Here is a 72,089-nt window from a genome sequence, read left to right on the forward strand (position 1 = left end):
GATCCATGGAGGGGGGAACTCGCAGGTCCTTCCATTGCCCAAAGTTTTGTTGAGCCAGCTCTGGCATGCCCCTGGCCACTACAAATGCCCTAGGCATTTGCCTATAGATAGGGCCGGCTCTGACTGCCCGCTTACGTTCTCCGCTGCCACCTGTCAAGTGTCGGGGTTGCCGGACATTAGGGGGTGCCTGCGCGCACCAGGCACCCCCCGTGCGCACACCTATGGGAAGGAGTGATCAGCTCTGCCGCTGTGGGTGTCAAGGAAAGTGCTGGACCTGGTGCTGGGGGCCGTAGCTGCAGATGAAGCTCCGGAGTGCAATGGGACAGCCCATAGCCATGTATGCAGGGTGCAGGGGAGTACCGTGTCTGCAGTGGAAGCTCCGTGGGCAGGGGGACAGCCCATGGCCGTCAGGCAGGAAGGAGGCGCAGAAGGGGGAGAGAATAGAGCACGGGCTGCACCTCCTTACTTTATGAGTTCACCTTCTCTGGAGCAGCTGTATCAGTCCGGCATGTGATCCGGATGAGCTGCCCGGGGCTGTTGTATGCTTGTGCCTGGGGCACACGGAGGGGGAAGGAAGCAGTGCTAAGCACTATTGAACTTCCCGCTCCTAGCTTACTGCGGCGATCACGTGATGTAAGAGCCAGCCCAGGCACTGCTCGAACTGGACAATTAAATATAATTAATGTGAGCGGTGCCAGGGCTAGTTATTGTCACATTGTGCCCCCAGTAGCCCCAAAACACCCCCCATCCCCACTGAATTACCGAAGTGTAGGCAGTTCCCCTGTAGTTTACTGAATGAAAATGGGAGGCAGTGAAAAAGTCGGCCATGTTTGTGCTCTCAAATGAAGCCTCTGTGAGTACACCCCCTGCTGGCGGCCACTGCGCAGCCGCAACAAATTGAAAAGCCCTATCTTTAAAATGGGGCATATTTTACTAAATTAAAAGAAAAACTATAACTTTCTGAAAAACCTTAACCCCAAAAGGCACTACACTGGGACAAGATCTATCTAATAAAACAAACCCCAAGTCTTAATTCGTCCTCTATCCTGAGTTATGCCTTCCCAAAAAACTTCCCATTCACTACATGGGAAAACCATCCTCAAAAGCCAAACAGGAAGTCACAGAATAAAACTGACAGTTGAAACTTTAGGTTACTTCCAATTCCTCACTTTTTATTATTTTGCCCTGAAATTTGGCATGCAGCACCCGGGGACGATTCTACGCGTCCATGCCAAATTTCAGCTCAGTAAGTCGAATCACTTTTGAGGTGTAGCCCCTCAAACACCATGCCCCCATCTCAGAAGTTCCCTATGGGAGAATTCCGTTTGTTCGATTCAGCCTTAATATAAGGGCACGACCGTGCCCTTATAATAATTATATATTTAAAAATGTTGCCATAATTGGCTAATAAGTGTATATATTTTATCTGTGCCATATGGGGGGGTGAGTATGTTATAACACTGTTGAATGACAAGTTTCATCTATTACTAACTTATACAGTAGGTGTAAACATTTATTTTTATGCTTACTAACTCATGCGATATGTTGTGTACAGCAAATGGGAAATAAAGATTCCTGTTAGATTATAGTCTTTTTTTCCACTGTAATTAATCACAACACCCCTGTCCAGGTCAGATAACTGAAACCAGAACATTGCAGTTACAGTAAGCCTGACAGAGGAGAGTAATTAGGAGAAAGTTTGCTTTTCCTTCTACTAACGGAGTAAAATCCTTATCTGCTGCGTGAGAAAATGAATTGACAGATCTCAACTTCTTACACTTGCTACGCCAACTATACGTTTTGTGTTTCTTGTTTTATACATAATAGTGAACTATATTTACGAAACACAAGATTCCTTTTTTATTGCAGATATACTATGGAACTTTAATAAGAAATACAATAAATACCATTAATTTTCAATCATGATTCCTGGAAATAAACATTTCAGTATCAACTGATACGTCAATATTGGTTCACTCAGAATTATTCTTGGATTTGCTGTGCCTAATCTGTTAAAATGCAAATACCTGAATGTATTGTTAAGTGATTTATCTCAACTAGTCTCAATGCTTTGACAGCTCTGATGTAGCCAAGTCCCAGTAGTTATAAAAGAAGCCACTATCAGCATAAAGTGAACAAAAAAAAAATCACTGTTCTGTCAAATCAAGTATGCCAAATAACATTGTAATACCGTGATTAATTTGTTTCTACCAGCGCTATTTATTAACCTTTACTATGCCTTACATTCTAAATAACACTATTGAATCATGGTTTCCAGTTTAGGTCATGTTATAACTAGAGATGAGCGCCTGAAATTTTTCGGGTTTTGTGTTTTGGTTTTGGGTTCGGTTCCGCGGCCGTGTTTTGGGTTCGAACGCGTTTTGGCAAAACCTCACCGAATTTTTTTTGTCGGATTCGGGTGTGTTTTGGATTCGGGTGTTTTTTTCCAAAAACACTAAAAAACAGCTTAAATCATAGAATTTGGGGGTCATTTTGATCCCAAAGTATTATTAACCTCAAAAACCATAATTTACACTCATTTTCAGTCTATTCTGAATACCTCACACCTCACAATATTATTTTTAGTCCTAAAATTTGCACCGAGGTCGCTGTGTGAGTAAGATAAGCGACCCTAGTGGCCGACACAAACACCGGGCCCATCTAGGAGTGGCACTGCAGTGTCACGCAGGATGTCCCTTCCAAAAAACCCTCCCCAAACAGCACATGACGCAAAGAAAAAAAGAGGCGCAATGAGGTAGCTGTGTGAGTAAGATTAGCGACCCTAGTGGCCGACACAAACACCGGGCCCATCTAGGAGTGGCACTGCAGTGTCACGCAGGATGGCCCTTCCAAAAAACCCTCCCCAAACAGCACATGACGCAAAGAAAAAAAGAGGCGCAATGAGGTAGCTGTGTGAGTAAGATTAGCGACCCTAGTGGCCGACACAAACACCGGGCCCATCTAGGAGTGGCACTGCAGTGTCACGCAGGATGGCCCTTCCAAAAAACCCTCCCCAAACAGCACATGACGCAAAGAAAAAAAGAGGCGCAATGAGGTAGCTGACTGTGTGAGTAAGATTAGCGACCCTAGTGGCCGACACAAACACCGGGCCCATCTAGGAGTGGCACTGCAGTGTCACGCAGGATGTCCCTTCCAAAAAACCCTCCCCAAACAGCACATGACGCAAAGAAAAAAAGAGGCGCAATGAGGTAGCTGTGTGAGTAAGATTAGCGACCCTAGTGGCCGACACAAACACCGGGCCCATCTAGGAGTGGCACTGCAGTGTCACGCAGGATGGCCCTTCCAAAAAACCCTCCCCAAACAGCACATGATGCAAAGAAAAAAAGAGGCGCAATGAGGTAGCTGTGTGAGTAAGATTAGCGACCCTAGTGGCCGACACAAACACCGGGCACATCTAGGAGTGGCACTGCAGTGTCACGCAGGATGTCCCTTCCAAAAAACCCTCCCCAAACAGCACATGACGCAAAGAAAAAAAGAGGCGCAATGAGGTAGCTGACTGTGTGAGTAAGATTAGCGACCCTAGTGGCCGACACAAACACCGGGCCCATCTAGGAGTGGCACTGCAGTGTCACGCAGGATGTCCCTTCCAAAAAACCCTCCCCAAACAGCACATGACGCAAAGAAAAAAGAGGCGCAATGAGGTAGCTGACTGTGTGAGTAAGATTAGCGACCCTAGTGGCCGACACAAACACCGGGCCCATCTAGGAGTGGCACTGCAGTGTCACGCAGGATGTCCCTTCCAAATAACCCTCCCCAAACAGCACATGACGCAATGAAAAAAAGAGGCGCAATGAGGTAGCTGACTGTGTGAGTAAGATTAGCGACCCTAGTGGCCGACACAAACACCGGGCCCATCTAGGAGTGGCACTGCAGTGTCACGCAGGATGTCCCTTCCAAAAAACCCTCCCCAATCAGCACATGATGCAAAGAAAAAGAAAAGAAAAAAGAGGTGCAAGATGGAATTGTCCTTGGGCCCTCCCACCCACCCTTATGTTGTATAAACAAAACAGGACATGCACACTTTAACCAACCCATCATTTCAGTGACAGGGTCTGCCACACGACTGTGACTGATATGACGGGTTGGTTTGGACCCCCCCCAAAAAAGAAGCAATTAATCTCTCCTTGCACAAACTGGCTCTACAGAGGCAAGATGTCCACCTCATCTTCACCCTCCGATATATCACCGTGTACATCCCCCTCCTCACAGATTATCAATTCGTCCCCACTGGAATCCACCATCTCAGCTCCCTGTGTACTTTGTGGAGGCAATTGCTGCTGGTCAATGTCTCCGCGGAGGAATTGATTATAATTCATTTTAATGAACATCATCTTCTCCACATTTTCTGGATGTAACCTCGTACGCCGATTGCTGACAAGGTGAGCGGCGGCACTAAACACTCTTTCGGAGTACACACTTGTGGGAGGGCAACTTAGGTAGAATAAAGCCAGTTTGTGCAAGGGCCTCCAAATTGCCTCTTTTTCCTGCCAGTATAAGTACGGACTGTGTGACGTGCCTACTTGGATGCGGTCACTCATATAATCCTCCACCATTCTATCAATGTTGAGAGAATCATATGCAGTGACAGTAGATGACATGTCCGTAATCGTTGTCAGGTCCTTCAGTCCGGACCAGATGTCAGCATCAGCAGTCGCTCCAGACTGCCCTGCATCACCGCCAGCGGGTGGGCTCGGAATTCTGAGCCTTTTCCTCGCACCCCCAGTTGCGGGAGAATGTGAAGGAGGAGATGTTGACAGGTCGCGTTCCGCTTGACTTGACAATTTTGTCACCAGCAGGTCTTTCAACCCCAGCAGACCTGTGTCTGCCGGAAAGAGAGATCCAAGGTAGGCTTTAAATCTAGGATCGAGCACGGTGGCCAAAATGTAGTGCTCTGATTTCAACAGATTGACCACCCGTGAATCCTTGTTAAGCGAATTAAGGGCTGCATCGACAAGTCCCACATGCCTAGCGGAATCGCTCCCTTTTAGCTCCTTCTTCAATGCCTCCAGCTTCTTCTGCAAAAGCCTGATGAGGGGAATGACCTGACTCAGGCTGGCAGTGTCTGAACTGACTTCACGTGTGGCAAGTTCAAAGGGCATCAGAACCTTGCACAACGTTGAAATCATTCTCCACTGCACTTGAGACAGGTGCATTCCACCTACTATATCGTGCTCAATTGTATAGGCTTGAATGGCCTTTTGCTGCTCCTCCAACCTCTGAAGCATATAGAGGGTTGAATTCCACCTCGTTACCACTTCTTTCTTCAGATGATGGCAGGGCAGGTTCAGTAGTTTTTGGTGGTGCTCCAGTCTTCTGTACGTGGTGCCTGTACGCCGAAAGTGTCCCGCAATTTTTCTGGCCACCGACAGCATCTCTTGCACGCCCCTGTCGTTTTTTAAAAAATTCTGCACCACCAAATTCAAGGTATGTGCAAAACATGGGACGTGCTGGAATTTGCCCATATTTAATGCACACACAATATTGCTGGCGTTGTCCGATGCCACAAATCCACAGGAGAGTCCAATTGGGGTAAGCCATTCCGCGATGATCTTCCTCAGTTGCCGTAAGAGGTTTTCAGCTGTGTGCGTATTCTGGAAAGCGGTGATACAAAGCGTAGCCTGCCTAGGAAAGAGTTGGCGTTTGCGAGATGCTGCTACTGGTGCCGCCGCTGCTGTTCTTGCGGCGGGAGTCCATACATCTACCCAGTGGGCTGTCACAGTCATATAGTCCTGACCCTGCCCTGCTCCACTTGTCCACATGTCCGTGGTTAAGTGGACATTGGGTACAACTGCATTTTTTAGGACACTGGTGAGTCTTTTTCTGATGTCCGTGTACATTCTCGGTATCGCCTGCCTAGAGAAGTGGAACCTAGATGGTATTTGGTAACGGGGGCACACTGCCTCAATAAATTGTCTAGTTCCCTGTGAACTAACGGCGGATACCGGACGCACGTCTAACACCAACATAGTTGTCAAGGACTCAGTTATCCGCTTTGCAGTAGGATGACTGCTGTGATATTTCATCTTCCTCGCAAAGGACTGTTGAACAGTCAATTGCTTACTGGAAGTAGTACAAGTGGGCTTACGACTTCCCCTCTGGGATGACCATCGACTCCCAGCGGCAACAACAGCAGCGCCAGCAGCAGTAGGCGTTACACGCAAGGATGCATCGGAGGAATCCCAGGCAGGAGAGGACTCGTCAGAATTGCCAGTGACATGGCCTGCAGGACTATTGGCATTCCTGGGGAAGGAGGAAATTGACACTGAGGGAGTTGGTGGGGTGGTTTGCGTGAGCTTGGTTACAAGAGGAAGGGATTTACTGGTCAGTGGACTGCTTCCGCTGTCACCCAAAGTTTTTGAACTTGTCACTGACTTATTATGAATGCGCTGCAGGTGACGTATAAGGGAGGATGTTCCGAGGTGGTTAACGTCCTTACCCCTACTTATTACAGCTTGACAAAGGGAACACACGGCTTGACACCTGTTGTCCGCATTTCTGGTGAAATACCTCCACACCGAAGAGCTGATTTTTTTGGTATTTTCACCTGGCATGTCAACGGCCATATTCCTCCCACGGACAACAGGTGTCTCCCCGGGTGCCTGACTTAAACAAACCACCTCACCATCAGAATCCTCCTGGTCAATTTCCTCCCCAGCGCCAGCAACACCCATATCCTCCTCATCCTGGTGTACTTCAACACTGACATCTTCAATCTGACTATCAGGAACTGGACTGCGGGTGCTCCTTCCAGCACTTGCAGGGGGCGTGCAAATGGTGGAAGGCGCATGCTCTTCACGTCCAGTGTTGGGAAGGTCAGGCATCGCAACCGACACAATTGGACTCTCCTTGTGGATTTGGGATTTCAAAGAACGCACAGTTCTTTGCGGTGCTTTTGCCAGCTTGAGTCTTTTCAGTTTTCTAGCGAGAGGCTGAGTGCTTCAATCCTCATGTGAAGCTGAACCACTAGCCATGAACATAGGCCAGGGCCTCAGCCGTTCCTTGCCACTCCGTGTGGTAAATGGCATATTGGCAAGTTTACGCTTCTCCTCCGACAATTTTATTTTAGGTTTTGGAGTCCTTTTTTTACTGATATTTGGTGTTTTGGTTTTGACATGCTCTGTACTATGCCATTGGGCATCGGCCTTGGCAGACGACGTTGCTGGCATTTCATCGTCTCGGCCATGACTAGTGGCAGCAGCTTCAGCACGAGGTGGAAGTGGATCTTGATCTTTCCCTAATTTTGGAACCTCAACATTTTTGTTCTCCATATTTTAATAGGCACAACTAAAAGGCACCTCAGGTAAACAATGGAGATGGATGGATTGGATACTAGTATACAATTATGGACGGGCTGCCGAGTGCCAACACAGAGGTAGCCACAGCCGTGAACTACCGCACTGTACTGTGTCTGCTGCTAATATATAGACTGGTTGATAAAGAGATAGTATACTCGTAACTAGTATGTATGTATAAAGAAAGAAAAAAAACCACGGTTAGGTGGTATATACAATTATGGACGGGCTGCCGAGTGCCGACACAGAGGTAGCCACAGCCGTGAACTACCGCACTGTACTGTGTCTGCTGCTAATATATAGACTGGTTGATAAAGAGATAGTATACTCGTAACTAGTATGTATGTATAAAGAAAGAAAAAAAAACCACGGTTAGGTGGTATATACAATTATGGATGGGCTGCCGAGTGCCGACACAGAGGTAGCCACAGCCGTGAACTACCACACTGTACTGTGTCTGCTGCTAATATATAGACTGGTTGATAAAGAGATAGTATACTCGTAACTAGTATGTATGTATAAAGAAAGAAAAAAAAAACACGGTTAGGTGGTATATACAATTATGGACGGGCTGCCGAGTGCCGACACAGAGGTAGCCACAGCCGTGAACTACCGCACTGTACTGTGTCTGCTGCTAATATATAGACTGGTTGATAAAGAGATAGTATACTCGTAACTAGTATGTATGTATAAAGAAAGAAAAAAAAACCACGGTTAGGTGGTATATACAATTATGGACGGGCTGCCGAGTGCCGACACAGAGGTAGCCACAGCCGTGAACTACCGCACTGTACTGTGTCTGCTGCTAATATATAGACTGGTTGATAAAGAGATAGTATACTCGTAACTAGTATGTATGTATAAAGAAAGAAAAAAAAACCACGGTTAGGTGGTATATACAATTATGGACGGGCTGCCGAGTGCCGACACAGAGGTAGCCACAGCCGTGAACTACCGCACTGTACTGTGTCTGCTGCTAATATATAGACTGGTTGATAAAGAGATAGTATACTCGTAACTAGTATGTATGTATAAAGAAAGAAAAAAAAACCACGGTTAGGTGGTATATACAATTATGGACGGGCTGCCGAGTGCCGACACAGAGGTAGCCACAGCCGTGAACTACCGCACTGTACTGTGTCTGCTGCTAATATATAGACTGGTTGATAAAGAGATAGTATACTCGTAACTAGTATGTATGTATAAATAAAGAAAAAAAAACCACGGTTAGGTGGTATATACAATTATGGACGGGCTGCCGAGTGCCGACACAGAGGTAGCCACAGCCGTGAACTACCGCACTGTACTGTGTCTGCTGCTAATATATAGACTGGTTGATAAAGAGATAGTATACTCGTAACTAGTATGTATGTATAAAGAAAGAAAAAAAAACCACGGTTAGGTCACTGGTATATACAATTATGGACGGGCTGCCGAGTGCCGACACAGAGGTAGCCACAGCCGTGAACTACCGCACTGTACTGTGTCTGCTGCTAATATAGACTGGTTGATAAAGAGATAGTATACTACTAATATTATATACTGGTGGTCAGGTCACTGGTCACTAGTCACACTGGCAGTGGCACTCCTGCAGCAAAAGTGTGCACTGTTTAATTTTAATATAATATTATGTACTCCTGGCTCCTGCTATAACCTATAAATGGCACTGCAGTAGTGCTCCCCAGTCTCCCCCACAATTATAAGCTGTGTGAGCTGAGCAGTCAGACAGATATATAATATATATAGATGATGCAGCACACTGGCCTGAGCCTGAGCAGTGCACACAGATATGGTATGTGACTGAGTCACTGTGTGCTGTGTATCGCTTTTTTCAGGCAGAGAACGGATTATAAATAAAAGTGGTGGTCACTGGTCACTATCAGCAAAACTCTGCACTGTACACTACTGAGTACTCCTAATGCTCCCCAAAATTAGTAAATCAAGTGTCTCTCTAATCTATTCTAATTCTAAACGGAGAGGACGCCAGCCACGTCCTCTCCCTATCAATCTCAATGCACGTGTGAAAATGGCGGCGACGCGCGGCTCCTTATATAGAATCCGAGTCTCGCGATAGAATCCGAGCCTCGCGAGAATCCGACAGCGTCATGATGACATTCGGGCGCGCTCGGGTTAACCGAGCAAGGCGGGAAGATCCGAGTCGCTCGGACCCGTGAAAAAAACCATGAAGTTCTGGCGGGTTCGGATTCAGAGAAACCGAACCCGCTCATCTCTAGTTATAACTTGCATTTATTTCTAAAGCAAAAATAAATTAAAAAAATAGTTCAGAGAAAACCTCCTAACCTGATGATTGCCTTGTTTGAGTATTCATTCTTTTTATAGAAGAAACTGAAGAAGTGTACCCTAAATAATATGAAATGAGAAAATCAAAGGATTGATGAGGAGTTGGAAGTAAATTAGGTATACACTACTTGATAAAAGAGTGTTAAAAAATGCATACATTCAATCTTGATATGTAACTTCATATGTGTGTGCATCTGGTTTGCTAAAGTCATTATCCTCAGAATGCACTTGTCCAGTAATAGGTAGAAAATATATGCCTCTAAAGAGGTTAGTTTCTGCTTATGTCCAGGTCTGCATGAGATGTACTTGCATAATCATTCCCCAGTTTAACTTTGCCTACGTGATGAAGTCCATTACTTCAGTCAGAATATGTGTATACAGGGGTTGGATATGCGTGACCGGCGGTCAGAATACCTCTACTGGTATCCCGGTAGCAGAATGCCAGCGGGGGGGGGGGGGGGGTAAAGTGCATGAAGCTCCTTGCAGGCTCGCGGTGCTTGCCTCGCTGCAGGCTCAGTGGTGACCTGCTGTCACCACAGGTTCTATTCTCAATCTATGGGTGTCGTGGACACCCACGAGTGGGAATAGTGCCTGTTGGTTGGCATGAAGACCGTCGAGATTTTCAGGGGTCAGGATGTAGGGGGAGGTGTTGTGACTGGCGGACTCCTGACTGCCGGTCACATAACTACATCCCATATACAGGTACTGTATGTATTGAAATTCATAACACTCATACATACGTGTGTGCATCCATTTTCAGTGTCTCTGCATGCAAGGTGCACTGCGCAAACAGGCATATGGTATAAAAAACAAAATTCTGTCTAATCTGTGTTTAATCAATGTTCTACAACTGATCGCCTTTGAAATGTGTCGGTAAATCTGAAATTAAGATACAATTAATATTATTGTTATCCTTTATTAACATAGCACAAACATATTTCAGAATGTTTTGCTTTAACAGAAAGGAAATGTACAATCTATTAAAGTATAAGAGAAGCTGAAAAGCCCCTAAATGTTATTTTACAATTTTCACTCAAACATATATTAGCTGATTTGAAACATAAAAATATAATTTGATAGCAAAAAGATACATACAAATTGACCTAGTTTTCCTTTTTTATGTGTTTGCTTTTGATTTTTTAATAAATCTCTTTTCATTTGAATGTTTCTAGTATACTATGTGTGCCTTCCTTTCCTTAATATGTACATGTCCAGATATTGAAGACTTTCTTGATAAGTTATGTAACTAATGTAACATTTTAGTAGCCCTCTTTTAATTGTTTTCAAGTATGATAATATATTTTGGAGATATAGTAGATCATTCAGAACTGTACAACTTATAAAGTGGCAATATAACATTAGTCAAAAGGGGTCTACACACTAGCCAATTTCTGTATAACAAATAAACAATAACAACATTTATTTAGTTACCGTTTATTTTTAGCTTGAAATCGGCCAGTGTGCATGGGGGTTAGATTCATGAACAATGAACAATGTGCGCTTCAGCACGTCACTCAGCGTTCATCAATATTGAGCTGACATGCAGCTCAACCCGTCAGTGGGCCTAATTCAGATCTGTTTGCAGCAGCAAATTTGTTAGCTAATGGGCAAAACCATGTGCACTGCAGTGGAGGGGGGGGCAGATATAACATGTGCAGAGAGAGAGTTAGATTTGGGTGGGGTGTGTTAAAATTGAAATCTAAATTGCAGTATAAAATTAAAGCAGCCACTATTTACCCTGCACAGAAACAAAATAACCCACCCAAATCTAACTCTCTCTGCACATGTTATATATTTTCCCGCTGCAGTGCACATGGTTTTGCCTATTAGCTAACAAATTTGCTGGTGCGATCAGATTTGAATTAGAGCCAATGTCGGGCTGAGCTGCATGTTCGGGAATGGCGGCAATGACATCACTGAATGTTTTCATTTAATGATAACATTCATTGTGTACGCACTATATCGTTCAACGATATAGTCATCCCTTGCTGCCGTTCTGCTGTCGGGTAGTGTGTACCTGCCATTACTAGTCATAGTATACAACAAAATGACCATGGATATCATTATAACAACACAAAGTGTGACTGGTACTGTAGTAGGGAAATTGCAACAGATGGGGTAATTTAATTTAAATATAAATGTATAACCCCTGGTAATGAAATGTTATGTAAGTTAGTGAAGTTGTCAATCCAAGTTCTCATGAAGCTTTCCATCCAAGTTCTCAATGATAAATGTTTATTATTCCTTAATCTTCAGTGTATTTTCCTTCAATGTATTTGGTGGGGCTAGTTTTTCACACTAGTGGTCATAGTCAACTATCTGAGTTACCAATAACCTCTGTTATACTGATGACACCACATTGCTAGCATAAAATGAAGACCTGAAACAGCTATTAATTAAGATAAAAGAATGTACTGTAGTCTGAAAATGGGTTTGCATTTTAATGTGAAGAAGACAATGTTTTTAACAACTGGCAAACTTTGTTATTTTCAACTAAATGGTGAAGAATTGAAATAGTAAATACTGAGATCAAAAATCAACACTAAAGAAGCAAGCAGTCCAGAAATCCGAAGAAGAATGATACTTGGTAAAACAGCCGTCTGGGATTTTAATAAGGTATTAAGTGCAAAGATGTGTCTTTGCATACAAAGATACAACTCCTTCAAGCTATGGTTTTTTGAGTAACATTGTATAGGTGTTTAAGCTGGACAGTTAAGAAGCAAAATAGGAAGATTATTGGTGCTTTTGAATTATGGTGCTAGAGGCGAATATTATGTTTACAATGGACTGCCTGAAGAACAAATCAATCAGTATTAGATGAGATAAAACCTAAACTCTCTCTAGATGCACAAAGGACAAGACTGCGCCTTTTCCTACTTTGGACACATCATGCTAAGAAAAGGATCCCTAGAGAAAGACATTATGCTTGGGATAGTAAAAGGCAAATGAAAAAGGGGAAGTCTAGCAGTGAGATTACTTGATATAATCACAACAACTATGAATACCACACTATCAACATTGATCTGCTTGACGGAATATTGAAATTTGTTCAGGACAGCTATCGATAGAGTCACCATAAGTTGGCAGTGACTTGGTGCCACTTAACAACAACAACAACAACAACAACAACAAAACTATATATTTCTGAAGCAGTTATTTTGCATGTTTGGCAGGATTGTAGCATTTTTTTGACCTATTTACTAAAGTTAAACCCACTGTGAAATCATGAGGTAAATCAGTGTAATTTTTTTTATAATAGGAGAGATAAACATCATTTTTAAAACTTCTGGCAAACCCAGTCAAATAAATTACTTGCATCATATAGGCACAATGGTGGTGAAACACATTCAAATCTATTCAGTTTGACTAAGCTTCATTATGTCCCTATAAAAATGGACACAAAAATGTGTAATACTGTGATTGTAGGTCATATGATGTTTGCAGGCAATTACATGTGCACCACTTACTTGTTATGCAGCAATCCACCATCTGACTGGGAAGAGCAAGAAGGCAGAAGATAAATAGCTAAATAGCTCCAGTAACAAAATGTACTGCATAATCTACACAAATCTACATTTTTTTTAGGGAGTGGCTAAAACTTAATGCACAGGTATACAGGTAGCGGACCCCCCCAACCCCTGGCCTCTCCGTCAGCCCAGGCCCAGGTACCCACCACCTCTCGGCGCCACTAGCAATTACAAACAGCAATTAGGACATTAAGGGGAGATTTATCAAAGCTTGGAGAGAGATAAAGTGTAGCAAGAACGAGATAATGTACCAAACAATAAGCTCAAAAAACTGCCTTTTTCAAACACTGCCGCTAAAATAACAGATGTTGATTGGTTAGTACTGTCAAAGTCAGAAAAATATCACGCTGCACGTTGCCATATATTCACCTCATGCTCTTGCCCGCTGCACATGCACTTTCTTTGGCGTGCGTGCACATACTCGCAGTTGCGTGACAGCGCCCCTACAGGCGTGCGCTCGAGCGCATGGTATGTGCACTTACGGTAGAGTTTGTGTGCGTCTAGCGAGTGACTCAATCGCTAGATAATAAATCCATATAGCAGGTTTTATAGGTAATGTTCCCTTTAGTGATAACTGTAAGTTTGGTTAATGTAACTTGTTCACGGACTTGGGAATCCCTCTTTACGTGGTACAAAGGGTCTGATTAAGGTAGAACAGTTGTGTCTGGTACCTAACCGAAGAGTATTTTAATAGCAATAATCCGGTGTTGGTTAGGTATAGATTAATCGCTCCTGCATGTAGTTATGGCCATTAGTAGTTTCTGGACATATTCTATATTTGCAGTTCATTATCCATGCGGCGGGAATCCGGAGATTCCCACCCACCTGAGCTGTTTGAAATAGTCACAGCCCACCTGTTCAAACTAACCTATGACCTTTAATATGTTGCGAGGAGACATTCCTGTGTCCAATGAACAATGAGATTGTAGGTCCCTTTGTAGTATACTGTACTCAGTGTATATAAGATCAGCCAGCCTGAACAGCTCCCTCACTCTCCACAAACGGTTTTCATATTGACTAACTCGGGGCTGGTACCAGGCTGCGCTGCGATCGTTCCCAGTGTATGTAAGTAATTCTCTGTAATCTTCTCGCTCTTTTGATTGTATTGGCCATATTCTCTCTCTCTGTTTTAGTATAAGATTGTAACGTTATTGTATATTTCTGTCTAGATATTCTGTTAGAATTATATGTTAGCATGTAGAGTATAACCTGTAACTGTGTACCCCTTTTGATATATCTAAAAGCTCGTTAGTAAAGGTGTTGGAACCTCAGCATGGTGTCTGTGTCTCTCTAGCTGGTACAAAGGGTTTCTGAGTTTCTAAATCGCTCTAACAGCATTTACATTAACAAGGTTAAGCAGCGTTATATCGCTGCAGTATTTCAGTAGTAAGGTTTACAATACAAACTCAATCATAGTGTGTTGCATACAAGGTTTACAGTGTAAGCATATTCTGTGTTTAAAGTTTATAAAGGTTACTGTCTGTGTGTATGCTCACTGTGGGTATTCCGTACACCCAGCACAGTGTGTGTACTTAATTTGCGTACAACGTGCGAGGTCTTCATACGCAAATAGCGTACGGAGTGCGTAGCATGTGCACTGGTTTAGCAGCCATTACGGCTACACGGTATTAGTATATAGCTAATGTTAAAAGGTAGATATTTGACTCTATCAAGTGGGGGCAAGCCCGGTCCATCTCATATCCTCAGTCAGGCGAAAATGCGCAGACTTTATCAATCAGCAAAGAGAGGAAAGGTAGTATCTTGTAGTGCTGATCAGATGAGAGTCTGCGTCTGATTCTTTTGGTCTGTAGGGATGCTGGTGGAATCCGAAGAAGGTAGGAACATTAAGCTATTGTCTTTGTAAATCTGGTTTTTATTTCTATTTGGTGCCAACTGCACACGCAGATTGAATGGCTTGTCTGTTTAAATAGGTTTAAAAGTATTTTTAATCGCTCTGCATAGCGTGATAGTTTTTAACCAGGCTTAAAAATAAATAAATAACTAAAAGGGGCTGGCATGATGATTTTCTTTGTGACAAAAAAAGAACAGCATGGTCTGTCCACCATTTTGTGTAACCCTCATGGAGGTGGAAAGGGGGAGGAGCAGCGGCCATTTTGGGAAGGTCACATTTTTTTTTCTAAGCGGCTGATTTTCAGTTGACTCAGGAAATAATCAGCCATCCATTGTCAAAAAGAAATCATCATTTAATGAGTTTTTTTAATGCATTTATTTAATCCATATCAAAGTCAATCATAAGTGGTTCAGATAGAGTTTAATAAAAGTTAATAATAAATTAAATATTTGATTTAGGAAATACACAAATAAAACGTAGTGTTTTTTTTTTTGTTTTGTCACTGTCTCTCTTCAAGAGCCTGGTTAACTCTGCTTGGTGTAGGATAACCATTGAAGTGCAAATTAACCTTTGTTTTTTGTTTTTTTTTTTCTCTCCCAGCAGTGAAAGAAAATCGCCTTTACAGAGTTAGTTAAAAAAAAAGCACATTCATATGCAAATTAGAAGCACTGAATAAGGTATCACATAAGTAATAGTGATTAGTACATATATGTAATATCTATATGCGTGTGCTTACATCAATGTATGTTATTAGATTAATTTAGAATTGCATGTTCATTTGTGTAAGTTTCACATCTCACTTTCCTGTTTGCCATTTCATAATTGATAACGTGCTAAGAAAGATTTGTTGCTATTGATAGTTAAAAAGTAAAAATAATACATTAAGGGGTAATTTGTAAAACACGCACACAGCTTTGCCTAAAGACATAATGAAAGACCTGTGTGGTGCTCGGTAGATGATTACATTTAAAGATCATCTACATTGATATAAACGTGTTAGTTGTGTTACTGTGGACATACCTGGCTTACGTACACGTGTCTCTAACAAGGGGCAGAACGAGTGTACGCGACGCAAGGGTCGACGCACGGAGCATATATTACGCAACGGAGCGTCTGGGTATGCCCACATAATACAAATCACATGATAGTATTGTTTTAAGTAGGCGAAAAGGAGGTAACGCGATAAATAGCGCAAGTCAATTGTAGTGTCCAAAATTTTAAGCTAATAGATCCTTCTCTAATTTGCGACTCATCTGGACTAGACTGTGTTACTGAATGAAAGGGATTTCTGCGCAGAAACGAAAGTAAAGAGTATATGAGGTGAAAGAGTGTGTATATATAATTTTCTAAAAATTTTTGGGGTTGAACCAAAGGAAATCGAGTTCTCGTGAAGGTACATACGTGTAAGTGACTGCATGGTGGCTTGGGAGGCATCCCTTGTTAAACATTAAAAAAAGAGCATTAGAGTATAGCAGACCAGGAGATTTACTGTAGCACAGACCAGGAGGTCCAGACATACCAGGAGGTCCAGGTACAGCAGACTAAGAAATCTGATATAGATAAAGAGTAGCACAACACCAGAAAGGGTTGGTGCGGAACCCATATAGGCCATTAAAGCTCAGGCTGAAGGAATTCTCAGCCGCAATTTTCGATTCCACTGGTCGCTCCGCACATAAGATTAGTTGCTTATGTGCAGAACGATTGTACCGCACGTAATTGTGTGCATTAGTTAGTAATTTGACCCAGTACCATTTGCGTACGCTAGAGGGGTCATAAACGCTATTTGTACATTCTAACGTGATTTGTGTAATTTTTTTTATTTTAAGGGAAGTTCGCTGGTCACTCGGGAACTATCCAACAACCAATAGTTACTGGAAAGGGTTAAGTGCTCTTCGGATCACACCCACATGTTCCAGTAAATAGAGGTTCGCAGGGGCCCTAGGTTGAGTACGCCAGCGCTAAGGCAGTGTGTGGGCGTATTGGTCGACGTGGGCGAGTGAGTGGAGTACTCGGTAAACTTTGCCGCCGGCCTGCCCAGGACATCTTGGTTTTGTAAGGGTTTGCTGAAGACCCTGATTTGAAGGTCAGAGGTAGTGAAAGCAACATCTGCAAGGATGGGGGCCAGTTGTTCAGGTAGGGGGCGATCAACCTCGGTTCGGGTTGACTTAGTAGACCGACCAATCGGGTCGGCAAGGTATGTAATGTGTGCACACACAGAGGTTTTGTGCAATGAATGGGAAAGAATGACTGTGCATGACGGGGAGAAGTTCCAACAAGTAGGAAGTTTTAGCCCAGATGTGTTACAAAGTCTAAGGAGAAGGATATGTCTCATTAAATCTGCAAAGAGACGGATCAAATATTATGATTGTTTACAGTTATGGCAACAGGAAGGTGAAATACAAGGAGAATTAGCTTATACAGCTGACTTTCACTTTGGTAAGAGAAAAATGGCAACAAGAGAGAAGATGGTTACAGAGAATGGCACACTGGTGTATGATAAAAATGCACTTAGCAACTGTATTATAGATGATAAGAATAATTGTAATAAACGTAACGATGATAATTGTAATACTGTTAAATGTACAACTATTAACTCATGCAAGTTGCACCCCATGTTAAACTTCCCTCAGGATTACCAGCAAGAAAGTGAGCCCAGCACGATGTCGGCACCTTTTCCAGCAGCCATCATACAAGACATCCAGGTTGACACGACCAAATCGATAAAGGAGGGTCAGGTGAGGTCGTGTCCACAGGTACGTACGATGTTATATATCACGCACAAACAAATGTACCCCATATTGTAAGACCAACACAAGATGATGTAATTGAATTTAGTCCTGTCAGGGTGATCACAGTCCCCAATGGGAAGACTGATGATCAGGGAATCATTCCCGTCAAGGACAGTGCAATGCGCTGTCCCTGGTCCCGGACCGAATTGAGATCAATCATGTCTGAATTCCCTGATCCTAGGAAAGATCTAGTTACATGTCAGAGATTTATTAAAGAACTAGGAAACTCCACAGAACCCACCAACAAAGATTGGCGGACAGTGCTGAGGGCATGTTTGCCCTCCAGTGTTGACCCTGCGAAATATATTGCTGATTGTAAATTAGACACGGAGGTACCTCATACGGAGAAACACAATCAGGAATGTATTAAGCAGATCAACCGATAGTTAGAAATATATTTCCCAGCCATTGTCGAGTGGAACAAAATCTTCTCCATAAGACAAAACAAAGGGGAAAGTACTTCTAATTATTTCCACCGGGCATTGCAGGACCTGACTAGGTATACAGGTATAGAAAACATCTAAACAAGTGCACCGCACAGAGAAGTAGCAGTATTTGTGTTAATGGATGGTTTAAAGGAAGTGTTGAGAGCAAGGATACAGACCACCAATCCATACTGGAGAGATAAATCAGTAACTGCATTAAGGAACTCCGCCGTTGGGCATGAGCAAAACATCATCAAGCACAGGGAAACAAAGAAGCCCCAGATCCCTGTGGGTAAGCCAAAGGTGAAAAGGTGTTATAATTGCCAGAAGGAAGGTCATTTTGCAAGAGATTGTAGATCAAGAAGTAGACCAAATTCATATAAACCCCCTAGACAAAGATATGAGCAAAGTTATGACACACCAAATTGTAATCAGGGATCACATAGGAAGGAGTTTGGGCCGCACCTGTAACATGCAATCAGGAAAGGTGATCATTAGGACTGATAGTAAGCCTGAGGTTACAGTTAACGAAATGGGAGGTCAGTTACTTGCAGGCACAAGGACGGCCGGGTAGACGTTGTAATTTATAAGTAAATGTTTTTTTTTTCCCATCTCTGACGGTCATCGGCAGGACTCAAACAACACATAGCTACTTGGTCTTTGCAGAAGTCTACCTAACCCCAGCATGACCTACCAGCATCGATGTATCCTGGCCAGATACAAGAGTATGGAAATGCTGGTGGGAGGGACTGCGCAAAGATACCAATGGATGTGATTGGTGTGACAGCCTGATGGTGAACGGAAGATCTGATAATGTTTTTTTTTTTTTTTTGTTGCTTAATGAAAAATGTGATGAATTGTTCTCTCTCGTTTTTTTTTTTTTTCTCTCTCTCTCTCTCTTCTCTCTCATGTTTTCATGTTTTAAAGATGGTATGTCACACATCAGTTAGACAAATGATAATGCAAGATTTTTGCTCATTACAGAGAGATCGCTGATTTGGAAGGAATATTGCATCACCGGAGTGTTCGTTTGGAGGACTGAGAGACAGCACCTTTGAGATGACAGCAGAGCAAGAAGAACAACAAAACAAGAGGACATAAGACATCGTAACATTTTTCTTTCCCCTCAAAGTATTTTTTGTACCCCCATTACAAATTTCTTTCTCCTCCTGTAAGATGGACTCGCCCCAAGAGACTGCAGTCCGTATTTTCCTGTTGACCATGATGTTGACCAGAGCAGTCTGTTTCGGTGAGAGTACCAGTGAGGTCGAGAAAGGATCCGGAATGGGTTTTTGATGACTGAGACGGAGGTGTAAATTTCCAATAGCAACACAATCACCGAGCAAAGGCGAGTACCGGAAACGATCAAGCAGCCATGTTATTTGTAAACATTGTGAAGGATTGTTAGCTAAAGAGATGTAGGCATTGTGTAGGCATTGTGTAGGCATTGTGATAAAGTAGTTGAGGATGGGTGCATCAAGAAATGTCAATCCAGTTTTAATGTCCACATGGACCGGCATCCATTGAGTGACTATCACTCCTTAGTGGGTAAAGTGTTAAATCAGACAGACTGTTGGGTATGCTCTCAAGTACCTCAAGGCCATAGTAAATCAGGATTAGTACCATTCCCTTTAACTGTAGGAGAGGTACTTGAGCTAAGTAGTGGGAGGCCGGTGGACAAGAGGTTTAATATCTCTAGTCCTCCTAGTTTGAAGCTCCACCAATATCATGTGGATAGGTCCTTAGTGTGCTTTAACATTTCCAATCCCCGAAAGCCGGGAAATTGGGAAGTGTCATGGAGTAATCAAACCATGACATTCTCACATAGAGCCGACAGATTGCCCATAGACACAGAACTTATACGCCAGATAGCCGACCATAGGAAATTCTTTCGGTATAGGTACACCTTAGGAAGTAGGATCATGCGAGTTGGAGAAGTATCACCAGGATACTGTGCACAGATCGTACAAACTGATACGTATACTAAACAGATGGAAGAATTAGGGTTAGGAGAGTTCACATGGAAAATCTGTAATATGGTTATGTCACACTCCGTCCCATATGTTCTCCCCGATGATGCATACTTCATATGCGGGAGGAAGGCGTATAAGTGGCTTGCCCCAAACTCAGAAGGGTTATGTTATATTGGAAAAGTACTGCCTGAGGTAATGACTGTATCCCACACAAAAATGAAAGATATTCACCGTGGTGCCCAAGCTCCTTTTACTCACACTCACTACGAACACATCGTTAAACGGCACCTGATAGAAGGAACAGAGCATTCAGCCTCTGACCTGATCCATGAATCCACCGGGATTCAATTCCTACTCGCGTTAGATATCACTCGTACCGCTAGAGGAGTGATAAAATATAAATATATATCTGCGCTTGCAAATTTATTAGACAATATCACCGAAATGTATGACGACACATTCAGGTACACTGGGAAAGAGTTACAAGCCTACAAAACAGAACTGGTTCAGCATAGGATGATTCTCAATTACCTCACAGCTGTGACAGGCGGGTATTGTGTAACCCTGGCAACTCAATATGGAATCAAGTGCTGCACGTACATTACAAACAGCACGGAGGACCCAGCCGAGGTCATAGACCAAAAGATGGATGACATTTTACAATTAAAATGGGAGTTCCGAAGGAAACACAATCTCACCCTTGCCGCTGTGGGTAATGAGCTGACCAGTTGGGTGTCATGGTTGAACCCACGAAATTGGTTCTCTGGTTTAGGAGAATGGGCCCAAGGTATTATTATGGATGTAGGGAAATTTCTTTTGTGCATTCTGGGTGTCATCATATTGGTCGGTCTGATATTTAGATGCGTTCGGGTTTTAACGAAGTGTAAACGTAGTGACCGAGTGATGAGTTTAAGAAGCGAGGACACTGTACTAACAACAACAAATTTGATGTATGACCCAACGATAGAGACAATGTTGTGATGAAAATGTGATTCCACGGTCCGTTTCTTTCACCTGTTTCTCCTTTGTTTTCCTCCAAGGTACAAAGACATCCACTTGGAAGAAGAATTTCAAACCTTTTATACAGACCACTGATGGACAATGCCATAGACCCCCCAATATCCCTAGTGACTTTTACATTTTACGATAGCCCAACACTTTAAAGATTGTAAGTCTATGGACATTGAGAAAGCTTTTTGCACACCGTTTATTGCAAAAGCATCGGGAGACTACAGTCAACATGTACATCGAGACAAGACTTCAGACAAGACCTCAATTGGCAAATGTACATTAAACTCACATAGTTTATGACTGCATTTACCATAATTGCTTCTTATCTTCATCTCTACAACCTTCAGGTAATGACACACATAGTCGATAGGGAATATAGGCGCAGATATCAGCACTCACATATCCCCCCCCATTCATGAATCATCAACTAAAATGTGCTCCCCCATTTTGTTGCAACCAAAAGCCGAAAAGAGCTCGGTAAAGTTTGACAGCCCATCCACAGGCCCGTAATACGGGATAAGAAGGAATTCAAATGTATACTTCGCAATACCTCGAAGCTTGATTTAAAACACGTACGGCACGATGATACATGACCCCTCAAACATGGACTCTACATACATGCTTCTACCTTCTCACTAGGTCATACCTTTTTCCCACCTTCTTCTCTTCTCCCTTACCCAATCATAGAAATGTATTTTTACATGACATATATTTTTCTCTTTTTGAACTGTTTTAGGAAGTGGCAGTTATTGATGACTGCCAAAGGGTGGACTGTCAAAGTCAGAAAAATATCACGCTGCACGTTGCCATATATTCACCTCATGCGCTTGCCCGCTGCACATGCACTTTCTTTGGCGTGCGTGCACATACTCGCAGTTGCGTGACGGCGCCCCTACAGGCGTGCGCTCGAGCGCATGGTATGTGCACTTACGGTAGAGTTTGTGTGCATCTAGCGAGTGACTCAATCGCTAGATAATAAATCCATATAGCAGGTTTTATAGGTAATGTTCCCTTTAGTGATAACTGTAAGTTTGGTTAATGTAACTTGTTCACGGACTTGGGAATCCCTCTTTACGTGGTACAAAGGGTCTGATTAAGGTTGAACAGTTGTGTCTGGTACCTAACCGAAGAGTATTTTAATAGCAATAATCCGGTGTTGGTTAGGTATAGATTAATCGCTCCTGCGTGTAGTTATGGCCATTAGTAGTTTCTGGACATATTCTATATTTGCAGTTCATTATCCATGCGGCGGGAATCCGGAGATTCCCACCCACCTGAGCTGTTTGAAATAGTCACAGCCCACCTGTTCAAACTAACCTATGACCTTTAATATGATGCGAGGAGACATTCCTGTGTCCAATGAACAATGAGATTGTAGGTCCCTTTGTAGTATACTGTACTCAGTGTATATAAGATCAGCCAGCCTGAACAGCTCCCTCACTCTCCACAAACGGTTTTCATATTGACTAACTCGGGGCTGGTACCAGGCTGCGCTGCGATCGTTCCCAGTGTATGTAAGTAATTCTCTGTAATCTTCTCGCTCTTTTGATTGTATTGGCCATATTCTCTCTCTCTGTTTTAGTATAAGATTGTAACGTTATTGTATATTTCTGTCTAGATATTCTGTTAGAATTATATGTTAGCATGTAGAGTATAAGCTGTAACTGTGTACCCCTTTTGATATATCTAAAAGCTCGTTAGTGAAGGTGTTGGAACCTCAGCAGGGTGTCTGTGTCTCTCTAGCTGGTACAAAGGGTTTCTGAGTTTCTAAATCGCTCTAACAGCATTTACATTAACAAGGTTAAGCAGCGTTATATCGCTGCAGTATTTCAGTAGTAAGGTTTACAATACAAACTCAATCATAGTGTGTTGCATACAAGGTTTACAGTGTAAGCATATTCTGTGTTTAAAGTTTATAAAGGTTACTGTCTGTGTGTATGCTCACTGTGGGTATTCCGTACACCCAGCACAGCGTGTGTACTTAATTTGCATACCACGTGCGAGGTCTTCATACGCAAATAGCGTACGGAGTGCGTAGCATGTGCACATGGTTTAGCAGCCATTACGGCTACACGGTATTAGTATATAGCTAATGTTAAAAGGTAGATATTTGACTCTATCAGTACTTTAGGCAGAATGTTATAAAGCAGAAATGTGGTATAAACCCTGTTTTTAGGGGTTTTATTGCATTTACAAATATACTATTACACTGATGCATTGGCTCCGATGTGGAGGGTAACACCAGCTATAGCTGGCGTTACCCTATGGCCTTCTTATTGCATCAGACTATGTGAGAGATCTGATAGGATCACTCTCAGCATGCCCGGTGGCTGCTGCATCCCTCTACGCATATGCAGATGGACTCCCAGGTCATGAACCTGGAAGTCCATGGACCAGAGTGCATTGCAAATGACAGCTTTTATCAAGAGAGCTGTTCTTTGCAATACTAATCACATGTACAGTACTAGTATAAAATTGTGTGGTGGGATGTACACTGCAAGGTTAGTACAGTGCATCCCACCCTGTATCTACAGTATCTCTACTTTACCTTTTTCCAAGCCTTAATAAATATACTCCTAAATCTATTATATTATTTGACCAGAAATGCAAAAAGAGGTTAATTTTTAACCCATACAAAACTCAGTCACAACACATTTCAGTTTATTTTCCCTCTGAACACTTGAAATAAAGCATGTATAAATCAGAATAAGCCAGTATGGGCCTTATTGTATGAGAAGCAATAGTTGGCCTGCTAGAGAGGTTTTTTACTATAGTTTATGTCATGTTTAAAACATTAAATCTTTTTTTTATGCTAAAAGAGGATAGACTCAGTTATAACTAGAGAGGAGCGGGTTCGGTTCCTCGAGATCCGAACCCCCCGAACTTCACCCATTTTACACGGTTCCGAGGTAGCCTCGGATCTTCCCGCCTTACTCAGTTAACCAGAACGCGCCCGAACATCATCATTCCGCTGTTGGATTCTCGCGAGATTCGTATTCTATATAAGGAGCCGCTCGTCGCCGCCATTTTTACTTGTGCATTGGAGATTGAACGGAGAGGACGTGGCAGCGTTCTCTCCCTCAAAAGCTCCATAATCTGTGCTCAGTGTGCTGCAAATATCTGTGCTCAGTGTGCTGCAAATATCTATGATCTCTGCCTGAAAACGCTCCATATCTGTGCTCAGTGTGCTGCAAATATCTGATCAGTGTGCTGCATTGTGGGGTCTGGGGAGCACCAGTATATAATAATTATAGTAGTACAGTACAGTAGGCCATTGCCGTATCTTGCATCTCTGTGTCACTGAGTGCACGTATCCATTCTATATCTGTGCGGCATTTTTGTGAGCAGTATATATAGTATTACAGTGCAGCATTTTGGTGACCCAACAGTATATAGTTGTGTACAGTAGGCAGTGGCGTAAGTTTGTCCCAGTTGCCCGGAGGCAAGAAAAATATTGGTGCCCCTCCATAAATAAATATATATATATATATATATATATATATATATATATATTTATTTATTTATTTATTTGCTCCTACATAGCAAGACTGCAGTTTCTAACTACATGAAGCCACTACAAAACCGTTGCAACTAGGCAGATCTATGTAGGGGTACAGCCACACACTACATAGATCTGCTCAGTCACTCACAATGCTGATCATTTCTCTGACAATTAATTTGTAAATGTCATACCCAGGATTAGAACCCACAACCTATTACACTGGAAGCATGCACCTTACTGAAGGATATATCTGCTCATGCATAGGAAGAGTGAGAATTCTAACTATATGAAGTTACGTGTAATTGTCAGAGAAATAACTTCATATAGTTAGAATTCTCATGCTTCCTTTATAGGAGCAAATAGCCCCATCAGTAAGGTGTCTGCTTCCTATGTATCTATAATAAAGAGGGCGTGATTTGTAAGGTGTAGTGACAAGTGGGGAAGTCAGCTACGGAAGAGGTACTGGCTGCTGTCAATTAACTTAATTGATTAATGTAGCTGAACACATGGAACAGGAGGAGAGGTGCCCCCCTTCAAAGCAGGAGCCCGGCGGCAGCTGACACCGTTGCCTCCCAGAGTTCTGCCTTTGACAGTAGGCCATTGCTGTATCTTGCAGCTCTGTGTCACTGAGTGCACGTATCCATTCCATATCTGTGCGGCATTTTTGTGAGCAGTATATATAGTATTACAGTGCAGCATTTTGGTGACCCAACAGTATATAGTTGTGTACAGTAGGCCATTGCTGTATCTTGCAGCTTTGTGTCACTGAGTGCACGTATCCATTCCTTATCTGTGCGCCATTTTTGTGAGCAGTATATATAGTATTACAGTGCAGCATTTTGGTGACCCAACAGTATATAGTTGTGTATATAGTTGTGTATTTGGGTGGGTTATTTTGTTTCTGTGCAGGGTAAATAGTGGCTGCTTTATTTTTACACTGCAGTTTAGATTTCAGTTGGAACACACCCCACCCAAATCTAACTTTTTCTGCACATGTTATGTCTGCGACCCTGCAATGCACATGGGGGGTAATTCCAAGTTGATCGCAGCAGGAATTTTGTTAGCAGTTGGGCAAAACCATGTGCACTGCATGGGAGGCAGATATAACATGTGCAGAAAGAGTTAGATTTGGGTGGGTTATTTTGTTTCTGTGCAGGGTAAATACTGGCTGCTTTATTTTTACACTGCAAATTAGATTGCAGATTGAACACACCACACCCAAATCTAACTCTCTCTGCACATGTTACATCTGCCTCACCTGCAGTGCACATGGTTTTGCCCAACTGCTAACAAAATTCCTGCTGCAATCAACTTGGAATTACCCCCATGGTTTAGCCCAACTGCTAACAAATTTAATGCTGCAATCAACTCTGAATTAGGCCCTTTATCTGGAAAGTAGTGCAGTAGATTTTGCGTTTTCCCCATCACCACTTTCATTCAAATGTTTTAAGGAATTTATCCTATATTATTTCTAAATATAAAATACAATTTGTTCATGGAAATGTGTACAAAATATGGTTAAAAGAAAAATACAAATGATAGGCCCAGAGCAACTGACATTTTTTAAATCAGTTACCTGTTTTTTTTCAGCAAATGCACTCTTCTATGGATCAAAATGGTGACATTTTTGTTGTTTCAAATTGTTGCATAGTGTATTTTGTTATGAAAAGCTAGACAAGATGAATGCACCTAATTATGCATATTAATGCAAAAATAAGATTGTGTTTCGCAGGATGAGTTTTCTTAACCACTTCACTGATAAGGATGAGTGGGAATTGCCATAAGTACTTCAGGATGTCAAATGAGGGGTAGGGGAACCTTATCTAAAAGCCCTCACTTAATAGCTGATGATGCTGAGAGCTCTTATACATAAATTGATGAGATAATCATACCAGGACTCGATAATATCCGTAAGCTGCACCCAAGCAATACTATACTTTAATAATCTTTCCAAATACATCTAAAAATCAGCAAACAGTGCACCTAATATTATAGTGCTGATTACATATTTTACCCTCTACTTTAGCAGTAGCTACCCCATACATTGGTGCTAGTTATTAATTTGAGGGAAGCATAAATAAAAGAAAAATCATTTAAATGTATTTTATATTTCAACTGTCATCATTATTAAGTTGATTTAATCAGTATATCTCCTCTTAGTACAAATTTGAGGTAAGCTGACATGGTGAAATTGGCCTGCCCCTTCACTTTGAGGGTTGATTTCAGTTGTGTGGATACAGTGTCGGACTGAGGCATAAAGGGCCCACCGGGGGAATGCAGTGGCAGGGGCCCATGTTTAGAGGTGTGGCCAGTCTCCTGAAGGGGTGCAGCCAGCCGCCACATTGGTTGCCTAACCATGAGAGAGTGCATAGGCTGGGCCACTTGACAAATATATATATATTAAATATTGCTAATGCATGCATGATAATGTACCAGAGTAATACAACATAGTCCTGTACAGTATAAGGTAGCATGTATAATATACAATTCAAGTGCACAGTCTAGAACCTGATCCATGGTGGAGGGGAAGGGGCCTCAAGACAGTGGGGACCACCGGTGGTTTTCTCTGTACCCCTGTGGGCCAGTCCAACCCTGTGTGGATATAACTCATTAGAACATCTTCCTTCATGAACAATGGGAGTTACAAATGTAAAATTGACTTACTGTACTACACCCTTTCATTTGTAGTTGTTTCTTTTTGCATACTCTATACTTGAGTATGAACTACAGTATCTGCATGAAGGACAAATTATTAATTAAAAAAAACTTACTGTGTATTCCATTTATTGGATGAGAATATTTGAGATTATACAATAGATTTCTTGTATATTTTGTATGTTTATGTCCATGTTCATGCACTGCCATGACAAGATTTACAACCGTTTACATATCTATACAATATAAAATTACAATTATTTATTGAGCATGTATCTGCTTTTGATTTGCTTTAGAGTTAAGTAGAATGTATTGCAGTAGATTGTGCACCATAGCTAAATTGCTGTTACTCTAGGTCTAATTCATGTTTGTATGCACTTGCTACGCAGCTGCAAATTTATAGGCTATGGAATTGCTAATCATCGTAAGTGAAACTGCCTCTGCAGAAAAGCAGCTAGACACCCTGAAGCCATCGTCAACTAATTTGCAACTGCATACATATACACAAGAGGAACATCGACTGCTAGGGTAGCCCTATGGCTATGCAAACTGGACACGGCAGTAGCGAAGCAGAAGCCATGTTTCTTTACATACATGATCATAGCTGATGGCAGATATATGCCCCTAAAAAAAAATTTCTGTCACTCCCCTTTACAACCCTCCAATAACAGTCCCTTGCTGTCAGTCATTATGCAAGTAAATCCTCACTGCGAGCAGCATAGCAGAAATACCTTGGCACATATGCTCTGTCAATAATCGCTCAGTTACATGAACATTGGCATTGCATAAAACATGAATTAGACCCTCTCTGCATTGATAGAAAACCATCAATTTTGTAGTGTTTAATAAGAAAATCAGTAATGACCATAACAGTAGCAATGGATGTTTACTGACAGAGCAAACTTTCAGAGAGAAGTTACGCAAATTTATTTCAAATCCTTATATCACCTACAATCTAATGAATTACACAAGTCTATGTTGCTTATCTCTAACAATTATATTATAGTCAAAAGATGTAAAATAATCTCATGTTGTGCATGAGATTTTCCAATGCATAACAATTCCCAATGGGTACAGTAAGCTTGCTGCTTTTCATACAAAGCATGTTTAGTAAGCTGTGTTTTGAAAACAAAACGTCCTGAACAAGAACTTGGAAATTAGATAGATGATTTACTTCCCTGTGGAATTTCTTAATAAAAAAAGAGATAAAAACATCACTCATTCTTTTAAAAGCCAAACTAAGATATGGAAGGAGGAACATTTTAATGAGTCTGAAACTAAACTAAGCAGTCATAAATATACAGTGCATGGACATTATAAACTAATGTAACAAACAACAGAGTGCTAGATATAAAGCCTGAGGGCTTAATTATTTAATAAAAAAGAAAATTACATCAGTGGTTGAAGTAAACTAGATGCTCTGTTTTGATATGAACTACTGTATAAGCAAATCTATTTTTAAGCTTTATTCAGGATACAAATATAATGATGTTTCCTTGCATTATTTGTTGTTTAAAATGGTGAATATATATTGATCTTATAGTAAACATGATGAATACAACTGCATTCTCAATTTAAGATACAGTAAACAGAAAACAGACAAAAAAGACTTTTGTTGTTTTTGAAAGGATTAGTAATAGAAATCCCTGCTACTTACAACATTCTTACCAATAATTAATGATAATAGCTTAATGCCTAAGGGAAATGGTCATGTTTTGGAATCCCAGATACGCACAGAGCATAACTATCCATGTTCTAGATTATATTGCAATTTGCAAATTGCAACCTAAATAATGGGCTTACAGTATGCATAGACTGTAGACTCTTAAATGTAATATAATTAATAGCCATCATCAAATGCTGTAGATCAGGAGTAGCCTTGCTGCACAGGGTGTAATGACTGCTCGCACGAAATCACACATTGTCCCCCACAGGTAAAAACCTCAAACACATATGCCCCCGCAGTGCCAGATACATATACAGATGGGTCCACATTTATCTTGCCCTTTAATCGGATTAACTGAGACTGGCTAGTGGGACTTAATCCCCTGCTGTAATGACTTAATCCCCTGCTGTATTATTCTCTGTATTGTATTGCAACTGAGAACAATAGATGAAGGGTTTATGCTAATAAATCATGTTGTGCTTAGGTGCAGAAAACTAGTCAAGATAACCGTGGACCCATCTGTATGCCCCCAGTGCCAGATATGCCCCCACAGTTCCACATATGCCCCCCACAGTGCCACATATGCCCCCCACAGTGCCACATATGCCCCCACAGTGCCATGTGTCCACAGTGACAGATATGCCCCCACAGTGCCATGTGCCGACAGTGCCACATATGCCCCCATAGTGCCACATATGCCCCCACAGTGCCAGATATACTTACATTAGCTGGCTGGAACCCCGCTGGCTGGCTGGAACCCTGCTGGCTATCTACCCAATGGCTGGCTGTCTCTCCGCTTCCTGGATCCTGCTCCCGTGCCTGCTCCCACATCCCGCAGCTGCTGCTGTCCTGCTGCTGCCGGCGCTGACTGGATCAAACCAGATCAGCAGGTGCACAGGCTCCTCACATTGTGCTCCTAATCGTGCATTGCACGGATGCGTGGATGACGTCATGACATCACCCGCACAATGCATCATTGGGAATGCTTCGGACTCAGGTATCAGAGGCGGCAAGTCATACTTGGATCACGATCTACTGCCTCTGCTGTAGATAATTGATTGTTATATATGTATGCACATTTGTTACCACAGCATGGATTCTTACAGTATTTATTATTTTTGAATAAGAGGGAATGTCTGTACACATAGCTTACTGAACTTAAGTATGTGCTAAAAATAAGTGTTTGTCCCTGTAAAACACCGTAACCCATCAGGTGTAAATAGGATCCTTAATATTAGTTTTTTTTTTTCTTGTGACCTGGCACATAAGGGACAATATCAAATTTCAGGATAGTGAGTTAGTTGAGATTAACCAGGTCAGCCATGGTGTGAAGCCATCTGGTTAACTTCTGAGGAATTGAAGACTCTGGCAGGGCCAGGATACACATCTTTTGGCTTGGGTTGTCAGCACCCGGGGACTTACCGGCGCGACGGGTCCACGGGGTCTGCGGTGCGGGCGGCTTCTGGGCAGCGGTGGAGGGGGGCTGCTGCAACGAGCCCGCTCGCGGTGGGTAGGCGGCTCTGAGGGGTCCACTCGTGGTGGCGGGATGCCGCTGCAGCGGCTCCCACTCAAGGGCAGTTACTAGGAGACCAGGGGCGGGGGAGTGTCTGGGTACCACCAAAGGTCTGCTGTACTGGGAGCCGCAATTTTGGAGACCAATTCTGAGGCCAAGGTGCAAGCTTCCTGTGTATCCAGCCAATCCAGGGAGATCTCTCCCTATAAAAGGGGGCTGATTCATGACAGGGGCACCAGTGCTACAAGTTACAACCCAGTTGTAGGTGCTATAGCTCTGTGCTCCCAGGATTCTTGCCGTTTCCTTGTACTCCCTGGTTTTGCCTGCCGTCTTTTAGTTGCTGCCACAGTCCTGCCATTGCTAACCCACTGCCATCCGTGGATGCGCTCCTGGAAACCCCAACCCAGTAAGGCTCTCCGGGCCGGACGGTTCCAGTATCTACAGCCTCGTCTTCCAAGCCACAGTCCACAGTTCTTTGTCTCCAGCCACATCTGTAAACCGCCATTCACAGTTCCGCAGTTCATTATCTACAGCCTCGTCTTCCAAGCCACAGTCCACAGTTATTTGCCTCCAGCCACGTCGTTAAACCACCATTCACAGTTCCGCAGTTCATTATCTACAGCCTCATCTTTCAAGCCACAGTCCACAGTTCTTTGTCTCCAGCCGCGTCTTTAAACCACCATTCACAGTTCCGCAGTTCATTATCTACAGCCTCATCTTTCAAGCCACAGTCCGCAGTTCTTTATCTTCAACTACGTCTTTAAGTCACCATTCACAAGCCACAGTTCTTTACCTCAGCCTCTATCTCAAGAACTACAAATCACTGACTCCTAGACCCGCCTACGTTCTCCATTACCCCTTGTCCCATGAGAAGAAACTATATACAACCCCCTTGTCTTCTTCATCCGCAGACAACTACTACCTTGGGCAAGTCTCAGCTGCCGGATCCTCAAACCCAATTAGGTGTGACATTGGTGTGTTCAAACTGAAATCTAAATTGCAGTGTAGAAATAAAGCATCCAGTATTTACTCTGCACAGAAACAAAATAACCCACCCAAATCTAACTCTCTCTGCACATGTTATATCTGCCACACCTGCAGTGCACATGGGGGGTAATTCAGACCTGATTGTAGCATCAAATTTGGTAGCAGTTGGGCAAAACCATGTGAACTGCAGGTGTGGCAGATATAACATTTGCAGAGAGAGTTAGATTTGAGTGGGTTATTTTTTTTCTGTGCAGGGTAAATTCATGCTGCTTTATTTGTACACTGCAATTTAGATTTCAGTTTGAAAACACCCCACCTAAATCTAACTCTCTCTGCAAATGTTATATCTGCCCCCCCTGCAGTGCACATGGGGGGTCATTCTAAGTTGATCGCTCGCTAGCTATTTTTTGCAGCGATGCGATCAGGTAGTCGCTGCCTGTGGGGTAGTGTATTTTTGCTTTGCAAGTGTCCGAACGCTTGTGCAGTTTCTTAGTAGGTCTGAACTTACTCAGCCGCTGCGATCACTTCAGCCAGTCAAGTCCTCGAATTGACATCAGACACCCACCCTGCAAATGCTTGGACATGCCTGCATTTTTCCAACCACTCCCTGAAAATGGTCAGTTGACACCCATGAACGCCTTCTTTCTGTCAATCTTCTTACGATCGGCTATGTGAATGGATTTTTCATTAAATCCATTGTCCAGCACCAATCCGCTTTGTACCCGTACGACACGCCTGCGCATTGCGGTGCATACGCATGCTCAGTTTTGCTGAGTTTTGACATGATAGCAGCGCTGCAAAAAATAGCTAGCGTGCGGTCAGGACGGAAATTTGCTGCTGCGATTAACACCAAATTAGGCCCATGGTTTTGCCCAACTGCTAACAAATTTGCTGCTATGATCAGGTCTGAATTACCCCCCATGACTGATCCAACTACTGCTGCTTCCCCATTAAATTAATAAAATCCAGAAGACAATTAAAAATATATTATATATATATATATATAACAATTATTCCAAGAATGAATGTCATTTAATGTAAGTACACAAATACCAGAGTGAAAAGGTTGGAAAGTGGCTCATTTAAAAGCCCAGAATATGCGGTATATGGCTAAAGAATATTTAGCTAATTTTAATGCTAATAATGAAGAAAAGGTTGAAATATCTGTTCAGTAGCTCTTTGGTATTTTACACTTTCAGACTATCAACATTTTTGTCTCTACAACTTACTTTTCACAAAGTAAAATAAAATGAATAAACCTTCCAATACTTATAGTTTTTAGAGATAAAACATAAAGGTACATTTTATTCCTTTTCACTCCTTGACAAGAAGTGTTACTTTGGTGTTTTTCATTTCAGTTCATGTGACAAGGCAGTTCTGAGATGACTAGGTTTATATTTTCACATATATTCTCAAATGCAGGTTTCTGTATGTGGCATAGACTAAAGAAAATGATTAAATCTATTTCTCTAATAAAATGTTATTCCTCTCAAATACCATATTATCTGTAATAATAGCCCTCTAAAATATATATTTTTTTAAAAACAATTGTACACTAATGACAAATTGCAATAGCATGCACAGCACAGATTTTTTTCTAAAAACAATTTAGTTCTAGTTGACAAAAATTCCTTCATCAGATTTTTATAAAATTTTATTCGTAGAAATATATATATTTACAACCATTTGTTCACCTTAGCTTTTAATAATTAGGCTGAACTGACGAACTTCGGATAACAAAGTATATTACCAACTTTAAAGGAATTTTTTTATTAATAAGTCTTTTTGAAAATAATGCATTTTAGAGTTCACTCTTTATCCCATCTTGTATTGTAGCAAAAGAGGCATCAAACAGAAAGTTATATACTGTATAACTGGAATGTTTTAAACATATTTTTCTTGAAGCAAAAGAGAGCAAGGGAAAAAAACATGAAAACAATGCAATAATAAAAAGTGATTGCATCACATTGACAGTTAAGACATCTTCAGTAAATGTTTGAGAGTAGAACATATCCAGGAAGCATTTAACAATGTCTCAATGCCATGATACACATACAGTACATTGTTGAGCATCAAATACTGTATAATATTGAACATGTGGAATCTGCGCTCAGGAAAAAAAAATACTAAAATCATAGTGGTGGGTCATTATCTACCAGTCAGAGTTTATACTAGGTAAATTGATTAAGCTACCTGTGAATCTGCGTGTAAAGAGAACTGAGGATACTAATAGTACTATAGGTTTCCCAGACCTCAAAAAGGGTCCTCTTTTGCTTTCCTTGTGAATTCAAATTTTGACCCTGACCATCTCAAAAATACTGCATGGGATATTTTTTTTCATGTACATTTGGAGCATATAGTGTGTTGGGTGACTCCAGAGTTAGAGTCACCACCACTTTTCACCACCAGTGCTATCAGAATCATCTTACTACTCCCTTATTAGTATGTGACTACCCAGAACTGGACCAAGTATGCTCATGCCATTAAATGTCACATAGTTAACAAATTGTGTGAGTCTGACTCCATTGAGTGAAAAAGATGATGTTTGTATGAGGTCCATAAAAAATGTATGCTTTGCTGATAGATATGTCTGGTGAAACAAGAATAGAATATTCTAAATAAATACAAGCTGTCAATGCTTTGTAAGTTATATTTAATGCTGTGATCGCACAGTATCTGATAAAAATTTTGGGGATATCCATCTAATAATTCTGCCCAAATTATTTATTTTTCATTGCAAGAACTGTTATAAAACCATTGGGTGGCACATCAGGAAAGACATTTAAAAAACTGTCCTTCTAAGGACCAGAAATATAGGCAATGAATGAAATTGGCCTGTTGGAGGACTAAAGTACAGTATGTGACACTTTTTTCCTAGTGCAAGTTGGACATTCTCTAACATAATGATGCAAAGGTAGCAAACATTGTGGCAGCCAGAATTGTATGGTGATTAAGTCTAAGTATTACCTAGATGACTTGCAGTGGAGGAATTTTGATGCTGCTAAAGAACAATTTAGCATAATGCAAAGTACAAATTATTGATATTGCATAGTTAAACATCTATCTTGGTGGATTTGAGATCCTTTGCATAATAAATCAGTTTCAATGCATTTTTTCAATCATTTTAAACTTTGATTTCTAAATATTGATCGAGTGATTGTGACCATTACGTTTCTCTCAATAAAATGAGTAATGTTACTTGAGATTGGTCTTTTACCATCTGGAATTACCTGTATAAGGCATTGCCTTGGAATCTTTTGTGCCTGGCTGATAAGTCTCTATAAAAAAGAACATTGTGAAACTAAGGCCGACAAAGTTTGCCTTTAAATTAATATAAACTTGGAATTGAAATGTTCCATTTTGTAGTGATCTGTATAAATGGTCATAGGATATGAAGTTCCTTCCAGAAGATGTCTCTATTGTATATGCCGCAAAAAAAATTGCAAGAAGCTACTAATCAGTAATAGCATAATCTTTTTCAGTGGGTAGCAATTTTTCAAGAAAAGTAACCACAATTGGGCAATATCTGCTTGAGACTTTAACATTGAGACAGGACATCTGCCACTGGAGTTTCTGATGTGGCCACTTCAAGTATAAAGCTTTGTGTTCTTGGATGGTCTGACAAAAGGGAACTACTTTCTGAGTGAGAGCAGTAAGAGGTCGAATAATTTTAGAAAAAACATTACTAAAATGCATAAAATAGTCTGCAAAACCCAAAAGACCTGAACTGCTTTAACATCACATGGTTTAGGCCAACCTTGAATGGCCTTTGTTTAAGTATGATCCATATCAATGCATCTTGAAGACACTACATGGTCCAGAAATGTAATACAATTAGTATAAGAATATATTTCTCAAGTTTAGCTTATTATCCATGAGTAAAGAGGTGCTTTTTGTATGTATAAGGTAAGACCACACAAAGTCCAGTTAATTCACACAATATAACTTTCAAAGGGTTCTTTGTTATAACATCTTATTTGTCAGCAATGCAGGTAACTTTGATCCTCCAAAAGCACGTGTTTGTGCTACAATCGATTAATCATTGATTCATTTCAATATATGGTCATAATTTTATATTTTTTTATTATAATTCTGTATATTTGCATGCAGCACCTATAGAATGGCATCATGAAGAGATAGAGGTGATAGAAATATGAGACGCAACTTAATTTTAAACAAAACTTTCAGTAAGGAATCTGAAGTTGAACCCATCAACTCTTTAATAAACTTGAAACTCTTTTAAAAGCAGAGACCAGACATTGGCTCGATTAAATGTTGCTAACTAAATACAAGTGTGAGAAGATGATACCTAAAGGGCTTAGAATTTTTTAAATCATGTTCCTTTAAGGATGATGTTGAATTTACCATAAAATGGAATGGTATCCTAGATGATTGCTCTTTTTCCTTAATTGACTTATTAATTTCACATTGTGAATCAAAAGTGTCTGCTATTTCTACTGAAGTGGGCAATATCCAAAAATTATTGAAACCCTTTGAAGTCAGGTCAGAATTCAGATATTTGGATTATATAGTTAATTGTAGGATTGAGGAATATGAGCAAACATTGATTACTACTAAAAACAAAAAAACTCAGAGAGATCAATATGATTATAATCAGGATCAAGTAAGAACCTTTAATAGGAGACAGAGAAAGAATTCTTTTAGACCCAGAGATACTTCGAACAGATCAAGGTCCAATAATAGGTACCAAAAACACAATAATCAATATTCCTTTAATAAAAAATATTTTCCTAAGAGTAACTCTGGAAATATTAAAAAATTCTACCAGCCTTCTAAGAACCCTGTAAGAGTTCTCCCACCCATTTTTCTTTACTGCAACAAAGAATGAGTCCATCTAAAAAACAACAACCTAACCATCAGGGAGCTAGACCCAAGGTACAAGAAGGTACTAAGAGAATATCTACAGGTACATTTTTAGATCAAGACTTGTATCCCATTTGGAAAAACAGGAACAAATACAGTGTGCTACAACAAGTTTCACCCAAGAGAAAAGAACTAGATTTAGAGGAGACAGAGGAGGTAGGAGGAAATGTATCCAAAAATGTAAGAAACAACTAAGAAATAAGGAAATATTTAATCTCTCTTCTTGTATTTTTAGAGAGAGTGAAAAGGTAATAATAGCTAAAGGCCTTAAATTTGCCCCAGCACAAAAACCCTGACCTTTTGGGGCTATTTGTTGAATTAAATAGATACACTAGTGACCTTTGCAGAAAAAAAAACTTGAAGAAACAATGAAATAGGTACCCCCATCATTTTAGATTTTACATATATGCCTGGTCTAAATATGTTATTAGAGTTAGAACAAGAAAGCAATATAGTTGGGGTCTTTACAACAAAGCTATTTGATGCTAATACAATTCTAGAGAAGAAAAATATCTTTAAAAACAAAACACACGGTATATGAGTGGAAATGTAGAGGCTTTTTATAATCTTACTCTCAGTGATTTTCAAACTTTATGTGACAAATCTAAATCTAAGCTCCACATGAGAGATAATTTACATCTGCTTGAGAGATTGTCCCTTAATAACCTTATTAAAGATAAAGCAATCATTGTAAAAGGAGCGGACAAAGGGGGAGGTACTGTAGTACAAGATTGTGATGATTATTTAATAGAAGCATATAGACAGTTAACAAACACATTGTTCTATACTGTTTTGAGAGTGGATCCTACCACTGAATACCAGCTGGAACTTAAGTTACTCTTGGATCTAGCTTTGATAGATGGAGCGATTTCTAAAACTTAGCATGCTTTTTTGTTTAATAAGTACCCTATTGTCTCCACATACTATCATCTTCATAAAATTCACAAGTCTCTCCAATCTCCTCCTGGTCGTCCCATAATTTCAGCTGTTGGGTCCCTCACTTCTAATTTATCAGCATTTGTTGATTATTTTTTACAACCTCACGTTATCACACTAAAGTCCTATATCAGGGACTCTATACATTTTTTGAATTCGATAAAAAATATAAAATGGAAAAATAAATATTTATTCATGACGTGATGTCAAATCCTTATATAGCAATATACCTCACAAACAAGGCCTAGGAGCAAGTGAGCTATACCTGGGGTGTGATGAGTCTCTAAATAATTCACTATGTCAATTCATCACTAATGCTATCCAATTTATTTTGTCCCATAATTATATTACGTTTGATAATCAATTGTATCTACAAGTCCTTGGTGTGGCAATGGGCACCTGGTTTTGCCAATTTATATAAGGGTCTACTTGAAGAATCTTTAATTTGGTGTGGCCCATTTGGTGCTATATGGTCGATACATCGATGACCTGTTCTTCATTTGGGCTGTAGATCTCAACTCCACATCACTATTTTTGAATTCTAATAAGTTTGGATTACATTTCACCAGCACTATACACGAATCAAATATTACATTTTAAGATATCACTCTGTCTATTACTAATGACGAGATTGTTACTTCTACCTTCCATAAAGTGGTAGACACCATTAACTTCCTCAACTATTGCAGTTGCCACTATCGAAATGGCTCAACAACATCCCTAAAAGTCAGTATTATCGAATCAGATGCAATTTTTCTCAACTTGAACAATTTGAGATACAGGCCTCTGAGTTATCTTCCTCATTTAAAGCACAGGGATATCCTAAAAATATTACAGAGGAAACTATACAAGAAGCTCAAAATAAAGAAAGGGACTCACTTTTGGTTTCCAAAGTGAAAACTAATTACCATTTTCATAATATACCCAACAACCAAGGTTTATTATTAATTCAATACTCATTCAAAAGTACTAAGAAAGATTATTTGTAAAAATTATCCAATCTTGAAAACCAATAGAATATTATCAACTATCCTTGATAATAAACCATGTGAAACATTTAAGAAAGCCGCAAACTTGAAAAATTATCTAGCACCTAGTAACTATAAATCCATAGAAACTAATATTATAGGGAATAAAGAAACTTGGTTACAGAAACACAAAAAACATAAGGGTTGTTATAAATGTAAGAAAAATGGTTGTATTACATGTAATTTTATTATTGATAAGACTAACAAGATATACTCATCCTTCTATGGAACCAATTTTGACATACAAGGGGTGATAGATTTTTGCACAACATATGTCGTTTATGTTATTAACTGCATATGTGGGGTTCAATATGTGGGTCACACCACTCGTATGTTACATACTTTGAGCATAAAAATAACATTCTTAGAGGTACCAGAAGACATAGCCTTGTACGACATGTGATTGATAAACACAAGGGAGATTTGAAGTGTTTAAAACTGCAGGGTGTTGAACACATTAAGGTCGCCAGCAGAGGAGGTAATAGATATAACCTCCTATGTAAACGGGAGGCTTTCTGGATCCACACTCTGGGGACCTTATTCCAGAATGGTTAGAATGATTGTATTGAAATTAATAATATCTAACTCCTATAAATTTATGTAAGGAAGATTGTTATAAGTAATATGATTATGTTCTATTAGATTCTGTTTTGTATTAAGCTCTAACAGAAGTGCCTGTACATTTTGTTTTTCCCTCACCCTCCCTCTTAATTAATTTTTTCCCATTATCCATATTGATAAGGATAAAACCTGGTAAAATTTAGTAGCTGTTCAATTTTAGGAGTTGATATAGCTGAAAAATAATAAGACTGGCGTCTCAATCCAGAATATACACTAGACATTGAATTTAAATTACTATCCTTAAAGTTGATACTATGTGATATTATTTTGAATAAATGTGTAATGATGTATAGTTTATCTAGTTCTAATCTCCTTTGAATTGTGTCACTATGATTGGATACAAAAAAGGTTTCAGCCCCAATATTGAAAGCAGAGTCAGAGTGGCTATCATGAGGCTAATTGTTAGATGTCTTATTACTAAATTGTTAAATATTAAGAACTAGATGACTATTACAAAATTATCTGAATAGTATAAGATGAAGACACCATATTTGGTGCTTCCTGATTATATAGTTTATTATAGGGAAATAGTTGTCAATCTTATATCTGAATTGAGCTACATATAGAAATAATTATAATTTTTATAATTATGATAATCATCCAGCGACCTCATTGCACCTCTTTTACTTATTTGCATTATTTACACTTTGGGGCCTAGTTTTTATAAGTGCCATCCTATCTGACACTGCAGTGCCACTCCTAGATGGGCCAGGTGTTTGTGTCGCACACTTGGGTTGCTTAGCTTAGTCTTCCAGCTACCTCATTGCACCTCTTTCCCTTCTTTGCATTATGTACACTTTGGGGCCTAGTTTTTAAATGGGCCATCCTGTCTGACACTGCAGTGCCACTCATAGATGGGCCATGTGTTTGTGCCGCCCACTTGGGTCACTTAACTCAGTCATCCAGCGACCTCAGTACAACCTTTTGGCCTAAAAACAATATTGTGAGGTGTGAGGTGTTAAGAATAGACTGGAAATGAGTGGAAATGAATGTTATTGAGGTTAATAATACCGTAGGATCAAAATTATCCCCAAAGTCTGTGATTTTAGGTGTTTTCGTGATTTTTAAAAAAATCATCCAGATCCAAAACCAAAACCCGAATGGGTGGTTTTGGCAAAAGCAATGCAGATCCAAACATGAGTGGGGATCCAGAACCAAAAACAAAATACACAAAACATTAGAAGTGCCCTCCGCACATCTCTATTGAACATGCACTAGCATTCAAGGCTGATTGGACCTGTAATCCACGTGTAAATAAAATACAGGAAAATCATGCACACCTATGCAAAAATCCTTTACTCAAAGAAATGCTCATTCACATATGCTATATTTTATTAATTTTTTGCTTACCAAATTCCAATTGGTGGAGATATCTTCCTTTCGTGTAGTTGGCTCAATCATGGCTTGTCAAAAAACCCTACCTGGAACAATGTGAGTTATGCCATCTGTAGACCTGAGACTTGAATCACAGCTACTAGTGTGGTTTTTCCCTTATAAACAGAGTGGCTTGGTCATGTGGATGCTGCTGCTAACCAATGATAATGACTTTTATCCAGTGGCGGAACTTGGTGGTGGTGGTGGGCCCAGCTGCAAAAATATACATTATAAGTGCCTTCCTATCTGACACTGCAGTGCCACTCCTAGATGGGCCAGGTGTTTGTGCCGCACACTTGGGTTGCTTAGCTTAGTCGCACATACCCAGCACCAGTACTCGCATATACTCGCACATACCCAGCAGGTATGTGCGCATATACTCGCACATACCCAGCAGGGGGTTCTCAAGTTCATAATATGTCGCTTGGAAGAGGGAGATGGGTATAGGCAGAGGGTATGTGAGGTATTTGTGGGAGAGAATCAAGGGGTAAATTGGGGTTAAAGGGTTCACTGGTGCTGGGTATGTGCGAGAGAGAGAGAGACAGAGAGAAAAGGTGAGAAAGGCCTGCGAGAGAATAGACATATAGAGAGAGACATATTTGTATGTGTCTGAGAGAGGTATACAGTATATATGTGTGAGAGCGATGTGTATGTCAGTGGCATGCGGTGGGGTAAGGCAAATGAGTCTTTCCTGTCATACTAACTTATACACCAGAGTTTTGACCATATAAAGTATATGAAAAATAAAAAGAATATATTTGAAATATCTTTTTTATATTATTCTAATAATTTTTATAGTAAAAAGTCTGGAGTAAAAAGTCTATGGCTCATATATTGTGTGCAAATCTGGCTCTGGTACTAGCCAGTGTTTCCTGAGCCATTTACCTCACCGCACATTACTGGCGTATGGTTGTGTGTGTGTGTGTGTGTGTGTGTGTGTGTGTGTGTGTGAGAGAGAGAGAGAAAGAGAGAGAGAGAGAGACTGGGGAAGATGTACATGTTTGAGAGAGATATACAGCATACAGCGTGTGTGTGTGTGTGTGTGTGTGTGTGTGTGTGTGTGTGTGAGAGAGAAAGAGAGAGAGACAATGGGTGAGAGAGAGAAAAAAAGGAAAAGTGGGACAGAGACAGAAAAAAAGAGACATGGAGAGACAGAGAAAAATGGAGAGAGACAGAGAGAGGGACAGACATACAGACATGGAGAGATACTCAGAAAAAGAGAGATACAGACATATAGAGATAGAGACATGAAAAGAGAGACATAAAAGATATAGAGAAACACAAACAGAGAGACATGAAAAGAGAGAGATACATAAAAAGAGAGACAGACATGGAGAGAAAGAGACAGACATGAAGAGAGAGACATAAAAATCACATTCAGTATTCTTGCAAGAGAAATATTTCTCATCAGTATTTTAAATTGAAAGTCATATACTCTGCAAATCAACTTTATACTTTTTAATTTAAATTTGGTTATAATTACTTAAATAGTTTTGTGTTACTCTGTAAAATAACAGAATTAAATTTGGACCACATTAATAAATTGGACTGAATGTGCACTTCAAATTGCCTTGGTTTTGCACCTGTGCACCTAGATAATCCGAGTTGTACACATCAAGATTTATACCTGTTCTTAACTCTCAGTAGACCTGCTTTGTGAGGAGATGGAAAAATCAGAAGAGACACACAGTAGAATACTTTCACATCAAATTCCAATCTTCTACTACTTTAGGACCATTCATTCATTTAAATAATTATTTCCATTTCTGTTCCAAAATAATACCCAAGTTAATTTATGATTTCAATTAATCTAGAGAGTGAAGGGCTATCAGAACTTTTTTACATTTGGCAAGTTCTAGAAATTATTCTCTCTGCTGACAGGCAATTTAAAATCTAGCTACACATAATGCGATTTTTTTGGTCAAACTGATAATCAGCATGATTTTTTTGGCAGTGGACGGCACCAATTTTCATGCTGCACAATAAACTGCTATTTTCAATAAAGTTACCAATTTTCTTGCACACTACACTGAATTTGCATATGTCCACCACCCAAGGATGAAGAGGTAATCAGATAAATTGTAAGCAATACAGGCAGATTATCATATGGACTTTTTACGCACTATCTATCAGACAAGTCTGACATTTAATAATCAAAGGAGGGTGTTTAGGTCTCTTTTACAGTTTTATCTTCCAAATGACCAGTGGTGTCACAAGGGGTGTGTGTGTGTGTGTGGGGGTGCAGCCCGCACGCAGGTGTCAACCACCGCCAAGTGACACCAAAGTGCCGGTTCCTGCTCAGCGAAAGGAGGTGGGTGCTGCACTGTAATATTACATGCAGCAACCTGGCTCCTGTCACCGTGTATAAGCCAGCACGGCAGGCACGAAAGTCTCTGGGGGCAGCCTGCATCTCCCGAACCCTGGAGTGACGAAAATAGTGGTCAGTACACTTAGCCACACCTCTCCAATGAAGCCATGCCCCCAACCATGAAGCCACACCCATTTTATGGCAGCAGCTACAATGGGTATAATCTATGTAAGTGCTGCAAATGACCATGCCTACACACTATGCAATAAAACATCCAAATCACCCGCTTTTTGCCAAATTGGACCAATATTTGTATACAGTAGTACAGCATGTACCTAGCTTTAGGAACAACATTTGTCCCATTAACAATATAGGCTAAAACTTGAAATAACCCCATCTCAAAAATGCTGCAACAGTGAAGTATTTATGCATGTCTCAGCAAAACGATGAGTATGCCTAAAAATTATACAATCTCTAAAAATTTACAGGATTTTAAAAAACACTCCAAAAATTATTGAGGCTTTAGTGTTCTTATTTTCTACTTAAGAAGAAATGTCATCACTTTGCCAAGTCCCTATATTGGCAAAAGCAAACATTTGCTCCTTTGCCATCTCATGTGCTTTAGAGAAAATGTTGGAGCACTTGGTTAATCTAGGGGTAAAGAGCCACCAAAGAGAGTTTTACATTTTGATCTGTGCTTGGCAATTTTGCATTTCATAATTACCTCCTAGTTTATGTGTTCAGGTGTGCAGTTTACATGTGTACACAATTTACATTCAGTATATGTACATGTTAAATCTAAAAAAAAAAACTACTTTCTAAACCAAATATTGGTAACTTATCTTACTATATACTGTAGGTCTATATAATGTTCCCCAAGCATAAAATATATGCATTTCACATGCATGATTACGTATATAAACATTGCCAGAAAGTATGAATTGCCTTATCTTGTTAATTTAAAAAATATACTCAAAGGTAAATTGAACAATAATCTGTGAAAAACAGCAATATTTTTCATGCTTTGAGTGAACTTTGAAAACTATAGAAACCCTGGACAGAAATGTTTCACTTGGGTAATGTTACTTGCGACATCAATATGTATATTGCCATGCTACTACTAACTAAGGCACAGCACCTCATTATATGTTCTTATTTGATGTCACAACACCTTTTAAGATGTTTATACCTTCTTACTGTGATGGAGAAATTGCTATCTGCATACTATTACATATTTAAAGAAAAAGTATTAAAAATGTGTAGTCTAAAAGCCCAAAAATTTAAAAGCTACAAAATTAGTTTTGTTCTCTGCTCAGTATAATTTTGATTAATCATTTCTCACTACAAAGTGTTTCTTTACTTTAAAACTGTTTCAAAATTCAAAAGGAGTTATATCTAAATTAACTTTGTCCTTAGGGTATATGCAACTTGTTTGAAAATATGTGTGTACAGGTATTCGGTTAAAATACCGCCCTTCGGGATCTGGATTGTCTCAATACTGATGCCGGGATCCCAACAGGGGTACTATACCACCGCCAGAATACCGGCGAAGTATGTGATTTCCCCTCTGTGGGTATCCACGGCACTCATAGAAAGAGCAAGGGGCTTTAATGTACTTGCCCCCCTGCTGTCATTCTAGTGCACAGGATGCCTATGTCAGTATACTGACATTTGGAATCCCGTGTGCTGGCATCCCATACCGATCCCTGTACACAATTATTGATGTCCTGAGACAATGATCAGCCCAATTGCTTAACCAGTGGGGTTGCTTATTGGTGGTAAAACAGGTAGTGCAATACTGACTGTTATACACAATTGTTCCTGTGGATCGGGATGTCATACAGCTCACCGGCTGGTGAGCATATGCAGATGTTAGGTAGTGGAGTAGGTACTCTGAAGCACATGCAGATCGCAGGTAATTGCAGGTTTCTACGGAGCAAAGTGGAAAACTTGTGTCTCCCACTGTGGTGCTCTTACACAGTGAACAAAACACTGCACGTGTGCAGTACTTACCTCAGTAGCCAGGTTCATAAAAGGAATGAAGCCTTATTGTAGTAACAATATAGAATCTGTGTAGTAGTGCTCTCCATCTTCAACACAACTCTTTACGCCTACAGTCACTGCCACTTCTCTCTTGGCCCATCCCATTTCCTCTAGGTATTCCCATAGTCTGAGCCAACTTGTATTCTAGGCAAAGTATAGGCTCAAATTATGGCTAATTTAGGCCATGGCTTAGATTTACCAAGCTGGACACCAGCTTGACCTCCAAAGATTTTCTATTTAATGTGAATTGCTTGCAGCTTGTTACCTCAGCTAAAGTAACTACTGCACACGTATTAACCTCCCCTTTAACTCTACTCCTTACTGCCTGCCCACTACATACTGGACTCTTGCCAGAACTCTGTGTTTCTTCCAAGAGTTCACCACTGAAACACAAGTCTACTTTGCCCTTCTTTGCCTCCATGCTTCTTCTGATAGCTCACTTATTTGTCCTGCTTACTGTTAATGCACCTAGTCATTTGATTACTTGTATAGAATAAATGCACCCTATTCTTGTTTACTTTAGACCCACTTTATTTCCTTATAGTTATCAACGCACTTTGCATCTTCTTAATTTAATTATGTGTTGTTATTTTAGGCTACTGTTAGTATCATTATTGTTATGTCACCTGCAGATCATATTGCTTTGCCACCCCTACCATGCTACATGGCCCATCTATTTTTCTCTATATAAATAACCATTAACCCCCTAAATCTTTTTTTCTCACTTCATGAACCCATACCATCCCTTCATACTGCAGTCATACACCTAGATCATAGCAGTGATAATGTGTACTCTTACCTGCCTTCTTCTCTGTCTCCATTCGTACTTTATGCATCACTGTATCTCTCTTTGCTTCCCACTGTCCTTACTGCCATTCACTGACTTTTCTTTCATCCCTAAACTCCTCTCCATTTATCCTTCTCTCGTCCTACCTACTCCCTCCCCATGACAAGTTCCTCACCCACTACCTCTCCTCTTTGAGTTTCCCAAGCACTCTTCACAAATCACATCTCCATATTTCTCTCTCACTCCCTACTACTACATCCCCATACTAAATCCCTCCCTTTCTACAGTATCCTCTCTAAAGTAAGGTACAGTATGTCTGTAATAAAATGATACCCATCCATAATAACTTTATTTCCATCTCCTGCACTCTACTCACTTTCATTAACTTCTGGCTATCCCAATCTGACAGCACAGCTTCCATTCTCTTTTTCAACATTTTTTTTGTTCTCTCAGACACTTTGAACTAGTTACCAGCAAGGTGGTGAAATGGAAATCCTTCTTTCCCACCTCTTCTCATTCTCCATCAAACCTCTGAAATGTTATCTATTATTCTCCTACTTTAAGTTCCACTTTATCACCTCTTCCACCATACCATCCACCGGACCCCATATACCACTGAAATCATTCTACTATCTTGCTCCAAAATTCTCTCTCCACTGACCTTCCTCACCTCACACTGGAAAAATCCAACATTCCTATTGACAATGCCATGAATACTGTTGCCTCCAAACTCCTATCAATGTCTACCTTTTCACTACAGTGGCCTCTCCCTTATCTAATATTTTACCACTGATGTGACATCTATTCTGTTTTAGCCTTTATAAAATGGTCACCCCTACCAATTCCCATGGCCTTCCTCAAAATGTAAGTGTAACTCCAACTACTCAGTCATATTCTCCTCTTTTCTGGAAACACTATTCTTCCCAATCTAAAATCTTCATTGCTCTAAAATTTAGAAAAATACAGGCAAACAATGTAGTGTTTGACAGGTTGAAGGAGCAATATAAGAGCATTTTATAAGAAAATGTACATAATGTATGTGCTGCATTCAAAATAGATCGAAAACTAAACTTCTGGTTAGGTGAAGACCAGTAAGGAGGGAACTGCAATACCTAATATAGAGGGTAAGTAAATAGGAATGTTTGCAGTGTCTTGTGCTAGATACTTACATACAGTCTTCTGTAAATGTTTCTTAGCTTTATATAAATGGATTTGTATACAGACTGTGGGGGGCGGATGAAATTTCTAGGTCAAGGATTAAATACAGGATGTGATTTTATGAGTCAGTGTTTGTTGTTGCATTGTCAACAGAAATAAATATGTCAGGTGGGTAGCTTGTGTTGACTGGTGGACTTAATATTAGCAAGATGAAATGGCAGGGAAGATTCTTTAAGTACATGTGAGTATTATCTGCATATAATGGTAAGGTTCCAAAAATCAGTTTAATCTGTTTCCCAAGACAAGTGACAGATACAGTAGAGAAGAGTATATGGGAAGACCTAAGAATAAAACTTGTGGTTCTCCAACTGACAGAGGTAGCAAGAGAAAGTTACATCTAGTGAGATAAACACTGAAAATGTGATTTGTTAAGTAGTATAACATTATCTCACTATGGCTTGTTGAAGAATGCAATGATGGCTCACATGGGAGAGCAGAGGGAGTGGGAAGTGTTACTCAATTAGCTAATGCCACTGAGAGGATGGATGGACAGGATCAAAGTTAAAGATGGGATAAATAGAGAGTGAGGGTTAATGGCTCACTGATGGCAAGTATAGTGCTAGGAGGAGAAAACAATAGAACAGAGCTATGCAAGAAAGTGAAAGTGGGAGGCACAATGGAAATAAATGTTGTTGGAGATGAAAGAGGAATTAGAATTATTGAGCAATTCAGATGTCAAGCTAAATAGTTTATACTGTATTCTGTCTTGTTTTGGGAGTATAGAAGCATTTTATATAGGGGAAAGAATGAGGCAGAGCAATGGAAGAACTTCATGGGTAGTAGAGTTAAAAAATCATTGCAGTGGGGAAAGGAGGATCAGAGATTGGTCAGAGAGGAGGTGGCAGTAATTTGACAAGAAATGTTAAGTGCATAGCGGAGAGTTTTTTGGTTCCCATGTTGAGAAAAGGTCTGAATTTTAGCAAAAAGTTTTAATTCAACCATGTCTTCCAAAAAAAACAACCTTTAGTCACTATTGCTGTTTGTTGACTGTGAAGTTCTGATACACATGGGAACATTGACATGTAACACAATCTACACATAATTGGTCACAATACATATTAAGGTATACAAAGACAATTGACAGAAAAAATACTTTTAAAGAGGATTTCAGGTAGCATACTATGCTACAACAAATTACAAGAAATACTGTATGACTATTATGTTAGCATTCATATGATCAATCATTTATCATGCTTTTAGAGAACCTTTGTGGTCATGTGTTCATATTTTTCCATCTTGAGTCTATTGGAAAAATGTAGTAGGCTGCAAGTTGCAGGATCCCACAAATTATAGGCAATTTAAGCACTAGATTGTGCATTTTAGCTTATTACTAATTTAAATTTATGGCTTGGCAAATAAAAGAATTGAAGGATCCTATAAATTGAGGCTACTACATTTACCCTACTATATGTTATTTTAAAAACAATTCCACAGATGCACTGGGACATAAAATATAAAATTATATTATCCCTTAGAAAACAGCATATATTTAACTATGGGTTATGTACAGGGGCACAAGCTGGGATGGGGCTGACAGGGCATGTGTGACAGCTGACAGAGGAACAGGGTACCAGCAGTAAATCTAGAGTCACAGCTTGCACCATGATAATGTGTCAGATCTGGTAAACCGATATTTAAAACAATGGAGTTAGAAAGACTCATCATTTAAGTGTGGTTACCGAGAAGGGCAACACATGAAGTGAGTGCTCGCTCTCAGTGGGCCATGTGCACTGTAGCTCCTGATGGGCAGAGCTTGGAGCATGTTCCCTCAGGTGACTTGTGAATCCAGGACAGATGCTGCTCAGTCATTTGCAGAGAAAACAGTAAGCATGGCCAGCAAGGCCATCTTATCAGCATTTTTGGCCCTGGGCAAACCACAGGAGGCATGGCCCTGCACCCTTTTGAAAAAAGTATATTAAAAAAAAACTTTAAGCATCTCCCTGGCCACAGTCCAGTACCGCATACAGCAGAGTGTGCTGGGCTGAGGTGACTGGGCTGCTGCTGCCAAGTAATGTGTGGAGGGCTTCAGCCCCTGCTGGGCCCATCCATCAGGCCTGGTCCTGGGTAAATAGTACCTGCCCCCCTCTCAACACCTCTGTCTGCTTCCCAAGAAGTTGCGGAGGTGCCAGCCTTCCCCTGGCCAAACCTGTCCCTGCTCAAAGGCTCCTAGAATTGTGAGGACCTGGGCAGCTTCCAAGTGTACCTATACAATAAGATGGCCCAGATCTACAATAATAACCTGCTTGGGGATAGGTGCTAATTCCAGTCTGGAAGCCTGGTAACCAGGATGATGGAAGGGGCACTTGTTTCTGTGCAGCCTCGGCTCCATCTACCTCTTGTCTGGACCATTAATTTGTGATATGCATAACAGATGTAGATAGCAGGCTGGAGCCTGATGCACTGTCTGGTAAGATGGAGTGATGCTTTGGGTAAACACTGGGTGTAAAAAAAAATTATGGTAATGGTGTTGTGTTAGGATGTGTATAGGCCCTTCATACACCAATTGCCTATGTATTGATTTAATGTTTTTTTTTCTAGTCTGGAAAATTTTACGTGCTGGGATGCCCCATATGGTAGTGAGATGTTGTTGAGTCCTGTCTGGGTAATGAGGCAGTGGGAAGTGTTGGCATTATGATGCAGTGGGGTGCTTGGTGAGGGTTATTGATGTGGAGGTTGCCTGGTCTGGGGTTATGATGTGGTGTGGTAACTTATCTGGTATGACTTTGCGCCAAGGTGCATGGTATGATATGGCAGATTTACCAGTGTGGAGTGATGATGTGATATGGTGCCGGCAGTGGAGTAACTAGTAGGGGGAGGTGCTAAGCTGAGTTTTTGCCCTGAGTGACAGAAAGCCTAGCTTCACCCTGAATGTGGATGTGATTTATATGGCCAAAGAAACATATAAAAAAAATTATGTTAAATGGCCATACTTAAATATAGCACAACCCCATCTAACTATTATCCCCAACAAATATTATTTTAATAACCCCTCTACAAGATTATTAATGAACCTCTTTGCAATACACAAAGCTTTGTAGGGACCAATACACAAAACAATAGAAGTAGCATTCATGTGACTCACATACATTACAGGAAACATTCTAGTGACACATACAAATTGAAGTAGGCATTATTGTGATCTATACAGAATATAGAACCTTAATCAAAGATGAACGCAGATCGCGGTATACGCAGCCAGGTCTGTGTTTATCTCCTCACATGCTGGGGGTAGCCCAGCACAGGGCAAGGCCGCCCAGCATGTGTGGGGCTGCCTCCCGATGCATCCGCAAATAGGTTATGGACACACTGGAACTAAGGTTGACCACTGGCAGTGTGTCAGGCAGTCTGCTGCCTTTTTTTTTAGAATGGCTGTGTGTGACATCACAGAGGAGGGACATAAGGCATGGAGCTGCTGGAGGGACACGGGTGGTGAGATGATGCAGTGACAGAGGCAGATATATGTATAAGGGGCATTACTTTGGGCATAATGTGTATAAGGGGTACTACTACTGTGTGCATTATGTGCATATGATTCACTACTGTGGGTATTATGTGTATAAGTGGCACTACTGTGGTCATTATGTGTATAAAGCAGCACTATTACTGTGGGCATTATGTGTAACGGACACTACTACTGTGTGAATTTTGTATAAGGGGCACTACTGTGGGCATTGTGTTTAAGGGGAACTACTGTGTGGCATAACATGTATAAGTGGTACTACTGTGTAGCACAGCGTGAATAATGGGCACTACTATGTGGTGTAATGTGAATTAGGGGCACTATATGTGATATAATGTGCAAAAGATTGTGCTACTGTGTGGCATAATTGAATTGGTGGTACTATTGTAACCATGCCCCTTCTTTGTGAAACCACACCCCTTTTTTGCAACATGAACCTTTAATATGCACTGTCACTTTCTAAAGTATTAAAGGCATATCACAAATTTATAGTTTGTAGGGGGGGTGCCAGAAACCCTAGCACTGCCCCTGGCTCCACCTAATTTGAGAGGAGTAGGTGGTGGGGGATGTGAGTTCCACCACATCTCCAGAACCACTTTAAACCCTAAACATTTTTTATATCATAACAGAAAAATTGGGGCTGTTTGTAAGGGCCTAATTCAGAGATGGATGCAATTGCGCAGTCACTCGCAGTGGCAGCAGCCATCTGTTTTGCTCACGTGCACTGACCACAGTGCACATGCATGACTATACATATTACAGCTGCATCTAGGAAGTATGCAACTGTAGTGTGTTTGACAGTGGTGGCTTTCAGAGGGGAGTCGTTATGGAGTTGGGGATGCAGGGAGTACCAAACGGGGGCATGTTGGGGCTGTTTTCAGGACAGCTGCAGCTGCTCAGGAAAAAAAATGCCAGCTGACCACCTGGCAGCGCAGCCTGGCTGCGCTGCTAGGATGCTAGGACTCAATCTTAGAACCGATGCATTCACAATTAAATTGCAAATGCATTGGGATGCGGCCCCAATCATGCTGGGCGGCCTGGCCCTATGCTGGGTGGCCCTCAGTATGTGCAGATTTGAACACAGATCTGGCTGCGTATGAAGCCATCTTCATTGATCTCTGAATAACCCCCTAAGGGGGTCATTCCGAGTTGATCGTAGCTGTGCTAAATTTAGCACAGCTACGATCAGGCACTCAGACATGGGGGGGACGCCCAGCACAGGGCTAGTCCGCCCCGCATGTCAGGCTCGACCCCCTTGCACAAGCACAAAAGCATTGCACAGCGGCGATGCTGTTGTACTTTAGGAGTAGCTCCCTGCCAGCACAGCTCCTGCACACTGGCAGAAGATACTTACTGCTGTGAGGGTCGCAGCGGCTGCGTGTGACGTTACGCAGCAGCCATGGCCTGCCCCCCCAACGGTCCTGTGTTGCCCGGACTGCACCCCCTAAACGGTGTCCAAATGCTTCCAGACCGCCCCATCCTGTCCAGCGTCCGCTTTTGCCTGTCATTCAGGCAGAGGTGATCGCAGGGCTGATACAGCTGTCAGCTGCCTGGCATGCCCCAGCGCACTGCGGTGTCGGTGCATGCACAGTTCAGACCTGATCGGCTGCTGTGCGAAAACACACAACACAGATCAGGTCTGAATTAGGCCCATTGTACTGTGCTGTTATTGTTCCTTTTATGCAACTAAGATATTAGATGCAGCCTGCACCAGCACATGAGGCCTAATTAAGACCTGATTTGTGCTGTGCGCTTTTGCACAGCAGCCGATCAGGACTGAACTGCGCAAGTGCTGGTGCCGCAGTGCGCAAGTGCGGCTGTCTCAGCCCTGCGTTTGCCTCTGCCTGATTGACAAGCAGAGGCGGTTGCTGGGTGTGACGACACGTGATGACACAGCCGGCGCTTTGTGTCGCACAGTGGTAAAAGACACATGGTTACTTTCCTAGCCCTGGTCCTACACATAGACTTCACCAATTGCCAATATGTTATTAGTTATATGCTAGGCAATATTGTATTGTATTGTGTGGTTATTATATTGTACAGTTATATTTTATCTGTTATATTTGGTATATGTAGTTTATTTGGTTATTATATATTCAATGTAATTGTTAACTGAATAAGTTTAGGCCAGAGTGTTAGTAACATAGTTAAATCAGTTCGTTGTAATGTAAGTCCCCTAGCTGTACACTCAGATGTGATTAGGATGAGTAGGTTATGTAGTAAACAGGTTCTGTATGGAGATGCAGGTAATCTGATCCTGTGCACTCCATTGTGTACAAGAGTCCAGACACCTCGTCTCCACTCCTGACTGACCAGCTTGTGTGATGAATAGACAGGGGAGGGTATAACAAGAGGAGTGAGCTCTGCTGGAGGGAGAGAGATCTGACAGAGAAGGTCAGAGAGTGGCAGGAGACTGGCTAAGAAGTAATGTTCTGTCAGGAGTTCCAGGAGGGAATTGTCGTGTAGAATTGGATCACAGAAGTGTGCTGAGCTGTTTATAACCCATTCTGTTCAATAAACCACTGTTGGTTTTTCATCTACCACCATGACTGAGTGATTTGGAACCCAGTATCCTCACATTTGGTGGCAAGCAGAGGGATCACTCAGGTTACAAGCATGGATGCAAGATATTACAGCAGATTGGAGGCAACAGCACAATATTACAAAGACATCAAGAAGGGAGTCCTGCAAGGACTGTGTCATGGAAACAAAATTGTAATCAATACAGTGGATACCAAGGAATCCCTAATTGGAAAACTGGCTCAATGGGACTTTGATCACCCTTGTGATAAGGAGGAAGAAGAGGATATGGTCCAGGCCTCAGCGGAGGAGACCAGTAATGGAACCAGGGCAGTGGAGCTTGTGGTTGGAAGTTTGTCAGCATATCGGCAGGCTGGAAAGCCGAATCTGTTATTTATAGTTACCAAAATGCAGTACATTTGGGAGTACTGGAATAAAGCTCAGTGGGAAATCAGCAGGTGGAGAGTATCCAGCATACAGGACAAGTTGTGTCATCTTGGGAATGCGTTCATGCACTGCAGCAGTGAAGCAGCCACATGGAATCTGCTAGGGGAGCCAGAGTTTGAGGAATTCAGGGAGGAAGTGATCGAAACAGTGGCCCAAATGACACAAAGTATACAATATACAGAGACGGAAGGGCAAGTGCAGAGTAAATTCTCATCCTGGACAGAGCCAGAGGAAGTGGCATTGGATCGGGGGCCCCTAGATACCCCAGCATGGCGAGATATTGAGGAAGAAGTCGCTACTATCACCCGACCACCACTCGAGCAACAGAGCCTCCAAGGGAATCCTTCAGGTGAGCACCAACCAGTCTTGGCTACTGAGCCATTTACGGTGTTGTGTTTGGGGGAGGCTACTGAAAATGAGAAGGAAGTGGGGTCTGTCATTCAAACACCCCAGGAGAAGATGCACTATGCCTTCCCATTTGCAGAGGTGGAAGAGGAGATCTCTGCGAGGGCAGCAGTAGGTGGTAATGTCCCAACTATAAGCATGGCTAGGGCAGACAGTGTCTCACTTCAGGCTGATCAGCATATTCGGCTGAGGGAGGCCTATTGTGAAGCTATGTTCATGACTGCCCCAGTTATTTTATCAGAAAAGGATGTTCAGGTAGGGCCCAGTGTATCCCCAGCTAATGTATCTCTCCCAGAAGATTCTGGAGGTCTGTTCCCATTCAGTGAACTTGATGGTAAGGAGCTGCAGTCTGAATGCCAGAATCTTCCCTGTGACTCAGAGAAAATCCAGGTATCAGACATGGTGAAAATAGCATCAGCTCTGTCACGATCCGGGTATCTGGACGCCATTACTTACCCTTCAGATGCCTCCTAAGGCTGGCTCAGCGTTCCAGGACCGGATCCCGCTGTTCCTGAGTTTCCACATGTAGAATGTCAGAGTGGTGATTTCATCAGCCGCGTCCTCCGCTGTGCCCACGTGGTTAAATGTGCGCTTGTCAGTCTGGCGTCTCCTGTCTCCTGTGGCCGGCGTCGCCATTACTGTTTCAATTCTCACATGGATTACAAACCAAACTTCCCTCCAAGTGTCTGCATGGGCGCAGCCATCTTGGATTCTGTCATCTGATCATTTCCACCAATCTGCTGTCTGTATTGTTGATTTGCATAATTGCCTAGCCAACCTCTTCCTTGCTGCAGGTATAAGTAAGCTGTGCCTGAGCAAGGAAGGCGTCAGTGCTTTGGTTGTCTAACCTAGTTCCAGTTTGTCTCTCTCCTGTGGTTGTCTTCCAGGTTCCAGCTCCTGTCTCCAGACTTCTGCTATAGAGACCCGCACCAGCATTCCATCTGCGGTGTAGCCTGACTCTCCGATCCATTCTGGACTCACCTGTTTCCAGTTACATCAATCACCTGCTTCCAGCCCAGCTTCCAGCAGTGTACAGCTTCTCTTAAAGGGCCGGTGTCCTTTCTGCAGTTTACCACTCTCCACCGGTAATATTATTTCACCGCTCTCAAACTCCAAACTTCATTATCAATCACCTGCTTCCAGCCCAGCTTCCAGCAGTGTACAGCTTCTCTTAAAGGGCCGGTGTCCTTTCTGCAGTTTACCACTCTCCACCGGTATTATTATTTCACCGCTCTCAAACTCCAAACTTCATTATTATTTCATCGCTCTCAAGTTCGTTTATTATTTAACTGGTTCCAGCCAGTATCCACTCCGTACCAACAACAGTCTGGTTCCAGCCAGTATCCACAGCAGCCGTTTTATCTTCAGCAGCCCAGCCTTTCCTGGAACACCAGCTGGTACGATCCTGGGGTCTCTCCATTGCTACAGTCAGGCCTGGTAAGGACTTTCCAACTAGAAGATTATAAGAACTGTCTCACACTACCAGTGCCTGTGGCCCTTGCCACCCTGTAGTACCCAGGAATTGTATTTATCCTCTGTTGACTTTTATGTTTCCTTTACTGCTGCTGTGTTACGGAGTTTGTCATAATAAACATCATTGACTTTTATCCTGGTTGTCGTGGTCACGCCTTCGGGCAGTTATTCTACATGTTACTTACATGTCTAGGGGTCTGATACAACCTCCCAGGTTCCGTTACATCTCAGCCCCTACAACTGAGGCTGCCTCCCGTCAGCTCAGGCCCTCAGTTGTGACAGTAAGCACTGACCTAATGAATCCAGCCGGAGACCAGGATCAAGCGACCAGGCCGATGCAAGAACTGGCAGCCCGACTTGAACATCAGGAGGCTGCACAGGGCCACATCATCCGCTGTCTCCAGGATCTCTCTACACGGCTGGATGGGATTCAAACGACCCTCCGTGGACCTGGCACGTCCGGTGCGTCCACTACAGTGACACCAGCTGTAACCCCACCCACCTTACCCATTTCCAGTCCACATCTTCATCTTCCAACGCCAGCAAAATTTGATGGATCTCCAAGGTTCTGCAGGGGATTTCTCAATCAATGTGAAATCCACTTTGAGCTTCTACCTGGCAATTTCTTCAGTGACCGTACCAAAATTGCCTATATCATCTCCCTTCTCAGTGGCTCAGCCCTTGACTGGGCATCACCTTTATGGAAGAAGTCTGATCCCCTGCTATCCTCCTATACTGACTTTGTAGCTACATTCAGGCGCATCTTCGACGAGCCAGGCCGGATAACATCTGCTTCATCTGAGATTCTCCGTTTACGCCAGGGAACACGTACTGTGGGACAGTATCTTATACAGTTTAAAATCCTGGCATCCGAACTGGCATGGAACGACGAGGCCCTGTATGCTGCATTCTGGCATGGCTTATCAGAACGCATCAAGGATGAGTTAGCTACCAGAGACTTGCCCTCTAAGTTGGATGAGCTAATTTCTCTTTGCACGAAGGTTGATCTACGTTTCAGAGAGAGAGCAACCGAGCGAGGAAGATCATCTACTCCTAAATCTTCTGCTCCTCCTCCTCGTCAACCATCTCCATCCAAGGATGAGCCTATGCAAATTAGTCGTTCCCGTCTATCTCCCGCTGAGCGCCGAAGACGTCTCTCTGAGTCTCTCTGTCTCTACTGTGCAGCTCCGTCGCACACTATCAATGCCTGTCCCAAACGTCCGGGAAACTCCAGATCCTAGCTCGCCAAGGAGAGGGCCGGCTAGGAGTAATGATCTCCTCTCCATCTCCTCATGACTGTAACCTCCCAGTGTCGCTCCAAATTGCTCAACGTTACAGGAACGTCATTGCCCTCCTTGATTCCGGAGCAGCTGGGAATTTCATAACCGAAGCTTATGTTAAACGGTGGTCCCTACCCACCGAGAGACTGTCCTCGTCCATCTCTTTGACTGCCGTGGATGGCAGCAAGATTTTTGACGCAGTCATTTCCTTAAGGACTCTTCCAGTTCGTCTGAGAGTGGGAGTTCTTCATTCTGAGTATATTTCTTTTTTAGTGATTCCAAGAGCCACACATCCAGTGGTTTTAGGCCTTCCATGGCTCCGTCTCCACAACCCATCAATTGACTGGACGACTACGCAAATACTGGCATGGGGTCCCTCCTGTGCTGAGACTTGTTTAGCCAAAGTTCTTCCTGTTTGTTCTTCCTTCCCCAGGTCATCTGATGTTCCGCCTCCTCCATATCAAGACTTCACGGACGTGTTCAGTAAAGCCTCTGCTGATATCCTTCCTCCTCATAGAGAATGGGACTGCCCAATCGACCTCATTCCAGGGAAGGTTCCACCGCGAGGCCGAACTTATCCGTTGTCTCTGCCTGAGACACACTCCATGGAAGAGTACATCAAAGAGAACCTGGCGAAGGGTTTCATCCGACCATCTTCTTCTCCAGCCGGCGCAGGCTTCTTCTTCGTTAAGAAGAATGACGGTGGTCTGCGTCCGTGCATCGACTACAGAGGTCTGAACGACATTACCGTCAAGAACCGATACCCTTTACCCCTGATTACCGAGCTCTTTGATAGAGTTAGTGGTGCAACCATTTTCACAAAGCTGGACTTGAGGGGTGCCTACAATCTCATCCGAATCCGTGAGGGTGACGAGTGGAAGACCGCCTTTAACACCCGTGACGGACATTATGAGTACCTCGTCATGCCCTTCGGATTAAGCAACGCTCCAGCAGTCTTCCAGCACTTCGTGAATGAGATTTTCAGAGACATCTTGTACCGCCATGTCGTGGTTTATCTAGACGACATCCTCATCTTTGCTAATAATCTCGAAGATCATCGTTTCTGGGTAAAAGAGGTTCTTTCCCGTCTCCGTGTCAATCACCTCTATTGTAAATTGGAGAAGTGTGTGTTTGAAGTTAAAACCATTCCGTTTCTAGGTTACATTGTGTCCGGTTCCGGACTAGAGATGGATCCTGAGAAACTCCAAGCAATCCAGAATTGGCCTATACCCTTAAGCCTCAAAGGGGTCCAGAGGTTCTTAGGGTTCGCCAATTATTATAGAAAATTTATACGAGACTTTTCCACCATTGTGGCGCCTATCACTGCATTAACCAAGAAAGGTGCTAATCCGTCCAAGTGGTCCGAGGAAGCTACACAGGCCTTTCACCTTCTGAAGCAACGGTTCATCTCTGCACCAGTTCTGAAACAGCCCGACACCGACTCTCCTTTTATCTTAGAGGTAGATGCCTCCTCCGTTGGAGTAGGAGCAGTGTTATCCCAGAGGGCCAAAGATGGACATCTACATCCTTGCAGTTTCTTCTCCCGGAAGTTCTCCCCAGCTGAGCGCAACTATGCCATTGGCGATCAGGAGTTGCTAGCCATCAAGCTCGCTCTGGAGGAGTGGAGATACCTGTTGGAGGGAGCTTCCCACTCAATCACCATACTTACCGACCACAAAAATCTTTTATACCTCAAAGGCGCACAATGTCTGAATCCTCGTCAGGCCAGATGGGCACTTTTCTTCTCCAGGTTTGACTTTAAACTCCAGTTCTGTCCGGGTTCTCAGAATCGTAAGGCCGATGCCCTTTCCCGCTCATGGGAGCAAGAAAATGAGTCCGAGTCTGCAGACAAGCATCCTATTATTAATCCGTTGGCATTCTCCACGGTAGGGATGGACTCTACGCCTCCACCAGGGAAAAGTTTTGTTAAGCCAGTTCTAAGGAAGAAGCTCATGCATTGGGCCCATGCTTCCCGTTTTGCTGGACATACAGGCATTCAGAAAACCCTTGAATTTATTTCTAGGTCCTACTGGTGGCCAACTCTGAAGAAGGACGTTATGGAATTTATTGCCTCCTGCCCAAAGTGTGCCCAACACAAAGTCTCCCGCCAGTCGCCTGCGGGGCAACTGGTTCCATTATCTGTTCCCCGTCGACCTTGGACCCATTTGTCGATGGACTTTGTTTCCGATCTACCTATCTGCAACAAGTTTAATACCATCTGGGTGGTAGTTGACCGGTTCACCAAGATGGCACATTTCATCCCTCTCACCGGTCTTCCGTCAGCTTCCAAGTTGGCTCAAGTGTTTATACAAGAGATCTTCCGACTTCACGGTCTTCCTGAAGAGATCATCTCGGATCGTGGAGTACAATTTGTAGCCAAATTTTGGCGAAGTTTGTGTCAAGCCCTCCAAGTCAAGTTAAAGTTTTCCACGGCTTACCATCCTCAGACCAATGGTCAAACCGAGAGGGTGAATCAGGACTTGGAGGCCTTCCTCCGTATATATGTGTCTTCCTCTCAAGATGACTGGGTTCAACTCCTTCCTTGGGCCGAGTTCAGCCACAACAATCAATACCATTCCTCATCTTCTTCTACACCATTCTTCATTAATTATGGATTCCACCCTAAAGTCCCAGAATTCCAACCGCTTCCCGCAACTTCTGTTCCAGCAGTGGATGTCACCTTGCGTCAGTTTTCAAATAACTGGAGGAACGTCCGCGCAGCCCTGCTTAAAGCCTCATTCAGGTATAAGAAGTTTGCCGATAGGAAGCGTAGAGCGGTTCCTGCTCTCAAGGTGGGTGATCGTGTGTGGCTGTCCACGAAGAATTTGAGGTTGAGAGTTCCCAGCATGAAATTTGCACCTCGCTACATCGGACCCTTCAAGATTGAACAAGTCATCAATCCTGTTGCCTACAGGTTACAGTTACCATCCTTCTTGAAAATACCCAGGACATTTCATGTTTCTTTGTTGAAACCGCTGATCCTGAATCGGTTTCATTCCGCACTTCCTCCAGCTCCCAAAGTTCAGACTCAACGGGGAGTCGAGTACGAGGTGGCCAAGATTTTGGACTCACGTTTCCGTTGCGGTCAGTTACAATACCTCATTGACTGGAAGGGCTATGGTCCTGAAGAACGCTCTTGGACCAATGCCTCAGACGTCCATGCTCCTGCCTTGGTTCGAAATTTCCACGCAAAGTTTCCTTTAAAGCCTAAGAAGTGTCCTGGGGCCACTCCTAAAGGGGGGGGTGCTGTCACGATCCGGGTATCTGGACGCCATTACTTACCCTTCAGATGCCTCCTAAGGCTGGCTCAGCGTTCCAGGACCGGATCCCGCTGTTCCTGAGTTTCCACATGTAGAATGTCAGAGTGGTGATTTCATCAGCCGCGTCCTCCGCTGTGCCCACGTGGTTAAATGTGCGCTTGTCAGTCTGGCGTCTCCTGTCTCCTGTGGCCGGCGTCGCCATTACTGTTTCAATTCTCACATGGATTACAAACCAAACTTCCCTCCAAGTGTCTGCATGGGCGCAGCCATCTTGGATTTTTGTCATCTGATCATTTCCACCAATCTGCTGTCTGTATTGTTGATTTGCATAATTGCCTAGCCAACCCCTTCCTTGCTGCAGGTATAAGTAAGCTGTGCCTGAGCAAGGAAGGCGTCAGTGCTTTGGTTGTCTAACCTAGTTCCAGTTTGTCTCTCTCCTGTGGTTGTCTTCCAGGTTCCAGCTCCTGTCTCCAGACTTCTGCTATAGAGACCCGCACCAGCATTCCATCTGCGGTGTAGCCTGACTCTCCGATCCATTCTGGACTCACCTGTTTCCAGTTACATCAATCACCTGCTTCCAGCCCAGCTTCCAGCAGTGTACAGCTTCTCTTAAAGGGCCGGTGTCCTTTCTGCAGTTTACCACTCTCCACCGGTAATATTATTTCACCGCTCTCAAACTCCAAACTTCATTATCAATCACCTGCTTCCAGCCCAGCTTCCAGCAGTGTACAGCTTCTCTTAAAGGGCCGGTGTCCTTTCTGCAGTTTACCACTCTCCACCGGTATTATTATTTCACCGCTCTCAAACTCCAAACTTCATTATTATTTCATCGCTCTCAAGTTCGTTTATTATTTAACTGGTTCCAGCCAGTATCCACTCCGTACCAACAACAGTCTGGTTCCAGCCAGTATCCACAGCAGCCGTTTTATCTTCAGCAGCCCAGCCTTTCCTGGAACACCAGCTGGTACGATCCTGGGGTCTCTCCATTGCTACAGTCAGGCCTGGTAAGGACTTTCCAACTAGAAGATTATAAGAACTGTCTCACACTACCAGTGCCTGTGGCCCTTGCCACCCTGTAGTACCCAGGAATTGTATTTATCCTCTGTTGACTTTTATGTTTCCTTTACTGCTGCTGTGTTACGGAGTTTGTCATAATAAACATCATTGACTTTTATCCTGGTTGTCGTGGTCACGCCTTCGGGCAGTTATTCTACATGTTACTTACATGTCTAGGGGTCTGATACAACCTCCCAGGTTCCGTTACATCTCAGCCCCTACAACTGAGGCTGCCTCCCGTCAGCTCAGGCCCTCAGTTGTGACAAGCTCAGGAACTGGAAGGGAACATGTTGCTCTACTCTAGGGCACCTGAATGTGTTTTGAAGTGGCATTGTGTGCAAGGTGAAATGACTGACTCTAACCAGGACAATGGTGTTCAGCCTGGACATGTAGCAGTGAATGGAGAAGGTAATGCCACTGTCCCTGTGAACCTACATCCATGTTCCAGTACAACCATGGTCGAGTTTGTGGGTACACACAAGGAAGCTGAGCAAATTGTACTCCAGGCCAAAGCATACAAGACTCAGAGTAGGATCCCACAAGTTACCCAGCCAGCCAGGATGGAGGAAGCATTTACCCAGGATAGCACGGAAGAAACTTCTGGCATGAAGGAATCCCCATTGTGCCCTGACAATTACCATACCCGTGGTTCTTGTTTGGGGGAGGGAAGACACTGTCCTGATGCACCAGAGGTGATGGAAGTGGGGTTCCCAGGGAATACATTGTTGGGGAGGGAGAGTGAGGGCCCCAGAGATCAGATTTTGTTTATGGAGGAAAACTGTGACTATCTGAAATTTGAGGTTACCCAGTTGGGTGTAGGGGAATTATTAAGTCCCCAGGCGCAGTTATTGAACTTACTGAATTACACTGTTGCACATGCTGTTACCCCAACCCAGCGGCTGTCTACAAAGGGGACTTTGATTAATGTATTTGGATGGGACACTGGGGGGAAATACAAGAACTATGGGCTGCTGATCACGTTTCCACCGGACCCTGGTAAGACTGTATTGACTTATGTACTGTGGGCCACACACCCACCAGACCAGGGAAAGAAATTCCCACACAAGCCTCATGACAATTACCACAGACTTTGGACATGGGACGCTGGTGGGCTCCCTACAAGCTGTACAATGCTATTCATTAAACCACCAGACCCACTAGAGAAACCAGCCAGTCATTGTTATGACGGGGCACAGACTGTCTGATGTAGAAGAACATCACTGCGCTCAGCAAGCTTCAGCTACTTATGACACAGGCCTATAAAGTAGGGGGAGGTAATGTGACGACACGTGATGACACATCCGGCGCTTTGTGTCGCACAGTGGTAAAAGACACATGGTTACTTTCCTAGCCCTGGTCCTACACATGGACTTCACCAATTGCCAATATGTTATTAGTTATATGCTAGGCAATATTGTATTGTATTGTGTGGTTATTATATTGTACAGTTATATTTTATCTGTTCTATTTGGTATATGTAGTTTATTTGGTTATTATATATTCAATGTAATTGTTAACTGAATAAGTCTAGGCCAGATTGTTAGTAACATAGTTAAATCAGTTCATTGTAATGTAAGTCCCCTAGCTGTACACTCAGATGTGATTAGGATGAGTAGGTTATGTAGTAAACAGGTTCTGTATGGAGATGCAGGTAATCTGATCCTGTACACTCCATTGTGTACAAGAGTTCCACTCCTGACTGACCAGCTTGTGTGATGAATAGACAGGGGAGGGTATAACAAGAGGAGTGAGCTCTGCTGGAGGGAGAGATATCTGACAGAGAAGGTCATAGATTGGCAGGAGACTGGCTAAGAAGTAATGTTCTGTCAGGAGTTCCAGGAGGGAATTGTCGTGTAGAATTGGATCACAGAAGTGTGCTGAGCTGTTTATAACCCATTCTGTTCAATAAACCACTGTTGGTTTTTCATCTACCACCATGACTGAGTGATTTGGAACCCAGTATCCTCACACTGGGCATGAGGGGACGGGCCAGCGGCATTTGCCCGCCGTGTAGGGGGCGCAGTCTGGGCAATGCAGGTGTGCGTGCACCGTTGGGGGGGTCGGCTGCGGCAGATGCATGATGTCAAACACAGCCGCTGCGACCCTAACAGCAACGAGTAGGTCCTGTCAGCACGCAGGAGCTGTGCTGGCAGAAAGCTACTTCTAAAGTACAAATGCATTGCCGCTGTGCGATGCTTTTATACTTGTGCAGGGGTGTCGGGCCTGACATGCTGGGCGGACTAGCCCTGTGCTGGGCGTCCCCCCACATGTCTGTGTGACTGATCATAGATGTGCTAAATTTAGCACATCTACGATTAGGTCTGAATTAGGCCCATCAAAGCTATTGTAACTTTAGGGAAATGCATGTACACACAGCTATGGTGTGCAGTCTGCCTTCCAGACTCTTCCTTCCCCATGGCTGCAATGCAGTTTAGCAGCAGCTGTCTGGTAATCAAACCAAGTATAATATTAAAACAGATCTGACTTTACCTCTCCAATATATAGTCACCTGAACCTTACATGTGAGTAATGTGATCTGCAACTGAGAACTGTAATTTAGCAATATAAATAGATCAGTCAGTGATTTGTTACTACTGAATGTCCTCCTACTGATCAGTCAGTGATTTGTTACTACAGGTTGAGTATCCCTTATCCAAAATGCTTGGGACCAGAGGTATTTTGGATATCGGATTTTTCCGTATTTTGGAATAATTGCATACCATAATGAGATATCATGGTAATGGGACCTAAATCTAAGCACAGAATGTATTTATGTTTCATATGCACCTTATACACACAGCCTGAAGGTCATTTTAGTCAATATTTTTTATAACTTTGTGCATTAAACAAAGTGTGTCTACATTCACACAATTCATTTATGTTTCATATACACCTTATACACACACAGCCTGAAGGTCATTTAATACAATATTTTTAATAACTTTGTGTATTAAACAAAGTGTGTGTACATTGAGCCATCAAAAAACAATGGTTACACTATCTCACTCTCACTCAAAAAAGTCCGTATTTCGGAATATTCTGTATTTCGGAATATTTGGATATGGGATACTCAACCTGTACTGAATGTCATCATACTGATCAGTCAGTGATTTGTAACTACTGAATGTCATCCTACTGATCAGTCAGTGATTTGTTACTGTTGAATGTTACCCTACCCTCTTCTGTTATTAAATGATCAGAGCAGGGACTTAAAGCAAACCACTTTAACATTGGTAAACCTTTCTGTTGCTATTCTGTGAATTGCAGCATTGCACAGTAGGGAGGAAGACCATGATATAAGGAATCATGGTACCTCACACACAAAACTTGCCACTTGCACCATTGCAGAGGACCATGATGAAGTCAACTATACTAATAACTTTTTTCCTGTAATAGAGTATATTCAATTGCAAAGTGTTTGTGCTGACTTAAGATAATGTTACTGGTATTATATGGTATTATATTATATTCTAAAACAGACATAACACAAGCACCGTAAATGTGACAAATAAACAATAACATATATTTTTCATTTATTTTTGCTAAACTCTGAATGCTGAATTCTACTTAACTTTCAAATTTTAGTAGACATTTATTAAAGATTGTGAATCAGTACTTTCATTTACATATTCATGTGTGTTTTAGACATGAGCAGAAGATAATATTGTCCTCCTGACTCAGTATGATATAGTGGGTGGACAGAGGTTTGCATATGGTGTTTGTATTTGTCTGTTGGTGAATGTGTGGATTTAATGTGTAGAGAATGGTGCTATATTTAAGTTTTACTTGGTAAAGTATGTAGCTTAAAATATTTTGTCTACAAAACATTGCTTGTTGCAGATTTATTTCAGCAAGTTTATTTTTTAGTTTATTTTGCATTGTTTTTTTTATTTAATTTTTTGCTTTGTTTTGAAAAGCTCTCATCTATGCTGGGTACACACTGGCCAATATATTGGCCGTTTAATTGATCGGCCGATATATATTGTGGGTCTGTCAGCCAGTGTGTACCAGCGATATGTTTGTGAATTACTTCATTCACAGACATATCGCATTGGCTCTGCAACACAGCCGGTGACCAATATATCTGGATGTACGGTGAGGTAAATGGCTCAGGAGGCACTGGTTAGTACCAGAGCCAGATTTACACACAATATGTGACCCAAAGGGTTCATGTGGGCATTACGTAAAGAGGCAGCAGTATATACTGCTGGAAATTTGGTGAGTTTTGATCACAGATGTGCGTAAAAGATAGGCCTTACCCGCCATAGACTTTTTAATCCAGAATTTTTACTATAACAGTGATTAGAATAATACAATGAAGATATTTCTAATAGATTCTTTGTATTTTTCATATACTTTTTATAGTCAAAACTCTGGATTATACATTAGTATAAACCTGCCTCATCTGCCTCACCCCACCACACGTTACTGCATCATTCTGTGTGTACTGGCAGTCAGCCGCCCACTCGTACACTCACTGCACAACACTGCAGTGATTAAAACCACAACTGGAGTAGGCCACATGTAAATTCCCACCCAGTAGTGACATCAGTCAGTTTGGAATTGGGCAGTGAGTATGCAAAACACACTGCCTGATCCATCTAGATATTAGAGATGAGCGCCTGAAATTTTTCGGGTTTTGTGTTTTGGTTTTGGGTTCGGTTCCGCGGCCGTGTTTTGGGTTCGACCGCGTTTTGGCAAAACCTCACCGAATTTTTTTTGTCGGATTCGGGTGTGTTTTGGATTCGAGTGTTTTTTTCAAAAAACTCTAAAAAACAGCTTAAATCATAGAATTTGGGGGTCATTTTGATCCCAAAGTATTATTAACTTCAAAAACCATAATTTACACTCATTTTCAGTCTATTCTGAATACCTCACACCTCACAATATTATTTTTAGTCTTAAAATTTGCACCGAGGTCGCTGTGTGAGTAAGATAAGCGACCCTAGTGGCCGACACAAACACCGGGCCCATCTAGGAGTGGCACTGCAGTGTCACGCAGGATGTCCCTTCCAAAAAACCCTCCCCAAACAGCACATGACGCAAAGAAAAAAAGAGGCGCAATGAGGTAGCTGTGTGAGTAAGATTAGCGACCCTAGTGGCCGACACAAACACCGGGCCCATCTAGGAGTGGCACTGCAGTGTCACGCAGGATGGCCCTTCCAAAAAACCCTCCCCAAACAGCACATGACGCAAAGAAAAAAAGAGGCGCAATGAGGTAGCTGTGTGAGTAAGATTAGCGACCCTAGTGGCCGACACAAACACCGGGCCCATCTAGGAGTGGCACTGCAGTGTCACGCAGGATGGCCCTTCCAAAAAACCCTCCCCAAACAGCACATGACGCAAAGAAAAAAAGAGGCGCAATGAGGTAGCTGTGTGAGTAAGATTAGCGACCCTAGTGGCCGACACAAACACCGGGCCCATCTAGGAGTGGCACTGCAGTGTCACGCAGGATGTCCCTTCCAAAAAACCCTCCCCAAACAGCACATGACGCAAAGAAAAAAAGAGGCGCAATGAGGTAGCTGTGTGAGTAAGATTAGCGACCCTAGTGGCCGACACAAACACCGGGCCCATCTAGAAGTGGCACTGCAGTGTCACGCAGGATGTCCCTTCCAAAAAAACCCTCCCCAATCAGCACATGATGCAAAGAAAAAGAAAAGAAAAAAGAGGTGCAAGATGGAATTGTCCTTGGGTCCTCCCACCCACCCTTATGTTGTATAAACAAAACAGGACATGCACACTTTAACCAACCCATCATTTCAGTGACAGGGTCTGCCACACGACTGTGACTGATATGACGGGTTGGTTTGGACCCCCCCCAAAAAAGAAGCAATTAATCTCTCCTTGCACAAACTGGCTCTACAGAGGCAAGATGTCCACCTCATCTTCACCCTCCGATATATCACCGTGTACATCCCCCTCCTCACAGATTATCAATTCGTCCCCACTGGAATCCACCATCTCAGCTCCCTGTGTACTTTGTGGAGGCAATTGCTGCTGGTCAATGTCTCCGCGGAGGAATTGATTATAATTCATTTTAATGAACATCATCTTCTCCACATTTTCTGGATGTAACCTCGTACGCCGATTGCTGACAAGGTGAGCGGCGGCACTAAACACTCTTTCGGAGTACACACTTGTGGGAGGGCAACTTAGGTAGAATAAAGCCAGTTTGTGCAAGGGCCTCCAAATTGCCTCTTTTTCCTGCCAGTATAAGTACGGACTGTGTGACGTGCCTACTTGGATGCGGTCACTCATATAATCCTCCACCATTCTATCAATGTTGAGAGAATCATATGCAGTGACAGTAGACGACATATCCGTAATCGTTGTCAGGTCCTTCAGTCCGGACCAGATGTCAGCATCAGCAGTCGCTCCAGACTGCCCTGCATCACCGCCAGCGGGTGGGCTCGGAATTCTGAGCCTTTTCCTCGCACCCCCAGTTGCGGGAGAATGTGAAGGAGGAGATGTTGACAGGTCGCGTTCCGCTTGACTTGACAATTTTGTCACCAGCAGGTCTTTCAACACCAGCAGACCTGTGTCTGCCGGAAAGAGAGATCCAAGGTAGGCTTTAAATCTAGGATCGAGCACGGTGGCCAAAATGTAGTGCTCTGATTTCAACAGATTGACCACCCGTGAATCCTTGTTAAGCGAATTAAGGGCTGCATCCTCAAGTCCCACATGCCTAGCGGAATCGCTCCCTTTTAGCTCCTTCTTCAATGCCTCCAGCTTCTTCTGCAAAAGCCTGATGAGGGGAATGACCTGACTCAGGCTGGCAGTGTCTGAACTGACTTCACGTGTGGCAAGTTCAAAGGGCATCAGAACCTTGCACAACGTTGAAATCATTCTCCACTGCACTTGAGACAGGTGCATTCCATCTCCTATATCGTGCTCAATTGTATAGGCTTGAATGGCCTTTTGCTGCTCCTCCAACCTCTGAAGCATATAGAGGGTTGAATTCCACCTCGTTACCACTTCTTGCTTCAGATGATGGCAGGGCAGGTTCAGTAGTTTTTGGTGGTGCTCCAGTCTTCTGTACGTGGTGCCTGTACGCCGAAAGTGTCCCGCAATTTTTCTGGCCACCGACAGCATCTCTTGCACGCCCCTGTCGTTTTTTAAAAAATTCTGCACCACCAAATTCAAGGTATGTGCAAAACATGGGACGTGCTGGAATTTGCCCATATTTAATGCACACACAATATTGCTGGCGTTGTCCGATGCCACAAATCCACAGGAGAGTCCAATTGGGGTAAGCCATTCCGCGATGATCTTCCTCAGTTGCCGTAAGAGGTTTTCAGCTGTGTGCGTATTCTGGAAAGCGGTGATACAAAGCGTAGCCTGCCTAGGAAAGAGTTGGCGTTTGCGAGATGCTGCTACTGGTGCCGCCGCTGCTGTTCTTGCGGCGGGAGTCCATACATCTACCCAGTGGGCTGTCACAGTCATATAGTCCTGACCCTGCCCTGCTCCACTTGTCCACATGTCCGTGGTTAAGTGGACATTGGGTACAACTGCATTTTTTAGGACACTGGTGAGTCTTTTTCTGACGTCCGTGTACATTCTCGGTATCGCCTGCCTAGAGAAGTGGAACCTAGATGGTATTTGGTAACGGGGGCACACTGCCTCAATAAATTGTCTAGTTCCCTGTGAACTAACGGCGGATACCGGACGCACGTCTAACACCAACATAGTTGTCAAGGACTCAGTTATCCGCTTTGCAGTAGGATGACTGCTGTGATATTTCATCTTCCTCGCAAAGGACTGTTGAACAGTCAATTGCTTACTGGAAGTAGTACAAGTGGGCTTACGACTTCCCCTCTGGGATGACCATCGACTCCCAGCGGCAACAACAGCAGCGCCAGCAGCAGTAGGCGTTACACGCAAGGATGCATCGGAGGAATCCCAGGCAGGAGAGGACTCGTCAGAATTGCCAGTGACATGGCCTGCAGGACTATTGGCATTCCTGGGGAAGGAGGAAATTGACACTGAGGGAGTTGGTGGGGTGGTTTGCGTGAGCTTGGTTACAAGAGGAAGGGATTTACTGGTCAGTGGACTGCTTCCGCTGTCACCCAAAGTTTTTGAACTTGTCACTGACTTATTATGAATGCGCTGCAGGTGACGTATAAGGGAGGATGTTCCGAGGTGGTTAACGTCCTTACCCCTACTTATTACAGCTTGACAAAGGGAACACACGGCTTGACACCTGTTGTCCGCATTTCTGTTGAAATACCTCCACACCGAAGAGCTGATTTTTTTGGTATTTTCACCTGGCATGTCAACGGCCATATTCCTCCCACGGACAACAGGTGTCTCCCCGGGTGCCTGACTTAAACAAACCACCTCACCATCAGAATCCTCCTGGTCAATTTCCTCCCCAGCGCCAGCAACACCCATATCCTCCTCATCCTGGTGTACTTCAACACTGACATCTTCAATCTGACTATCAGGAACTGGACTGCGGGTGCTCCTTCCAGCACTTGCAGGGGGCGTGCAAATGGTGGAAGGCGCATGCTCTTCACGTCCAGTGTTGGGAAGGTCAGGCATCGCAACCGACACAATTGGACTCTCCTTGTGGATTTGGGATTTCAAAGAACGCACAGTTCTTTGCGGTGCTTTTGCCAGCTTGAGTCTTTTCAGTTTTCTAGCGAGAGGCTGAGTGCTTCCATCCTCATGTGAAGCTGAACCACTAGCCATGAACATAGGCCAGGGCCTCAGCCGTTCCTTGCCACTCCGTGTGGTAAATGGCATATTGGCAAGTTTACGCTTCTCCTCCGACAATTTTATTTTAGGTTTTGGAGTCCTTTTTTTACTGATATTTGGTGTTTTGGTTTTGACATGCTCTGTACTATGCCATTGGGCATCGGCCTTGGCAGACGACGTTGCTGGCATTTCATCGTCTCGGCCATGACTAGTGGCAGCAGCTTCAGCACGAGGTGGAAGTGGATCTTGATCTTTCCCTAATTTTGGAACCTCAACATTTTTGTTCTCCATATTTTAATAGGCACAACTAAAAGGCACCTCAGGTAAACAATGGAGATGGATGGATTGGATACTAGTATACAATTATGGACGGGCTGCCGAGTGCCGACACAGAGGTAGCCACAGCCGTGAACTACCGCACTGTACTGTGTCTGCTGCTAATATATAGACTGGTTGATAAAGAGATAGTATACTCGTAACTAGTATGTATGTATAAAGAAAGAAAGAAAAACCACGGTTAGGTGGTATATACAATTATGGACGGGCTGCCGAGTGCCGACACAGAGGTAGCCACAGCCGTGAACTACCGCACTGTACTGTGTCTGCTGCTAATATATAGACTGGTTGATAAAGAGATAGTATACTCGTAACTAGTATGTATGTATAAAGAAAGAAAAAAAAACCACGGTTAGGTGGTATATACAATTATGGACGGGCTGCCGAGTGCCGACACAGAGGTAGCCACAGCCGTGAACTACCGCACTGTACTGTGTCTGCTGCTAATATATAGACTGGTTGATAAAGAGATAGTATACTCGTAACTAGTATGTATGTATAAAGAAAGAAAAAAAAACCACGGTTAGGTGGTATATACAATTATGGACGGGCTGCCGAGTGCCGACACAGAGGTAGCCACAGCCGTGAACTACCGCACTGTACTGTGTCTGCTGCTAATATATAGACTGGTTGATAAAGAGATAGTATACTCGTAACTAGTATGTATGTATAAAGAAAGAAAAAAAAACCACGGTTAGGTGGTATATACAATTATGGACGGGCTGCCGAGTGCCGACACAGAGGTAGCCACAGCCGTGAACTACCGCACTGTACTGTGTCTGCTGCTAATATATAGACTGGTTGATAAAGAGATAGTATACTCGTAACTAGTATGTATGTATAAAGAAAGAAAAAAAAACCACGGTTAGGTGGTATATACAATTATGGACGGGCTGCCGAGTGCCGACACAGAGGTAGCCACAGCCGTGAACTACCGCACTGTACTGTGTCTGCTGCTAATATATAGACTGGTTGATAAAGAGATAGTATACTCGTAACTAGTATGTATGTATAAAGAAAGAAAAAAAAACCACGGTTAGGTGGTATATACAATTATGGACGGGCTGCCGAGTGCCGACACAGAGGTAGCCACAGCCGTGAACTACCGCACTGTACTGTGTCTGCTGCTAATATATAGACTGGTTGATAAAGAGATAGTATACTCGTAACTAGTATGTATGTATAAAGAAAGAAAAAAAAACCACGGTTAGGTGGTATATACAATTATGGACGGGCTGCCGAGTGCCGACACAGAGGTAGCCACAGCCGTGAACTACCGCACTGTACTGTGTCTGCTGCTAATATAGACTGGTTGATAAAGAGATAGTATACTACTAATATTATATACTGGTGGTCAGGTCACTGGTCACTAGTCACACTGGCAGTGGCACTCCTGCAGCAAAAGTGTGCACTGTTTAATTTTAATATAATATTATGTACTCTTGGCTCCTGCTATAACCTATAACTGGCACTGCAGTAGTGCTCCCCAGTCTCCCCCACAATTATAAGCTGTGTGAGCTGAGCAGTCAGACAGATATATAATATATATATAGATGATGCAGCACACTGGCCTGAGCCTGAGCAGTGCACACAGATATGGTATGTGACTGACTGAGTCACTGTGTGTATCGCTTTTTTCAGGCAGAGAACGGATATATTAAATAAACTGCACTGTGTGTCTGGTGGTCACTCACTATATAATATATTATGTACTCCTGGCTCCTGCTATAACCTATAACTGGCACTGCAGTAGTGCTCCCCAGTCTCCCCCACAATTATAAGCTGTGTGAGCTGAGCAGTCAGACAGATATATATAATATTATATATAGATAATAGATGATGCAGCACACTGGCCTGAGCCTGAGCAGTGCACACAGATATGGTATGTGACTGAGTCACTGTGTGCTGTGTATCGCTTTTTTCAGGCAGAGAACGGATTATAAATAAAAGTGGTGGTCACTGGTCACTATCAGCAAAACTCTGCACTGTACACTACTGAGTACTCCTAATGCTCCCCAAAATTAGTAAATCAAGTGTCTCTCTAATCTATTCTAATTCTAAACGGAGAGGACGCCAGCCACGTCCTCTCCCTATCAATCTCAATGCACGTGTGAAAATGGCGGCGACGCGGGCTCCTTATATAGAATCCGAGTCTCGCGATAGAATCCGAGCCTCGCGAGAATCCGACAGCGTCATGATGACGTTCGGGCGCGCTCGGGTTAACCGAGCAAGGCGGGAAGATCCGAGTCGCTCGGACCCGTGAAAAAAAACATGAAGTTCTGGCGGGTTCGGATTCAGAGAAACCGAACCCGCTCATCTCTACTAGATATATCCATAGATCAATTGATCTGCAGCTATATTGATAGGTGTGTGCCCAGCTTAAGAACCCTGTAGAGGTGATGGGCCCAATTCTGAGTTGATCGCAACAGCAATTTTGTTAGC

This window comes from Pseudophryne corroboree, chromosome 1 (genome assembly GCF_028390025.1).
Source record: "Pseudophryne corroboree isolate aPseCor3 chromosome 1, aPseCor3.hap2, whole genome shotgun sequence".
Lineage (NCBI taxonomy): Eukaryota > Metazoa > Chordata > Amphibia > Anura > Myobatrachidae > Pseudophryne > Pseudophryne corroboree.